Raw genomic sequence first — 72,089 nt, 5'->3', positions numbered from 1 at the left:
TTTTGTGTATACAGATACTTCAAACTCTTGTGATCTGTATAGAATTTACACTGCACTCCATACAAGTAATGTCTCCAAATTTTCAGTGCAAACACGATTGCTCCTAACTCCAAGTCATGAGTAGGGTGATTTTGCTCATGCGGTTTGAGTTGTCTCGACGCATAGGCCACTACTTTACCATATTGCATTAAAACACACCCAAAACCTTTCTTCGAGGCATCACTATAAACTTCAAATCCTTCTACTCCATAGGGTAATGTCAATATCGGGCCTGTTGTATGTCTTTTCTTCAACTCTTGAAATGCTTCCTCACACTTATCATCCCAATGAAATTTTGTTGTTTTCTTCATCAGGTTGGTGAGAGGTTGGGCCGTTCTCGAAAAATCTTTCACGAATCTTCAGTAATATCCAGGTAAACCCAAGAAACTCCTTACGCCGGTGACGTTCTTAGGTTGAGGCCAATCGGTCACTGCTTGAATCTTCGATGGATCTATGGAAACACCTTCTTTTGATATCACATGACCCAAAAATGATACTTTTTCCAACCAAAATTCACACTTTGAGAACTTGGCATACAATTGCTTTTCTCGAAGAATCTCCAATACTTTCCTCAACTGATCCTCATGATCTTCTTTATCGTTCGAGTACACCAATATATTGTCGATGAATACTATCACGAACTTATCCAAGTATGGCTGGAAAGTTCTCTTCATGAGGTCCATGAAAGCTTATGGCACATTAGTGAGTCCAAAAGGCATAACTGTGAACTCATAATAGCTATATCTCGTACGAAAGGCTGTTTTCGGAATGTCCTCTTCAGCAATTATTCGCAATTGGTGATAACTCGATCTCAAATCGATCTTGGAAAAAACTGTTGCACCTTGAAGTTGATTGAACAAATCCTCGATTCACGGGAGCGGGTATTTATTCTTCACCGTGGCATTATTAAACTTCCTATAATTGATACACAGCCTCAAAGATCCGTCTTTCTTTCGAACAAACAATATTGGGGATCCCCAAGGCGAAACACTAGGTCGAATGTACCCTTTTTCATACAATTCCTCCAACTGCACCTTCAAATCTTGCATTTCGGCAGGTGCGATTTGATACGGAGCCTTAGATATAGGTCCTGTTCCCGGAGCTAAATCGATCTTGAAGTTCACTTCTCTGACTGGTGGCATTCCAGGTAACTCTTCGGGAAATACATACGGAAATTCCTTTACTACCGGAATTTCTGTCAACTCCTCATTTTCCACACTTACATCCCTTACTTGGCATAGGTATACTGGGTAGGTTTGAAGGTTCAGGGCAGAGATTATTTTGACGTCATGCTGGAAGATTATTCCTTTATAAGATATCCTATTTCTCTTTGGTCCTCTAAAAGATATTTTCTGGTTATGACACTCGATTTTGGCTTTATACTTAGCTAACCAATCCATTGTCAAGATAACATTAAAGTCTTTTCGGTCAAAAAGGATAAGATCGGGCCGGTAATTCGATACCAGCTATGACTACAAGGATACTTTGGAAAAGAGATTTACAAGAAACAGTTTCACCTGTGGGCATGGCTATATTGGCTCGACACGACTGGGTAGACTCGAGGGGATACTTATTAACAAAAGTGCTCGAAATAAAAGAATGAGACGCTCCTGAATCAAAGAGTACATAAGCAGGATTTGAGTTAACGAGAAAAGTACCAGTCACAACGTTAGTATTAGTGTAAGCTTCCATTCGGCTCATGACATTGATTCTTCCATTGGTGTAGCCTCCATTGCCATTCTTTCCATAGTTTCCATTTCCACCTTCAAATGAGCGGTTGTTCTGGTTTCCGTTCTGTGAAGCATTTCCTTCACTGGGACGGTTGTTATTGAAGTTTTAAATTCTGTTTCCACCTCCATTGTTGCTATTGTTACCATTGTTCGCATTCGGTCCATTTTGAGCTTGCTTCTTGGGACAATTGAACGATATGTGACCTACTTCTCCACATTCGGAACACTTGATTCTTTCACCCTAACAAGTCAATCTTGTATGACTCTTGGCACACTTCTTGCGAACAAAGTTCCTTTGTATCCTATTTCCTTGTTGGGCCTGTTGTCTATAATTTTGATTGTTTTGGTTGTTGTAGCGTCCACTATTGTTGTTGTTCTTTCCGCCATTGTTGTTGTTGGGCCTTTTATCGTACCCTTGATTGTTGATGTTGCTAGCAGGTGCCTTTCTTTTATGTCTACTTAGCACTTCTTTCTCATGTTGCAGAATTCTCTCTAAGTTTGAGGCCTTAGCATACGCCTCCGCGAAAGTAGTTGAGGTACTACCTCCCATTCGAGTCTGAAGATCAAACTTAAGTCCGTCTTCAAACTTTTGAGCCTTAGTTCCCTCATCTGGAACTACAGTTGGGCAGAACCGAGCATACTCATTAAATTTCTGAGCATACTCTTGCACACTCATGTTATAGCTCTGTTGAACCTACTAAATCATTGTTTTTTGCCTACGAATGTGCTAGGGGAAGAATTGAGCCTTAATTGCTATCTTAAACGCTTCCCAGTTAAAGTTCTCTTTAGCTTTAACAATTGGTCCTACACTTTCCCACCAGGGATCAGCGTCCTCATTCAAGTAAAAGGTCGCTTGGTCTACTTTCTAAGCCTCAAGCGTACCCGTGGCCGTGAAAATCTTTTCGAAGTCTCTTATCCAATTTTCGAGAAGTAATGGGTCTTCTCTACCAATAAAGGTTGGTGGTTTAAAGCGGAAATATTTTTCGCCATTACAGCTTGCGGATCATCTCCATGGTGGTTGTTGTTGAGCTGGTTTTGAAGAACTAAGCCAAAGCTTTGAGCTAGTTGCTCGAGAGTCCTAAGTCGTGCGGCAACTTGTTCAGGAGTTTCGGCCATTTGGTTTTCTTGTCGCCTTACTCTAGATCGTGTATAAACGTATTGCATAAGCTACCTGCATTATTCACATTGGTGTTCCCACCATTCACATTGATCCTCGAATAAGGGGTAATTCACATAAATACATAATCAAAGCTCATTCACTTTTCCACACGGCATATTCAGGTCATATACCAAAATTTCGTCATTTCATTACTCATGCACATTTCATCCTATAAGAGTTATCTTAGTTTTCATAACTAAGAAATACTAGCATCACAAATCAAATAAGCTAACACTAACGTTAATAAATCTACTACGAGTTCAGATTCCGAGTGGTTAAGGCCAGCTAGGGTCTTCTTCCTCATCTTCGTTTTCAATTTTACCAGGGTTTTCAACTGGTGGGGTAGGACTTCTTTCTATTTCTTCATTGTCACTTTAGTCAGGTTCATCATCATCGGAGGTTGCGTAGTCATTAAGCCACTTGGCTATGGCATCGAGCATTCTTTTCTCCAGGTAACTCAACGTGAGATACCACTTCCCTTTCCATGTGTATCGCTCATAGTTTGGCCTTCCATTTTTCAGAATATTCGAGTATTCATCCTTGAGTCTGGCATAAGGGCCATCTTGGGAAGAGTGTGAATTAAAACATCGGCTTGTTTAGGTGGCGTGAGGTAATCCGAATACCCGTGACCTTCATTAAGGTGGTAACACTTCATGGTTAATCATAACCTATAGATGTAAGCTGAAATAGACTCTCCTACCCTCATCCATAGAAGGTAATAAGGTCTTTGACGTGGGGTTCTGGTGCATTTTCTGGTAGTCATACGTGTCCTGGCCATCTAATAAAATATAAGCAATTAATAAGTACCTTTAACGAGTACTTTCACACATGCACACATAACCCATTCGTACCCATACTACATCCTTAAATCATATTTTAACCCTATTTTATTTCTCCTAAATATTTTATTAACTTGACTTCCTAAACAAATTTTAAGTTTAACCTTATTTGATTCACTTTTCTTAATTACTATATTTTAACAATTTTAATCTTTCCCTAGTTAGTCTAACTCCGCTCTGATACCATTATGTAACACCCCCGCCGACCCGAACCCTTCTTTATTCGATAAAACTCGGGTTTTGAGGGAAAATAAATCCACAAGGGTCCGACTCGGCGGGTGGCACTACCGCCGCACTTATCTCCTTGGAAATAAATGCAAGGCTAAATTAAAAACAAACTAAACACAAATTCATTAATCCTTACAACCAAGTGAATCGTTCATTAAACATTACTAGTACTTAAGAGTTTTAGAGTTCCAACGGAAACTAATCATATGCTAGGTGGATGAAAACTCTAAATGATCTCCCTTTTGTTCCCCCAATCGATCACCCACCATCACAAATACATTGAAAAGAGAAAAGAGAGACAAGCTCCCAAAAATCAGAAAAATTGAGCAATTCCAACCCCATCATGTAAAATACTTAAATTGGAGATACTTTGTAAAATGGTAGATTAATAGTTTTGATAGTCATAGCACATATATATACACTTAATAATCATATCATTAATTCAATTAATCCAGTTATTCAAGGAGAGGAAAGAGAACGCCAGTAAGTCGGGGTCAATCCCCTGTAACCACTTACTTCAACATTGTAGCTGTAACCACATACTTGTAGGCCGGGGTCAATCCCCTGTAACCACCTACGGATAATCATAATGGCCATAATAACAGAGTCCCTAGTGTGCACACCTCATCTACTTGGATCACAACAAGATAGAAGAAAGAAAGTAACTGAATAATCAGCATAGTAACCAGAGAACCTGTAGGGGCCGCTGAACCACTCATGCAGGGCAACCTGTTCATCATTTACCTCCGATATTTCACTATACGTGATTAATATCTTTTAATTCACGTAGCAATCCATCACATAAATCAAGTACACATTTACGTCATCTTGTTCAATCCAACGTGAACATATTCATCATAATCTCATTCCATTCATAGCGATTTCAATAAATCATTTCATATTCACAATCATCACTTGAGTTCATTTATCACTTCAGATTCATAATCATTTCACTATTACACGTTCTTACCGATTTCATGAAATCTCAATATTAATAACAATAATAATATTCATGAATAATAATGATATATAATAACAATAATAATCATAATAATAATTATAATCATAATAATAATCATAATAATATACTTATAATAATCATAACATTATTAAATAACATTAACCGATTTTAATAACGTTATAATAAACATCTTTATCATACCGTACATCGTCTATGGTCATGATCCATAATCAAAATCCATAGTCGATATCCATTTTGTCATTCGTATTCATAATCCGCATTAAGTCGATACTTCATAATTATAGTCCGTACTTATAAATTTTATAAGCACATAATAATCACGTAATCAATTTATTTTACGCTAACGGTATCTATGTTTAGATGGACATCAAAGATTACCTCGTGAGCGTGCCCAAAGTTAAGCTCATGAACGTATTAGCACTCTTGATATTCCTCGTCTACGAAATCGGAGTCTACAATAGATGTTAACGAAATCTAAGTTAGTTCCTAAATAACCCCGTTTTTATGTATAAAACAATTTAAATAATTCAAACAACTTAAAGAAATTATTAATTAATTTAAGGGAGTTTATAAATCAAAGTTTATAGTTTTGAAATCATTTATGAAATTATTTTAAATAATCAACGATTACTTCAACTTCATTTTTATTAACTTAGGGCTTTTCTCTTCGACATAAAGTAGCTGAATTGAACTGCACTGAATTGAATTGAATTGAACTGAACTAAATTGAACTGAACTGAACTGAACTGAATTGAACTGAACTGAAATGAAATGAATAGTGATATGTGAGAGTACATGTATTGTCCAGAGCTGAACTGAACTGAAGTGAACTGAATTGAACTGAACTGAATTGGACTGAACTGAATTGAACAGAACTTAACTGAACTGAATTAAACTGAATTGAGCTGAACTGAACTGAAAATAAGCTAGGGAGAACAGGCCCTTAGACAATCATTTTAAACATGGAAAACTAACTTTATTATACTTTTATTTTAGAAAATTAAGAATCATTATCAAGTTATAAAAGATTAACTTAAATTAAAACATAATAACTTCACTAAAGTAAGTAATTTAGAAAAGGTGAGTTTTGGTTTAAAAATAAATAAAGGTAAACTAACAAAGCCAACTAAAACTCAATTAAACTAGAAAGAGAAAAGGGAAAGGAGATTTTTAAAAATCTCAGTTTCTCAAACTGAGAAACAAAGCAGAGAGGGACGAAAGAAGGAAGAACAGGGGAGAGGTGGTGCTGGTGTTTCGGTGGCTCGGTGCGCGGCGGACCAAGCGCCGCGAAAGAGGGAGGTTGGGTTTTTGCGTGGTGGCTGGGCGCGCTGCAGGGGACGCAGCAGAGGCATCGTGAAGGGGGAGAGTGGTGGCGATTGCAGGGCTGCGAATTAGTGGTTTGATTATTGCCAATAGTGGGGTGGTTTGAAGGTGGGTTGGAGGTCAGGTGGTGTGCGGTGGTTTCTGGTGGAGAAAAGAAACAGAGGAGTTGTGTTTGGTTTGGATTTCATTTTAAAATTGTCAAAATCAAAAATCAGAATTTAAGGAAGGAGATAAAGGATTGAAGCAAACCTTTTTGAATTATTTTCTTGAGTAATTTGATGAGAGTTAATCAGTATTTATAGAAGAGGTTGGTCAGAAAATGTAATGGTGGTTGTGAGAGTTTAGCTTTTGAAAAAATTTGCCCCTAATTCAATTATTTGCTGACAAAGTTGAAATTTTGGTGTTGACATTCTTCGTTTGTGTGTGTTTTGAATCAGACGAAGAAGAAGGGAGGAGAGGGAGGTGTTGAGTTTTCTTGGTTTATGAGCTGTGAACCAGACGAAGGAGAAGGAGGGAGATGATGAAGATCGGTTTTCATCTTTTTTGTTCTTTTGTGTTTTTAATTTAATTTTTTTTTTTTGGCTAAGAGACATATGGGTTTGGAATTGGTATTTGGGATTTGAATTGCTAAAAATGGATGGACAATTAGTATAAGGATACCCATAACACATGTAAAATTAGGCCTGAGTTGAGCAAAGGATTCGAAACAAAGGATGCCTATACGATCATGCAAGAGCTGGGGGCAATGTTTGAAAATTAGGCCTGAGTTGAGCGGTATGAGACTAACAGGGAGATACTTGAATGTCACATGAAGCCGGGTCAAGTTGTTGGCCCCCATGTTTCCGCAATGATGGGTCTTTTCGAAAACACGGAATGACTTGGATTCCCTTATAGGGTTGAGTTGGCTACTGACATCATTCTCCACTCATTGCCTGGCGGTTTCAATCACTTCATTATGACCTACAATATGAATGAGTCTGAAAAGACTTTGCAAGAGCTGCATGGATTGTTGGTCAATGCTGAAAGGAACATCCGTAAGATTGAACCAAAGAAAGAGGTTTTCATGGTTCAAAAGGGTAATGGTTCCAATAATAAATGGGCAGGAAAGAAGGACAAAGGCAAGCAAGTTGCCATTGTTGCTGAAAAACCTAAACCAACCACCAAGCCAAAGGTTGCTGCGGAAAGCAAGTGCTTCCTGTCACAAGATAGGACACTGGAAGAGGAACTGCCCGGTATACTTGGAGGAAAAGAAGTCTGGGGCTTCCACTTCAGGTATATATGTTATAGAAATCAATTTGACTTTACTTCTTTATGGGTATTTGATACTGGTTGTGGTTCTCACATAGTTAATGATGTGCATGGACTAAAAAGAAGTAGGAAGCTGGCAAAAGGCGAGGTAGAGCTGCGCGTTGGAAATGGAGCACGAGTTGATTTGAGTAGATATGGATATGTCTATTCAATGAAACATAAGTCGGAATCTTTTGATAGATTCAAAGAGTTCCAAAGTGAAGTACATAATCAACTTGGTAAGACAATAAAATCACTGCGATCCGATCGTGGTGGTGAATATTTGAACCAAGAGTTTGATGATCATCTAAAGGGTTGTGGAGTTCTTTCACAATTAAATCCACCACGAACACCACAACTGAATGGTGTATCTGAAAGGAGGAATCGAACCTTGCTAGATATGGTTCGATCAATGATGAGTCTTGCTGATCTACCGGTTTCTCTTTGGAGATATGCTCTCGAAACTACTGCACACATACTAAATAGGAGCCCGTCAAAGGCGGTAGAAAAGACTCCATATGAGTTATGGAATGGAAAAGCTCTAAACTTGTCTTTTCTAAAAATCTGGGGATGTGAGGACTATGTAAAGCGGTTACTATCAGACAAACTTGCATCCAAGACAGATAAATGTCTCTTTGTGGGATACCCAAAAGAGACAAGGGGTTATTACTTCTATAACCGTCAAGAGAAAAAAGTGATTGTTGCTCGTGATGGTGTCTTTATTGTAAAGGAATTTGTTTCTAGAAAGATAAGTGGGAGTAAAACAACACTCAAAGAAATTCGAGATGAGAAACAACTGGACTTGGCTCACACCATGTCAGAGACGGCCCAACAAGACGAAAGTCATGTTCAGGAGATGACGTATTCAACGCGTGAACCTCCTACCGTCCCACTTGAATTTGATTTAAGCAAAAATTTTCAGAACGTTGAAGAAAACATTTCTCTTGATGCTCAGGACCTGCCTAGGTCTAGTAGACCAAGGATTCCAAACAAGAAGTTGGTTGATTTTCTATTAACTGAAAATTCTAATTATGATTTTGGAAAATCAGAACCTACTACCAACAAACAAGCTTTGACGAGCCCATAGTACTCTAAGAAATGGCTTGAGGCCATGAAATCCGAGGTAGACTCTATGTTTGAGAATAAAGTTTGGACCTTGATTGACTTGCCTGATGGGGTTAGCCTTATTGGATGCAAGTGGGTGTTCAAATTGAAAACATACAAAGATGGAAATGTTTATGTCTACAAAGCAAGAGTGGTTGAAAAAGGATTCAGGCAAATTCATGGTATAGACTATGATGAAACCTTTTCTCCAGTAGCAATGGTTAAATCAATTCAGATACTTTTAGCGGTTGTTGCATTTTACGGTTATGAAATTTGGCAGATCGATGTCAAAACCGCATTCTTGAATGGGTTCTTGAATGAGGATGTGTACATGACATAACCTGAAGGTTTTAAGGATCTTGAAAATCTTAAAAGGATTGAAGCAGGCATCTCGCAGCAGAAATCTTCAGTTTGGTGAGGCAATGAAACAATTTGGTTTCATCAAAAGCGAAGAAGAATCTTGTGTTTACAAGAGGTTTAGTGCGAGCAGCTTAGTCTTATTGGTTCTGTATGTAGATGACATACTACTCATGGGAAATGACATACCAATGCTTGAGTCAATCAAGGAATGGTTGAAAAGTTATTTCTCCATGAAGGACCTTGGAGAAGCTGAGTACTTACTGGGAATTAAAATCCATAGAGTTAGGTCTTGAAGCATGATTGGGCTAAGTCAAAAAACTTATATTGATAAGGTTCTTGCAATGTTCAACATGGAAAACTCGAAGAGAGGTTTCGTTCCCATGTCACATGGCATATCGCTTAGCAAGAGTCAGTGTCGACTGAGTCTGATGAGTTAAAGCGAATGAGTAGCATTCCTTCTGCTTCGGCTATAGGATTTATCATGTATGCCATGATAAGTACTCGACCAGATGTTGCATATGCCTTGAACATGTGTAGCAGATTCCAAGCAAATCCAGGAGAAGCACACTAGACTGCAGCTAAGAGCATCCTTAAGTACTTAAGGAGGACTAAAGGCATGTTCTTAGTCTATGGGGGACAAACTGAGTTGGTTGTTTAAGGTTACACGGATGCAAGCTTCCAATCTGACAGAGATGATTACCGCTCTCAGTCAGGGTATGTCTTTTGTCTAAATGGAGGAGCAGTGAGCTGAAGAGCTCAAAGCAAAGCACCGTAGCAGACTCTACGACATTATCATAATATTTAGCAGCAGTTGAAGCAGCTAAGGAAGCAATTTGGATAAAGAAGTTCTTGATAGATCAGGATATTGTACCTAGTGCTCTGGAAGGAATTGAGTTATTCTGTGACAATAATGGTACTATTGCACAGGCAAAAGAACCAATATCACATAACAAGTACAAACATGTGATGAGGAAATTTCACCTCATTCGAGAGATAGTTGACAGGAAGGATGTTCGAATCTGCAAAGTTCACACGGATGAGAACGTGGCTAATCCGCTAACTAAACCACTACCTCAACCCAAGCATGAGTGTCACGCTAGGGATATAGGCTTGAAGCAAATGTTAGAGTGGCTTTAGATTGTACTAGGTTTAGAGAAACTTGTTACAATGTAAAGACATGATTTTGCTATTTATGTTTATGAGAATAAATTTTATCTTATTTAATTATTGGTTTGGTATTAAATAAAATGTCCAAAATATATCGTGAATTCTATGATTTTGTCAAATATGTGATTTGATGAATGAAACACCATAAGTGAACATAATTCATAGAATATTAAAGTTCCTAATCTAAGTCATTAAACTGGACATAAATGACTTGTTAAAAGGATTAGCATATAGGATTGATTGATAGCGCTATTTCATGGGCTATGGGAACATGGAGATGTTTAATCAATCATATGGATATGTATAGTTGATACATAATTGAACTAGACCTAATTAGAAGTTTTATAACTTCGAAATTATATTAGTAGATTCCTAAGACATGAGTGGGACACTACTTAACCCAATGATTGGTATAACTTTGATACAGTCAAACATCATGCTATGAAAGGGGACTATAAAGGTAGCATTCGGATTGTGCTAAAAGTTGAGTGGGGGTATTGGTTGCCACAAGATTGAAAAGGTCCCCGTATAAAAGATAGGATAGGTGTCTTGGCCCCCTAGCAGAGCGAAAATTGAAAAATGCATGGCCATGCTCAAATGGATCATTTGATGATTATTTGTTTGTCAATTCGAACTCGAATTTCAGGGATTAATTTGAAAACTAGTATGGATGATATGAAAATATGATCATACTATCGAATTAAGACGCTAAGATACTTAAGGAATTAAAACATTGCACACTCGTCTCGAACAAGTGGGAGATTGAAGGATTTATGTCCTCGACTTATATGCAATTACTAATTATATTATGGATCGTATTATGGAGATAATAAATTCGTTCTATTAGATCGTCTATACGTCTTGCTAGAGAATGCTATAGAACTTCGGGTTAGAAAAATTATAAACTCGAAGCCCAATATAATGGATCCTATTAGGTCACATAAAACCTTGGATCAACAAAAGAAACCTAGAGCCCATAAGGGGCCCTAGGGTGGCCGGCCAAGAGGTGGGGAGAGGGGAAGTAATTCTAACCTAAAAATATTTATATATTTAGTTAGGCAATCAAAAGTATATACAAGATATCTCTTATTATTCTTCTCTCTCATATTCTTTCCTTAAGTCACAAAAACTCCATTAAAGTAGAAGAATAATTTCTTCCTTCCAACTAGCATTGATGGAGTGATTGATCTGGGTTGGTGGACCAAGTAGAGGAATCATAGTTGCGGTTCTTTCTCCAGATTATAACAAGCTTTGTGGAATTCATGCTACAAAGGTTAATTCTAAACTTTTATGTGATCCTTGATTGTATATGCATGTGATCCTGTTTTATGTGCTTATGAATTAGATTCATGAAATTCCGTTTATAGTACTTAGAATCCTACAGTTAATTTATGTTGTAGTTTGATCTTTAATTAAATTGCAACAGAGTACGTTAGCAAATTTACCTAATTAAAACCGTTAACCTCTAGGAACTAAGTCTCTCAAGGCATTCAATATCCAACTATTGGGTGTCCAGTGATTTGTTTGCAAGGTCAACGAACTGATTTTGCACCAACAAGAACAACCTAAATAAACAATAAGTTCTTGTTCTCCTCCCGTCATCTTCTTCCTTTCCTCGCTTCCAATAACTATTACCTATTGTATTTTTTGAAAGACTGTAAATGTTTCATATGAATCGCGTGAATATACGGCTACTATATAAAGAAAACCGAACCTACTTTTTCTTTGTGAAGACTCAAGAATGTTGTTATACATACTACTCCCTTTGTCCCAAAATATAGTTCCCATTTCTATTCCGGGCGTCCCAAAATATAGTTCCCATTTCCATTCCGGGTGTCCCAAAATATAGTTCCCATTTCTATATTTAGTTCCACAGTTTTCCATAATTTGTCTAGAAAAACCGTGTCCAATTATTTATTTGCTTCTTGAATTTTGTTTTTTCCTTTTTTTATTCAACCAAAATGTTACAATTAATGCTCTTTCACCAATTATTCTCCATTCTTTCTCCTAAATTCATCTTTTCCTATACAATATTTATTTAAATAAATAAATAATATTTACTATTCTCTTAGATTCTACTTGCATAAATTACCGTGAAAAAAGGAAAATGAAAACTATATTTTAGGACGGAGGGAGTATTATGGAATAACCCTTCTCTCTTAATTAATTTTTTGGCCCAACTACACGAGATGTATAGTCATTTAAAATTTTAAGGAATGCATCTTAGGTTGAACATAATTGCCCATGCATACAATACTGTTATAGCCTTGTAGGTGGTTGGCTACTTGACCATGTGAAATGTGCAACGCCCACAAACACTTGGCACCCGCCCACCGCAACAACTTTTTCTAATTCAAAAGTCAAATGACTTACTTTTCAGTTCTGTTAGCCCATTCATTCATTGCATAAGGTAGATGCTACTCCTATTCGTTCTTCCTTCCGGATACACGCTTTTAATCATGTTCATCTAGATGATGAACATTTAATGTGGCAGAAACGGGAAAGATGAAATGTCTACACTTGTTGGATGGCTGAGTTGGTGCATCAAGTCAAAGGGGGCCTGAATTAAATTTGGAGGTACGGGCGAGAGCATGACGGGAGAGAAACATTTTCATCTTATTATGAGAGGTCAAAATTACCTCTCATACAAAAAAATAAAATAAAACATATACTGAATTTTAATATCAACTTATATCAAAATTCAGTAAAATTGATACTAATTATATAGATATTGAAATTTAAAATTGATACTAAATTAACAACATAGATACCAAACTGCCTCCTCTCTCCTTTTTCTCTCTTCTCTCTCCTCTCTCTCAAAACCCTAATTTTCAACCTACGGGCTACCACCATCCTTTTAGGCGGTGGTAAGCCCCTTTTCTAATTTTTTGTTATGTCTACCCAGGTTTTATCTCTCTCCATGTGAGAGTTGAGAGAATTTATTTTTGGGTTTTTGTGTATTTCAAGATGTTGATTTGTTGATCGAAATTTGTGCGGAGTTGCAACAGATGTCAAGACTTTGTTTACAATCACTTGAATTGAATCTGGTTCTACTTCAAAACTATAAAAGATTGACAAACCCCCTTGCAGAAGGCTGCATCAGACAGCGATGTGAAATACAAGGGTTTTCAGAAGTGTTAGATCTACTCAATGATCGTGGTTTTATCACATTAGAATTGTATTTATTTCATTTGATATGTATTTGTTTAGTTTTGACGTTTATTGTAGATGTCGTATGATTTTGAATCAATGAATTAATGTTAATTTCAAAAAAAAAAAAACATAGATACCAAAATTCAAAGTTGATACCAAGTTACTGTACCAAAGGAGGTATTAGTGATATATCAAAGTTCAAAGTTGATACCAAAGTAAGTATAATTGGTACCAAAACTCAAAGTTGATACCAAAGTTCACTATACTAGGTATCAAAATAAGAGTTATTTTGGTATTGTGTGTACCAATTTTACTGAACTTTGGTACCAATGTTCAACGTCTGTTTTTTGTCTTTTTTACGCGAAATTTCAAGCGCGCCATTATGATTTATGAAGACCGCTTTAACCTTTCACGATGAGTGGTCTAAACAAGCTCATGACAGGATGCTCGTCTGAGTTTTTCGGAATACAAACTGGGACCAAAAACTGAATTATACTCTTCATTATTTAATTTCATTATTCTACTATAACTTTTGTGAACCTGTATGAGTTATTAGTATATGAGTCATTAGCACACGATGGCTTTACAGAATTAATAAAGGTCAAGTTTTAAGATTTATCATTTATGGTGAAATTATACATTAGCCACCATAACCATTATATCTGCCCTTCGTGTCCAAAAAGTTTATGGAAGACTTGCTCAATTCAAGAAGCTTTTTTTTTATTAATGAACTGTCTAGTGTTCTTAATGTATAACTAGCTTTCCGTCAACCTTCAAGCTTTATGTTCTATTGTAAGGCAAACTCTGATGTTTCCTCTTTTACATCATGGCCCCGTGTAATAACATGGCATGTGCTTCTACACTGTTTTAATGGTAATACTAGTTTTTAGGTTTGGGTTTGGTTTTTCGGTCCATTCTAATTCTAATCCTTTTTCCTGTAATCGATATTGGATCCTTTACAAACCTCATATCGTACTGATTGTAGTTCTGCAAGAGTGAGAACTTGAACAATATTAGTAATTTATAAGAGGTTCCCAAATTTGGTGCCCAATATTAAGGGTATTTATGGGTGGTTAACCGTCCCGAAATAACATTTCGGTTCAGTAACCAGAAGTTCCGGTTCGCTCTTTTTGCAAACCGTGACCATAACTGTTCAGACCGGTTACCGCCCAAGCGGTTAACTGTTTTTTCGGTACGGTTTTTCAGTTAACCATTAACCGTTATTCAAGTTATACTATAATGTTTTACTTCATGTACATATATATTTTCATTTTTTGTGCATATATTTTCAATATTAGATATACTCTAATATAAAACCTATTATAAAGTGGATAATAAATTCATTGCAAAAATAACTAAAAATAAGAATTTACTCCATTTCCTAATTATAGTGTATGTTTTTTTTTTTTTACGGGAAAAACAGATTTTATTAACTAAGCATAAACTGCAAATCATCAAGAACAGCCCTCCTTACGTCCGGAGGATAATCCTCCAACCATACTAGCTCTTCTACTACATTCTCACTTCCCTTGGCTAGAATGTGGGCTACCCTATTGCCTTCTACTAATTATAGTGTATGTATTAGTACTAGAGTTTCTAAATAATTAAATATTTCGTCTAATTGCTGTAACTTACAACAAATATTAGAATTAATGTAATTGTTTGAAAATGTTTTACAACAATTAAATAGGAAAAAAAATATTTCGGCATTTCTATAAATCGTTCACTCAAAAATCATAATTGTAACCATGCCTTTTAACCGTTAATTTTATCGGTTTACTAACCGGACCGTTAAAACTTTTTTTTGTCGGTACGGTAACCACCCATTTAAACCGATTTTTCGATATTTCGGTACGATTTTTCGGTTTCGATTTTTATGAACACCCCTGCCCAATATAGTTCCATCTATGGGTAAGAGACGACAACCGATAGATCAGCTGTTTTAGGTACCCATAGTTTTTGCTAACCCCTGTTTCGAGGATATCCACGAAAACAATATCCAATCGAACCTTGCATCGATTAATCCGATCTAGTTTAGTATGCAAAGACCTATGTGGGAGTGAGTCAGAAAAGGTAGGAGAATCTCAATCCCCCAAAACGCTCTTAATGTTGTATTTGATGTGAGATATAAACCTTATTACGAGACCAAGTTTTGTATGCGAATAGTATTTTCCTCTCAATTTACATATACTCCTTCATTTTCATTTTATAAAGCATACACAATAATATTGCAGGTCAAACTTTGACCATTAGTTAGTCTTAATACGTACTATTAAAAATGATATTATGAAATACTTTCCCTGTTTTTTTCAATGCAAATTGGTAAGAGTGGTGAAAAAAATAATCAATTGTTACATCTAAAAAAGCGGAGGTAATAAGTTTAAAGCAAGTTCTAATGATGGCATAATTTCATTTGCCATATCATTGAGATTTTCGTGGCTAGACATACTTTTAAAAATGGTGCATACCTTACGTTTTGGAAAAGAGTAATTAACAAAGCTACTTAATAGTACGTGTTCTCCAAAAGGCCAAAACGTAATAGTACGTGCATCCCTTTTAAATTATATTATCCTCTTTTTTCTTTTTCTTTTTATTCAGAGATGCATTCCTTCCTTTTTCGAGTCACTTGATATTTCAACTAGGATTATTGATCATATAATAAAGTTTAGCCGAGTTTGCATAGGTCAAATTGGATTTTATGTATGCTTGGGTCGAGTCAAGTTCGCTTTGTTTGAATCGATTATATCCTTGGTTCGGTCATTACGAAGCATCGAGTTTATTACTACTGATTGTCAATTCGATTTCAATTAAAGTTCAGATTGGTTATCTTATTATATTATGCAAATATCTTCTTTATCCACTATTTATCTCTTATCAAATAGTTTGAAGATCGAGGTACTATAGAGGTAGGATTGAATGCTTTTTTTATTTTGTAAGAATTTTATTAATGAATCATATTATTAAAAGTATTAAGATTGACATTTTATTTTTAGTTTCGATTAAGCTAATTTATGTTTCAGTTTATTTTCGGAGATACCTGATGAATTAATCGTTACATCCATAGCTGTTAAGCACACATATTGACAATTATTTTCAATTTCGATTCATTTATTTTTAGTACTTGACACAAACTCAACTTAGTTCTGCCCGGTTATTTCAACACTTCAAAATCCTACCCGTGCGGTTACTTTGAGTTCTCTTAAAAAATGTACCAATAATACTTTCTAAATTACGTGTTTGAAAGCCACATCGGTAAATGTATACCTCTATTGATATTGCACTTGAATATTTACTCCAAAAAAGTTTAAGATAATGTTTAGTTCTAAATCCTAATTACCAACTATATTTTCTAAACTAAAAACATCAAATTGAACTGAAACAAGTTGTTATTATTAAATATGATCAATGAATGTATAAATGCAAGTCCATTTCAGTACTCCATTTCAGTTCATCATCTTTATGATCACAATATAAAAATAAGTAGTATTTATCAACTCAATGAAGTTCATATAAGTTATATCGTTACACTATAAGTTCACTTAAATAGATATAATCAGCAAACTATTACATAATCGAGTGATAGTTGTATATGTAACATTATAAGAAGTTTGGATTAAGAATAACCATAGGACTATAGAGTTATTCACTAAACATGAGACACCCAACTAATTATTTTAATAACATAATTTGTTATAACGTGTAGGAACGTTTTTATTAAATTACTATATCTTTTTACACATAAACAAGATCTTAATCGACTAAATTTCATTGCTTATTAGTAAGATCTTAAATGAAGCAAAATATCATATACCATAAGGTTTTGTTATCACTTATATAGGCTCCCTAATTAAGCAAAAATTTGAATATACTTTTAAGAATATTCTAAACAACAAAAATAATAGTAAATGTAAAATGTATAATTCATATATTAAAGTGTAACATCTTTATTTATTCGTTGATTATACATTGATAAAAATGTAAAACCGAACAAATAAAAGATCATTTCACCCACAACTATCGATCAAAACAAACCTATGACTTAAAACTCATCGATACAAGTATCAATATAAGTATATTGTTACGATATAGTTCACATAAATGTCTATAATCAAAACATTAATTAAGCAAGTAAGAGTTGTATAAGTAATATTTCAAGAAGTATAGTATCATAATTAATGACCTTATAGCAATATAACTAGTATAACTATTTACCGATTAGCAATATGCTTATTACGAATAAATATTGATTAGATAAATAATATAAATTTTATAATTTCTAATTACTACTATAAATAACTAATTATTATTTGAAATGGGGTTATAAGGTATGGGATTTGGTGTTTAGGGATTTGGAGCATGAGGTTCACTTATTTTGAATAATAATTTGGTAGGATAATTTGTTTTCTTAGGTAAAATCCAAAATCATCTAATGGGAAAATTATAAATCGTTAGATCATCAGAATCAAGGGCACACAAAAAAATACACAAAGCACACAAATCATAAATATTAACTGTTGGATACAACCATTAAAGAAAGTAAATTGTTACATCATCTCTGAAGCTATCACCTTCTCCCTCATCTCTCTCCTCCAAACAATATTTCCCACCCAAAAGACCTAATGCTACACTCTCGTAGTTCCCTCCCTTTTTCTTGATATTCCCTCCTTGCCAGTTGCCTCTACCAGATTTCAACCACCACCATGCAGGCAGTGGCGGATCCAGGAATTGGGCCACGTGGGTTCGGAATAATTTTAATATAATTTTCAAAGGAAAAATTGCCGGGAATAATCCCAACTTTGCCTCATTCTCCCAAAATCATTCCAACTTTCAATTATTTTTTAATAATCCGAACTTTATATTCCCTTCACCCAAAATGGTCCCAACAGGTAAACCAACCTGTTATTATAGGTTACCAAGATACGTGTCAGTCTATAATTGGTTAAAAAAAAAATCAGAAAAAAAAATCTGAAGAATAAAAAAAATCAGAAAAAATATAAAAAATCTGAAAATATAAAAAAAACAGAAAAAATAAAAAAATAAAATCTGAAAAAATAATAAATAAAATCTGAAAAAATTTAAAAAAATCAGAAAAATAATAAAAAATAAAAAAATCAGAAAAAATAAAATAAAAAAATTAGAAAAAATAAAAAAACACAGAAAAAATTAAATAAAAATTAGATTATTAAAAAAAATTTAAAAAAATACCACAAAAATATAAAAAAATCAGATTTTTTTTCTTAAAAAAAACTAGAAAAATTATAAAAATACCAAAAAATTAAAAAAAACCAGAAAAAAATAATAATATAAAAATTAGAATTTTAAAAAATAAATCAGAAAATGTAAAAAAAAAAGCAGAAAAAAAAAGAAAAAAAGAATTAAAACCCCCAAACCACCAGCCCCCCACCCCGCCATAATCCCCTCTCCCGCACCCCAGACCCCCCTTCCCAGATTCGCCCGCAGCCGGAGAACGAAGATCCGGCCGCCCCCACCCTCGATACCATCCCACCTCCCCTCAGTGGCGGAGCCAGGATTTTCAATCAGGGGTAGCATAAATTGTTAACCAAATGACGGTTCGTAATACTAGAACATAAGTCACGTTAAACTACACTTATAACCCTTTTAAAAACACGACACTATATTATTATATGATTTAGAATACTATATTCTTTAACTTACATTATGAGAGAGTTCTTCCAATAAAACTCTATGTACCCTACTACTCTATGTCTATATCGTAAGCAACCCTTTTATAGCCGAAGAATTTTCTTTCCCATATGATATAAGTCTGAAGAACAAAAAAATAAGAAACTGATAAAAAAACTTAAAGTTGATTCAACAAAGGGGTACATTACATAATAAAAAAATCAAAGTTACAATTTCAAAAGATAAATATATTCAAAATGTAGCGTAGAAAATGAAAAAAAAAAATTAATGGATACTATATTTAAAAAATCCAAGAAGATTCTCTTTATAATATATGTGATTTATAAAAAGTTGAACCTTTTTATTCGGAATTAGAGGAGTGCGATGTATATTTCGTATAATGAAAAGCAACTATAATTAAAATAAAGTTTGTTATAATATGAAGTATTACATTGTTTAAATTTACAAGTGTAATTACAAAAAATGGAAAAAATTGGAGCACATGGAAAATTAAAGAAAAAGAAGAAGGACAAAGAGATTGAACAAAAGTAGATTAATAAAAACAATGAAATGTTACAGAATGAACAAGTAGATTAATAAAAACAACGAAATGGTATACTCGAACCTGAGACCTCTGCGTCATCAGTAAAGTATACCTACCACTGCAGCAAGCGGCTTTCATCAGTTATACAGTGCTGGATTTCATATATAACCCAATTTATTATTTTTTTTCTCCCAGCGAAATTATATTTAATTTTTATTAGGGGTAGCATATGCTACCCCTTGTTACTTAGTAGATCCTCCCCTGCCTCCCCTCTAATGCACCTCGAAATCCGGCGGCCTAGGGTTTTTCGAGGATCATTGGAGGGGTAGGGGAGGGTTTCGAGGGTGGGGGCCGCCGGATCTCCGGCGGCGGGCGAATCCGGGAAGGGAGTCTGGGGTGGGGGCTGGTGGTTTGGGGGTTTTAATTTTTTTTTATTTTTCTGCTTTTTTTTTTTTTACATTTTCTGATTTTATTTTTAAAAAATTCTGATTTTTATATTATTATTCTTTTCTGGTTTTTAAATTTTTTTTTGGTATTTTTATTATTTTTTTATTTTTCTAGTTTTTTAAAAAAAATTGATTTTTTATATTTTTATGGTATTTTTAAATTTTTTTATATTTTATTAATTTTATGATTTTTTTAAATTTTATGATTTTTCAGATTTTTTTTATTTTTTGATTTTTTTTTTTATATATATTTTTAAAATTTATTAAACTTTTTTTGACCAACCACGTGGTGACACGTGTCCAAATAATCCTAAATCGCAAGTGGTGACCTCCATAACCGGTTTCAAGTCACCTGGGACCATTTTGGGTGAAGGGAGTATAAAGTTCGGATTATTTAAAAATAATCCAAAGTTGGGATTATTTTGAGTGAATGCGGCAAAGTTGGGATTATTCCCGGCAATTTTTCCATTTTCAAATTGAATTTTTCTATTTGGAGTTACAATTTTTTAAAGAAAAGGAAAAAAAAATAAACTATCAACATTTGTACTTAGTGAGCCTTTCATTCTTGATTAAACTATTAAGACTTTTATCATTGAATTAAGTTATCAAGAAGTGTTATATATATATATAGCTAGTACAAACATGATGTGGACAAGAAGATAATGGAAGTTAACCAAATTTATTACTTTTTACTATATTTGTACTCGGTGGAAAGGAGAGATTTATAGATTAAAAAAAAAAGAGCTAAAAAACAAAGAAGTAAAAAAAAAGGAAAAAAAATAACCAATGATATTACATAATCATAAAGGAAGGACAAAAGAAATAAAGAAGACAAAACAGTGAAACACATTAAACATATTCGAACATGCGACCCTTGATCATATGAACAAGAAATAATATACATGCTTTACCGCTAAGCTACAACGCCTTTAAGTAAAATATAATGCGCTGTATTTTATATAATCATCTTTTCCTTTGCCCAGTTTTTCTGTTTTTACCTCGGATCCACGTGGGTTCAGTTGAACCCACTGAACCCATGCTGGATCCGCCACTGCATGCAGGTCCGCTGCTGGCACACCTCTCCACTTCCCTTCCTTCTGTTATCGCTGCTCTCTCTCACCCCGCTCCTCTGCATCGCACCACCATCACTCATCATAACCATTGAAAGCATGCACACTCCCTGATAAGCAATTCATAACCCTGGTCATTTTCTTTCTTTGCTAGATCTAGGGCCCATTTCATATTCCCTCTCTCACCTACTCAGGTGCTCATTTCACTCCTCATCTTTTGCCTCTCTCTTCCTGCCAGCCTAGCCATCCGCCATTGCAGCTTGCGCCGCCCAGCCTCCCTTTCTACTTCTCCCTCTCACCTTGTTCCTGTTGTTGTTAGAGGCGTGGTTCATGGCAGTTTACCTGTATTAGAGTTTGTGTTTTCCAATAACATGTCGTTTTCCTTTATTAGCGATCGATGATTTGCTGACGAGGTGTTGTTGTTGTTGTTGTTGGTGGTGGTGGTGGTAGTGGTGTTGAAGTTGTAGTATTAATATTTCATGTGGATTTTTTGTTATTTCATTGTTATTTTCTTTGTTATTTTCTTTGTTTTTTTCTGTTTATTTTTTTGTTGTAATTTCGTTGTTAATTCCTATATTCATATTCAAATTTTCTTTGTATTTGGTTGTTAATTTCTTTGTATTTTTTGATGTTATTTTCGTTGGTTTTTTTTAAGCTATCATCTATAATTTTGATGTTGATTTGTTATTTAGTTAGTTAATTCAAGTAGCATTTGCTGGTTACTTTAATTAAGGTTTTTGGTTAATTAAAGTAATTATTTTGGTTAGATTTTATAGTGAAAAATCTAATAGATTTATGTCGCTGGTTAATATAAGAGTGAAAGAAACTCGCTCACTTGCCTCGCTTTCATAATATATTAATTATTACTTAGATTTTTAAAAATGTTTCAATTGTAACATTTTCAAATATAATGTTGTAAAAAAGTACACTTCTGATATAAATAGTTGTAGAGGAATAAGATATTATATATTTAGTAAATGTTAAAATTAATATATTTGAACGATTGTTTCGATATAGAATAATAATTGAATTTTAGTAATTTTGTTGATTTAGTCATCGAAATAGGTTTGTTGAAAATTTAGATCGAATCCGTCATATCTTATTTTATCTGGTTGAAATGAATTATAGTTAAATTCGGGTCGGTCATAAACAAATCGAACTGAATCGGGTATGTACTAGTTTTAATCTAGTTCTGAGATGGGTTACGATTAGGTTCGGTTCTTGGATTACCATATTCAATCAATAACGGGTTTGAATACAGGTCGGTGTGGTCGGGTTAGAATATGATCATATTGGGTGCCGCACATGTCTGGCTCATCATGTTAGATTTTGATCAAGTCTGCGGACTGATCCTCTCAGGTTAAACCAAGTTCTAGTCGAGTCGGCATTTTATTGACCCGTGGATCGAATCTGGATTCACACCTCTACTCGCACCTTTCCTCCTCTTCTATGCTAGTCCAAATTTCGAGTAAAGTTGAAGCTCATTAGTCTTCAAGACTACATGATTTCTTACTATCATAGCATGCACATTGCTACAAATCTCTAACAATTATCTCTTCCAGGAAATATTACTCTTTAATAAATTTCTTAGTTGATTGAAAGACAAGAAAATTCGATCATGTTAAAGCTATGGTCTATATCGCATAAATATATGTGAGTGTCCCACATTGATAAAACAAGAGAAATGTGTTCACTTTATAATACAAATGGGCTACTCTCCTTATTACATTATGATTTTAAGAAGGCACCTCATTTGTCTTATGGAGTGGACTCTCTCTCCTTGTGATCGATGCGGCCCACGCCCATATTTAAAATGCTATTAGAGTCAAACCCACAGTTGGGACCATTAATTTACTTTAGGCCAACTGAAAAAGGGACCTCACATGTGAGGTGGAATGTTAAAGCTTTGATGTAAAGCGCACAACACATGTAATTGTCCCACATTAATAAAAGAAGAGAGATGGGTTTAATTTATAACGCAACGCAAAGTGGCTACTCCCCTTATTGTCATATGGTTTTTAAGGTGGAATTGAAATATTTGCACTACAAAAATCCGTGATTTTAACTACCGCACAAGATAGTCGGTAAAGAATGAAAAACGGTCGGTAAATAAATTACCGACCGCTACGCAGTCGGCAAGATTTAGTCGGTATATCAGTGGTCGGTAATTCGAGATCACCGACTGTCTAGCAGTCGGTAAAATTACCTACCATCTAACAGTAGGTAATATTGAATTTACCTACCGCTAGGCAGTCGGTAAAGTTCAAGAAAAAAATACAAAAAACTAACCGGTAAATGGAATTACGAACAACTTATTTCAAAATTCAAAATTTTTGATGTTTTGAATCACAAATCTGAAACAAAATACGAATAATTTTAGCAGTTTATTTCAAGTCTCTAACTTTCACAATAACAAGATTTACAATTATTCATAACTTACCCCCCTCAAAAAAAAAAATTATTCATAACTTATCACGAGCAGTTACACCAACGAAGTAAAAAAAAATCAAGATGAATATTGATACAATTGTTAAATGTAAAGTTTCTGTAAAAAAGAGGTAAAAAAATCTTTAATCCAACAACAAAGAGTATAGATTTGTAGTTATAATATCTATAGATTTGTAGTTATAATATGTAGAAAACCTATTACAAATGATGTTATGAACAATAAAAATAAATTAAAGCAAAAGAATACAACAATTTACAAATTTCAATATCACCTAAATCTGAAAAAGAAAATCAGACTATTCTTAAAATCTAGATCTAAACCTATCATAAAACAACATATGAAAACCTTGTATACAACATTTTTCGGCAACAAAACAATTATCCTCCGGCTTGGATGTATTGTTCGAATTCTGCTGTCTTATGGGTTTATGAGGGAAATTGATGAAGTAATTTTCTCAAAGAACATAAAAAAAAATAAAGCAAGTGATGAAGTGATTGAGAGTAAGAAACAGGATGTTTGGAAAGGAAAGCAGAGCAGGAAGTAGAGTGAGAAAATAGATGGGATCATAATAAGGGAGGCGGAGGAGTTTATTAAATTTAGGGTTATTAGTTTTTAGTGGGCCGGTTTAGAATTGGTGGTCGTCTGTTCAGAAAAATTACCTACCGATAAACGGTCGGTAATCATTTTAGGCGGTAGGTAAATACCAACTGCAGTGTAAGCAGTCGGTATGTTTTATATTACCTACTGATCTTAGAGCGGTCGGTAAAATTCAGTCGTTAAAAATGCGGATTCTAGTAGTGTTGGTTTATTTGGTTTTATTTTATTCATATATTTAAAATAGTGAATTTATATTACATAGTTTTTTTTTTATTGATATTAACATATCATAATATAACTAATATATGAAGCAGTTTACAAAAGCAGCTCACGAGGTCACGACATTTGAGGTCCTCATTGGACATCATTTCCCGCGCTCATTAAGTGCCAAGTTATATGTTTTTGAATATAAATAGTGTTCTAAATTGATAAAAATAAAAATATAGAGTTGGATTCACAATGAAAAACCTAAATATAGTAAATTGATTATGAGTTTTAATATATAGTTCGTAAAATTATAATTTTTGTACCACTGGGGAGTGTTTAAAAAGTACTTTAAAATAAGATCCATTTAAACTTTATATAAAATTTTGAATTAAAGTTACATATAAAAGAAAACATTGACTATACTAACATATTAAAGTGACCTACTGTAATTGAAATTAACGATTCAATTAGAATTAGGGTTAAAGTATTAACGTAACCTACTACAATTGAATTAGGAAGTCAATTAGAATTCAGGTTGTTCTACAAAACCTATTCATGTTAGAATTAAAATATTCAAAATTGTATATACTAGATTGTCAGCGATCAATTTTGCACGTTGAGTTTTCTTCCCTATTTTTTTATTTCCACTTAAGCGAATTACGTGAACTACATATTATAAATTTTTAGCGATCAGCTTTGCACATTGAGTTCTTCCCGAGATACGGTTTCTAATAAATATACTCCTCATATTTTCTTTTCCTTTAATAAGAAACAAATGTTGCATCATTCGTATCCTCCAAACATGAATGTTGGATAAGATAATGAGACATGGTCAACATATAGTGAAATAATGTGCAATATAGTGGAGGTTTTATTGTTAATGCTTTAACATGTATGAAGATGTAGGGTGCGCAATATATCGTTACATGTGCTTTAACATTTAAAAATATGTAGTTTCTGCATGATAGAGCGAATGTCTGAATCATATAGTGAGTTTCTGCATGATATAGCGACTGTTTAAATGATGTAGTGGATTGTTTAGAAATAATGTAGTTTCTGCATGATATAGTGTGTTTTTAAATGATATATTAGGTTTATTCATGACATGAAAATTAGAAACCAAAGTCCAAGATAACGACAAAATCATATTACGACTTTTAGTTGTTCTATTTCTGACAAAAATAACGGCCAAAGATAGGGGTTTATATATTTAAAAATTTCTACCCCGTCTTCACGAAAAAGCTCGGGCATTTGACCGGGTCCCAATACTAGTATTTAAAGATGTGAAAGTTTGACTCTATTTATACTAATATATTAAATGGCGTTGTTAAACAAGGAACGGTGCCACATGTCGCTCTCTCTAAGGGTAAATTACTTCATGTAATCCACATATCATAAAAAAGAAAATTAAAAATTACATATTATAAGCAGGGACGGATCTATTAAGGGTCCTAGGTGGCACAGGCCCTACAAAAAAAAATCAATTATATGTTTTTATTAATGTCATCCAGATTTTATAATAGAATAAATGCAATCGCTAGAATTCATACAATCCAACTTGCCCCAGTGGTGAAAGCTCTACCACCTTACGGAATGCAGTTATTTTATATCTCGTGCTCGACTCTCCTCTCTGCCAATTTTAACTTTTCTCTTTCTTTTTACTTTTTTTCTTCCTCTTTTACCAATTTTTCTTTTCTCCTTTGTATCTTGTTAGCTCTAACTTAAGCTAAATTTTTTTTTTTTTCACTTTTTACCTATTGTCATATTAAGTATGAACAAAAATTTTTTAAACAAATACTTAAAAATAATTTAAGCATGTAAAATCTTATATTGTGATTATTTGTCTATTTGTTTGATTTACTTAGACCCCCAAATTCAAAATTCTAATTCCACTACTGATTATATGGTTTCATCATGTGACATCAAGGTTAGATACAAACATCTTAACCATTGAACCAATTAATATTTAGTGTTATCATTTTAATGTATAATATTAATAAATGAAAAGTTTCCACACATGAAACTCACTCATGCCTGATAGCCAAGTTTTCTGTTAAAAGTCGTGAAGAAAATACGAGTCTATCAATTGATAGGGGAGTATTCTATAACAAAACCCTCGTATTTGGAAAGACATACTAAAACAGGGAATTGAGAAGAAAATTGTTAAAGTACATAGCTCACAAGGGCCTTTCGATCTAGTTCACAAAGGAAACTCAACCAATATAATCTTTTCTCCGCTTATCTTGCATAGTGAAATAAATGAGAGAAAATGCAATCAGGATGAATGTATATATCATATATAACCAAACTCTTGTTGGAAAAGGGACATCAAATTAATGTAATAAAAGTAAATTTTAATGATAAGATCTAAGAATTGAGCCACAAAATGTACATATAATGGCTCTCCAAGACTTCCAGTAGAAGGGTACATGGCAGAACCTAGTGGCTGTCTTCATGTCTGCAACACTAGCACCGCCGCCACACCGCGTGCACGTCCCTGCTGCTGGTTTGCTCCGCCTTACTTGTCGTTGTTGATCCACTAGGAAGCAAAAACACACCATTTTTGTTTGAATATTTATTTATTAGCTTGCAAGTATCTTCTTGTTTTTAAGCACTACCCCAAAGTTGAATGAAGTGGTGTTTGTTGCCTTCCAACTGATCTTAATGTTTTTGTTATTTTCGTGATTGGTGCGTTGAGTGATGTAAAGAAACAGGGGAGAGTTTGTTGGATATAATATTAATTGGGTTGCAAGAGGCTGTTGTATGACAGAGAAGTTGGAGCACGGTATTTATAGAAAGAGGCAAGAGTTTCGTTGCAGCAATAAAGACAGTTGTTATATTGCATTTGGCAACTGGGTATGGAGTGTGCAACTGTTAGGTTGATGGAAGTCAGTTGATGTATAATTAATGTTGCTCTTCAGCGTGAGCTCGTTGAAATTTTTATTTTACGTCATCAATGAAGAGATTGATACATTTACTTACTAGATTGGCTATTTAGGATTTTTTAACTATAATAATACAAACTTTTGTCCGTTTTCTCGCAATAATACAAACTTTTGATTATTTTTTAATAATACAAATTTTACATCAAAATTCCTCCAGTCAGTCAAGTTGACTTGTAACCTGTAAAATAGGTCAAAAAAAATTACAAAATGATCTTCTTTCTCCCTCCTCCCCTAACCCCCTAGGCCCCTACCCACCTGAAACACCTCAGCTTGTTACCTCCTACAACAAGTTAACAACCGATATTCTCCTACTGGAGGAATTTTGATCAAAAGTTTGTATTATTAAAAAATAATCAAAAGTTTCTATTATTGCAAGAGAACAGACAAAAGTTTGTATTATTCTTGTTAAAAAATTCATTCATTTATATATATAGACAATCCATTTTACAAGATTAAGCAGGTTCCACATCAAAGTCAAAACCATATGGCAATGAGGGAGAATTCCTTTTGCCTTACAAAATGAAGGTATTTTATCAATGTGGTACACCCACATGTGTTGTGCGCATACATCATAGCTTCAACACTCCTCATCACATGTGAGGTCCCTTTTTTCAATTGGCCTAGAGTAAATTGATTGTCCCAACTATGGGCCCGACTTTGATACTATGTTCGGAATATAATTTTCTTAGTTGTATACTGTATTGCCAAAAATACGTAGAGATAAGTATGCAATGAATTACGATATGGACAAACCCAAAACATGGGCCTAACAGTAGAATACCCACTAAATAGACAAAGTTTTTTCCAATGAATGGTATATAATTGTTAATTGTACACCAAATTCGAGGAACTAACCTGAGACGAGCATGACCCGATCTGATTTAATTTTTAAATTAATTATTCAAAAAAAGACTTGATCCGTGCCCACTTGAAGTCAACATGACACTCGAATTCAAAAAAGTAACTTCAAATATAAACCTAAACCACATCAACCCGACCCAAGAACGATCAAACAATCAGTGTGACTATATGAGTGAAGACTTGCAAAACAAACCCTTTACCACTTGCATCTATTCCAACTTGGCATGTTTTGAACCAACAACTTACTAGACAATAACCCAACTCGATTTCTAATAGCCTGCATTTGATTCGACTCAATTTCTGCACGACCAATATAAACTTGATTCATTATTGATACGATCCAAAAGCCACTCAAATACGTTTGGATCACAGTAGCAAACAATAAAATGACTCTAGTTCGAATTAATTGCATTTAAGCTAATGCAATTTCAACATACTACTACAACCACAACCATTATTGTTATTTGTTATTGTCAGTGTTACTATTACCGATACTGTCGTTGTCGTCATCATCATCATCATACAAGTAACCACCACAACTACCACCACCACCACCACCACCACGACCACGACGACTACCATTATCACCACCACCACCACCACGATGACTACCACTACCACCACCACCACCACCACCACCACCACAACTACCACTACCACCACTAACACTACCACTACTACCACCACTACCTTCACCACCACCACCACTACCACTACCACCACCACTACTACCACCACTACTACTACTACCACATAATGTTTTAAGCACCCTAAAAATAATTAGTCTAGATTGATTCAAGAAACACATAAAAAGACTAGTTTTATAGTGATAAGTTATTATGCAAGCAATATTACAGGGAACCTAGCAGGATGTCCATATTAATCTGACTAATATTAAAATAGATCTTTAGGTCTTTGATTAACAAAATAACATGTGGGTGATAAAAACAATAAATTAGGACAATCATATAATATGCGTATAATAATCAGGCAAACATATAATAACATTAAAAAATAAATAAAAAGAAGGAAGGGTTAGAATATACAGTAGGACGGTATATCAAAGATCTACATCATGAAATAAATGGTTAGTAACTTTAATATTAAAATATAGAATTTATTTAAGGACCCTCATGATGATACCATGGCTAGGGTCTACGAGATTGACAACATTCGGGATGAGCAATTATGAAGCCTAAAAATTTGAATGTCTATATGTATGTAGATTTGAATATGTTTGTGTTTGAAAGTATGAGTTTTTTAGGGAAGTTTTGTAATTCGTAGAGAGGTTCGTAATATATTCGTCGAGTGTCATGTACTCACGCGCTAGCTGCGCCAGGCGCAGGCTGACGTGTCACGCGCATGACGCGACATGCCAAGTAAAAAGCGTACACGTGGTATGCGTTTGAAAAAGATAAGAAAGAAAACTATACTTCGTGCAGAGAGGTTCGTTTCACTCAGGACTCTGTGTGAATCAGAAATTCACGTGTCAGGGGCAGATTAGTGCACCTGGCACAGGTGCACAAAGCTGCGCCAGACGCACATACGTGCGCTAGGCGCAAGGCTGTACTCGAGGTGCAAGCTAGCGCACTAGGCGCACCAGCCTGGCTTCTGATCGACGTGTCTTTTCTAGCTTGTTTAGAACGTGTTTTAAAATATTTTCTTTTATCTTTTAATTTCGAAAATCTGATTTTACTAGATAAAATATGATTTTAAATATAAAAAATATCTTTTGAAAATATTTATATATTATGTATAAATAAAATAATTAATTATTATTAAATAATTAATTGGGCTTTTCAAAAAATTGGGCTCAAAATTTAATTAATTATCGTGAATAATTAATTGGGCTTTTCAGACTGCTATACCTTGGGTCGGATTATTTAAGACCACGGTATGTTTCATCATCGGATTCTTATATGGGGAGACACGATTATCTCTCTACAAACACTTTGACCAAGGTTCAGGGAACCGAAAGTCAAAGTCTACAGTGTTCGGATGGAGAACAATTCAAAATGCTCTGTAATCTAGAACTGATCTATATACGGCGGTCTCTGCAAAACAAATTTAGTATGCAGGACAATACCTACTAGCAACCTGATTACCTGCAAAAGAAGATGTTAGCAGATAGGTGTAAACAAATTAGATAAGCACAAAATGATGCAAAGATGTAAACTTAGACTCTATAAGGATGCATGAGATGCTATGAAAGGATTAAGGTTATGTAAAGCTAAGGGATGACACGTCATGCAAGGTCGGGGTTATCCAAGGCTAGAATGTATGCAATGCAAGGTCAGGGTTTTGCAAGGCTGCAATGTGAGGTCAGGGTTTTGCAAGGCCACAATGCAAGGTCAGGATTTTACAAGACTAGAAGATGTGTAGAATGATAGAATAATAAGAAATAGATATAATGATTTTCGAAAATCGTTTTTAGTAAGTAATCGGGAGTCCGAGGAGTTCGAGAGTTTGATTTAGAGGTACCACCACATAAGGAAGCCCCCACATTCGGTGAGCTTGCCTTGAATTTGGCATGTACTTGATCTGATATTGTAATGAAGTTGATCTGTCTTGGACGTTGAAAGTAGTCTTTGGGGATTCTTCTTTGGGAAGTGATCAAATTTCGCCAGAGACCATGGAATTGTCACAAAGTCCTTCAAGGGAAAAGGAGTGTTTGAATTGAAAAATAAAAAGTTTTAAATTTGTTTCTTGACGGCCAATTACCTAATTGGATTTGCCGTCATGAGAAACAAAAACAATGAATGACTATTGCTTCTATCGGTTAATGACCACTTTGGATCTGTCGACAGAAGAGAAGCATGATCAATACATACAGTAACCCTTGTCGGTCAATGACCTCTTTGGATCTACCGACAAGAGGGGAACAAGTCTATAACTCCCTTACTGGTCCATGACCAATGTGGATCTTCCGGTAAGAGAGATAATTACATTAGCAAAAAGCTAACATTTGTCGGTCCACGACCTAAGAAGATCTACCGGTGCAAGAGTGTTAAAGCATAATCTAAGACTTATGTCAATCTGCCGTTATAAGAGTTACTACTTATTTCTTTTTATTTTTCATAGAAAGATACTAGCAAGTTAATAAGGAGAAAGGAAAGTAGTAAAGGTAAGGAGCCGATATTATAATTGGATAAAAACATTCATAAAAGTAATGATCGTTACTACAACATCCACGAAGGGCAAGAGTACAAAATACAAAGTCAAAACAGGTATAAAAGCAAAAGAGAAACAACTACAGGTGACATCAAACCGCAACATCATCATCCTTAAGCCCCGACAACTCAACCCGAGTATCAGCGTTCGCAATGTCGGCCTCAGTAACCCCGTCATCCAGAACCTCACCCTCCATAAGGGTCTCAAAGGCTCGGTCCTCATGAGCCTTCTCCACGTCTTGTCTGCAGATGCCGACAATAGTATGCCTGAAACATCACATATCGGCAGACCACCTAGTATTCATACACCCCTGCCTTCGTCAACTGAGTTTGTTTCTCGCTCAGCTCCTAGTGCTCCTTCTGAGCTGTCATCTTCAGCCCTTTCTCCAGCTTAAGCTCCTACTCTTAAGTTTCTTGGGCTTGGAGTTTCTCAGTAAGCTCCGTCACGTTTGAGGCGAGTTCCTTGTATTTATCGGCTTTCTGTTAGAACTGCTTGTTCTGCTCCTCGAGGGCACCGCCTCTATAAGCTTGAGACTGATACTCTCATGTTCCTCCTTCAACTTAATGATCAGGAATGTGTTGACCATCTTGTCTTCAAGGCCGGTAAAATACCCAGCCTTGGTAAAACCAGTAGATGTCCAACAACTATTTACTGGCATGTCGAATTTGTTAGGCAGATTGTAATTACAAACAATGAAAATTTGTTAGTATAAAGATGAAACAAGGTAAGGGATAAAAATGCTAAGATTCAGAACTTACTAAAGCAAGATGATTCGCAAGGATAGTAGCCACCGCATGAATATCGAGCTCTAGAATGTCGAATTTCACTAGCTTCCAAGGGACGGTGCAACAGTAGGGACTCGTCATCACAAACATCCAAGGACAGACTAAATTTGCCTCCGGGCCTAATCGGTGAGCGATCCCATATTTTATTTACCGATTCCAGAACCGACACTAACATCCTCTCGAGGGTGCCTGGTTGCTTGCGCCTCTTAACGACAACAAATTCTAGTACCAGATCTTGTGGCAGAGGCTGCTTGTATATATTCGGTCTAGAGAAGCCAAGGGAGCTGCCAGTGGAGGAGGAGGAGTGTTATCGTCCACAAAAAGAACGTTTAGAGAAGACGGGGTCAACTTGCCCTCGTCGGCCTGGGTCTCCACCGCAGAGTGTGGCATCTTCTTCTACCGTTTGGTCATATCCTTCTCAAAATCCTCTCGTTTCTATTTCACTACTGTGCCGGAGGATTTGGATTTTCCTCGGCCTTACTCCCTTCACCTCAGCCAACGCTGGTAGTATTCCCTCCTCGACCACCAGTTGAGGAAGGGATGGAAGTAAACCTTCTTGTGTGCTTGGGCAACATATTGGATATAGGTTTCCAGTTATGGTTCAGATGCAGCGCCCTACAAAGAATAAGATGCTTCCTGTATGCAAAAAACAAGATATTGGCAGAGTTATAAATGTTATAAAATACAAGAAATAATATGGAAGGAAAAGACGATAACAGACTGCCACAACAACTCTGGAACCTTACCGTGAGGGTCCCCCTCACAAAATCCCAAAGCTAACGAGGATAGATTGGTAAGGATGTAGGATGCATGAAGTAACCACATCTTCGGTACCAGCTTCGATTTCAGCCCTTTAGGCACCGGCATGGTTTGACTATCAAAATAGTTGAAGGCTACAAGTTCACTGGGTGTCAAGCCCCGATCTGGGATGCGCTCCATCTTCGTTCGCGGCCTATTAAAATATTGGTAGAGAGGAAAGTCATCTGGAACATGCAGCCAGAAAAACCATATTGCCACTCCTTTAAGGAAGTTAGCTTGGGTACACCATCAACTTGTGGTGACCGGTATACAAGTATAGCCAACCTCCACCCATACTATCTTCTTTATCGGCCTTGGAACGCTTCTTCTTACCTTTACCCTTGACAGAACCATCTCCTTCAACCAGTGTAGCTTGCAGAAGAGATTCAAAATTTCCATAAACCTCTTAAATTGCACTGCCTAGACATAAGCAATCAGGTTGTGCCATGATAGCGGTGTTAATTGGGCCAAACATATGTTGAAGGCGTTCAAAGTTTTGACAATGAAAGGGTCGATGGGAAACCTAAGCCCGAAATCGAGCGGGTGAGCATAGACGATAACACGATCGGTAAGACAGTCTGTTACCATACTTCTTTCATCGGGCAACACCAGTGTGTAGTTGTCAGGGAAGCAAAGGCCACTACCGCTTTGCGGCAAAAAAGTCATGGGACATGCAAGTCTCTCTCCACTTATTGTCAATTTCTTTAAAGGAAAGACTACTTTTCTCAATTACCGACATGACGGGACGGTGAAGGTCATCATCGTCATCATCATACTCTGGTATAATTTACGGTGGATCCTCAGCGTCATCCTTGACGTCCACGTCGATGGACTCATCACATTCCATCATTACGCGTTCAACGCTACGGACATCGTCCTCGTTGATGTCGTCCTCTTCAAGGCTACCATCCACCTCCACCTCTTCATCCTCCCTCATCAAAGACTCCATCACTTGATGAGTCTTCTTCATCTATGACTATTACCGGCCTCGAAGATGAAGCCTCGCAGGGGGCTTGTCAAGGGAGTACTACAGATAAGAGGGGGGAAAAGCCAAGGAGATTTCTCTGCTAAACCTATCATACTACCATATCGGCCATGTGGGATAATGAGTATGTCGTCCCTACAAAATTTAACAACGTTCAAAGGAGATATGTTCGAGGCATGGGATTTAGTAGAAGACAATACCGGTGATGAAATGGTTGGCTCAACCCTGCCTGAAGTACTACAGTCCCTACTAGATTTGGACCTATGTTCCTTAGCAGTACCTACAGTCGGCGGATTCTGAGACCCTAAGGAAGATCTAGTGCTAGTAGTAGAAGACCTACCAGAGCTAAAGACGTTATCAGTCATAAATGGGGGACTCTCAGAGTTTTTTTGGGAGTCCGAAGTAGAAGACATGCTTGTAAACAAATCTGAAAAAAAGATATTAAGTGTTTATGGGAAAATATTTACTTAGAAAGATAATCAGGCAAAGTGTACGAACCACTCTAGAGATGCTCATAGCACAAACGCATAGCAAAACCGACAAGAAACCTTGTGAAAATGATCACTTATGAAGGGAAATGGGTCGATCAGAAATATGTGCTTGTTGTTGATGAATTTGAGCAGAAATTGAGAGAATTGTGAGCAAGAGAAGAATATGGAGTTTGAGAGAAAATTTCTGTGAGTGAAAGTTCGAGTTTTAGTAATGTCGGAAATGGGGGTAAAAATTCCTTTATGCTAGAGGATGAATGATTGTGATTAAAGCACCCTCTCAATTGCCTTGACCAGATGATGTAATGTGCTTCCCCTCGAATCCCCATCAATCAAACGGTTACTTGGGGGCTATCAACACGTGATACAAAGATCAAGGCGTTGTTTCATCTCATGCATGGTTACGACGTGTTTTATCGGTATAAGCAAGATACCGATTTATGAGGATTAAACGAGATACGCCTGAATGAGTCATAACTGGCTTGGGGGCCTAGTTGTATGGTGGCTATCAAGTTCCCAAACGGCCCATCTCGGCCGCCATTAATTGACATGATCAAACCATCTTGGAGTTCCCTAAGGATTAGGGTCAAGATATACGTGATACCGGTATTCCTATTATACCGGCACTCAGCAAGAACCTTATTACCAGTGTCAATCACTTGGGCCATCATTAAACGAGCCTTATCCTGATCCAGTTTTTGCTCAAAGAGGCCTAGTGGCCTAAAGATAAGTATCGAGAAAGGATAGAATGAATTGTATTCAATCAATATGAGTAGTGTCCACCTAGTTTGGGACAATGTCGTCTCCAATAAATACACCATGATCTGAGTCATATATTAGGTTCACAAACACTAATACACTCTACTTGAGATAAACTGGTTTTTATCTTTATTGACTTAAGTATCAGAGGCGAGTTCCTTGGATCAATCCTCGATATTAGTTTACGTGTTCAGTCTTGCAAGACTTTAAACCAGCATACGTGTATTAGTGTATTATTATTATTATTATTATTATTATTATTATTATTATTATTATTATCATCATCATTGTCATTATCATTATTATTAACATCATCATCATCATCATCATCATCATCATCATCATCATCATTATTATTATTATGGTTATTATTATTATTATTATCATCATTATTATCATTGTCATTATTATTATTATTATTATTATTATTATTATTATTATTATTATTATTATTATTATTATTATTATTATTATTATTATTATTATTATTATTAGTATTGTCATTATCATTATCATTATTATCATTATCATTATTATCATAATCATTATTATTATTATTATCATTATCATTATCATTATTCTTATTGTCATTATTATTATCATCATTATTATTATCATTTTTATTATTATTATTAATATTATCATTATCATTATTATTATTATTCTCATTATTATTATTTTTATAATTATTATTACTATCGTTATTATTTTTATTGTTATTATCATTATTATTATTATTATTACTATTATTATAACTATTATCATTATTCATTATTATTATTTCTATTATAATTATTATTATGATTAATATTATTTTTATTATCATTATCAATATCGTTATCTTTATCATTATCATTATTATCATCATCATTATCATTATATTATTATTGTTATTATTTATTATTATAATCATTACTATTATTATATTATTATTTATTATTTTAATTATTACTATTATTATATTATTATTGTAATTATTATATTATTATCATATGTATGATTATTATTGTTGTTGTTGTTGTAACAATAATAGTAATAATTATTGTTATTAGTATTATATTACATGCATTTCATTAAGTTTTACCCATTTACTATAGTTCCAAAAACTAAAACAAAAAGAGAGGAGGAAAGTGTGCAAGTGGGTCATTCATGATTTGGTAAGTAGGAGATAAAATATGCATGTGGGTAATTTATTGTTTTTAATAGAAGAGAGAATGTAAAACAATGGGTTCATATGGTAACATAAGTAGGTAGTAAATGAATATATTTATTTGCCTAAAATTGAATAAAGTAGAAATGTGATTAACTTATGAAACACCCTTAAATGAAAAAGTGAAAATTAACACCTTTATGGATTAGAGGGTGTATCACATAACCAACTATATCATAATGTTCATATATTCAGATTGCTATATTTTTATACCTATGGTTCGCTCCATTCAACTTGTATTGACTTATCTTATCTTATTTGAACTGATCCGAGTTGATTTAAACTTATTTGAACTTCCTCGACCTTATTGCTACTTATTGATGTTAAATTTATAAGGTTTTAAATTTATTGCAACTTATTTGAACTTATTGGATGGTGTTACACATTTGTTTTAAATAAGTTGAATGAAGTAAAGACTTTTTGTAACCATGAATATATTTAAAGTAGTTAGAAACATTTTCAAATGTGATATAAAATATGCAAGTGGGTCATTCATTATTTAGTAATTGGGAAATAAAATATGTATGTGGTATTTTATTGTTTTTAATAGAAGAGAGAATGTGATTGTGAGATATTGTAAAAATAATGGGTCCATATGGTAGCATAAGTAGGTAGTAGACGAATATATTTATTTGCCTAAAATTGAATAAAGTAGAAATGTGATTAACTTATGAAACACCCTTAAATGAAAAGGTGAGAATTAACACCTTTATGTATTAGAAGGTGTATCACATAACCAACTAAATCATAATGTTCATAAATTCAGATTACTACTATTTTATACTTATGGTTCGTTCCATTCAACTGCATTGACTTATCTTATCTTATTTGAACTGATCCGAGTACACTGCTCTGAAAAACGTACTTTTTCATTGATTTCAAGGACTTTTATATTGTCTAAAAAGATTGTTGTACCTTGATGTCACCCTAATTTGAAAGCATCTGATTGGCTAAGCAGTAATATTATGACAAGTGGCGATCATTCATTGGAGGGCAGATATCATCCATTCTATAAAGATGTCCTTTGCTTTTAATGGGCCTAAGTACAGGTTGGGCCAGAAGAGGGCTAGTACAACCTTCTTTATCTAGAAAAGTGTACTTTAGGCCATGCACCTTTCTGGGCTATGTACTTTACTACAACAGCACGGTGCCACATGTAGGGTGGCGATGGAGCCACGTGTCTCATTTATAGTCGTTGATATAGGCTACAACATTTGCCCCTTAAAAGAGGATTTTTACCACTTAGGCCCCCAGACGGTTGAATTCTCTTTTAACTGGCGAAAACTGCTCTATCTTTTTCAAGATAAAAATGGCCCCATTTTGCCGGTCTCAAAAGGTCAACCCTCAAGGGTTTTTGGGGATACAACGGTTACTTTACCGGAGGGGGATGTCATTTTTACCTCCCTATAAATATGACCCCTTGTCCTTTCTAAAATCACTTTCACATCTTTGAGAGAATTTTTTAGACATAGAGACTCTGCTCAAATTTTCACTGAACTTTAGAGAGACAAAGAGCCTTCATCCAAGATCTCGTTCAGTTCTCTCAATCCGTCCAAGGTATCCCTCTCTTCTGTTATTTCTTATTTTGTGCTTTTTCTTTCTCATTCTTTTTAAGAAAAAATAGATTCGTTCTCTCCATCGAATTCATTCCCGGCAGCTTAAGGGTTAGTCTTAACTCTAGACCAGAGAGCCTTTCTCCTTCAGCATATTCTAGAGTTGGCCCATTCTGGCCGGTCATGCATTTTATTTTTATGGACATGGACGGCAAAGTCAGACGACCCAGTCTTTACCTATGCAGGGTAATCTAACGCGAGTCAAGCAAACATCTCGTATTATACAAGGGGTGAATCTCCCGGCCTCCAGCTCAGAAATGGAGGCATCAACAGGTCGAATCCCTGCTGACGGGGAGCGCGAAGTTCCAAGCCCGGCCAGCGAACAGAACCTCTTCTCCTGAAAACGTCCAGGAGGAGAGAATCAACGAGAGACATTCAGAAGCCAGCCCGTCCGAACAAGGTATGACGATGGACGGGGCCAACGAAGTGGAGGTTTCCTCCAACCCATCCTACGACTCGGAGGAGTCGTCCACTACATCTTCCGAAATCAGACGCCGCCTAGGCCCTCTGTCTGACCCTAGTTTCATGTTGTTTGACTCTTCGGGATGTTGTTTATGTACCAGAAGTTAGAAAGAATTTTGTGTCGGGAGGTCTTTTGAATAAATTTGGTTTTAAGGTTGTATTTGAATCGGATAAGTTTATTATTTTCAAGGGTGGAATTTATGTAGGACAAAGATTTTATTGTAATGGGATGTTTAAATTTTGTATTAATAATGCAATTGATACTAGTTCTATTTACATGCTTAATGTCTCTTCTCTGTGGCATAATCGATTGTGTCATGTGAACTATCGTAAATTATATGACATGTCTAAGGTTGGTTTAATACCTCCTTTTGATTTAAGGTTAGAGAAGTGTAACACATGCATGCTAAATAAGATTATAAATCCTTACCTAGTGTGACTAGACAAACGGTATTGCAGAATGGGTGCATAGTGATTGTGTGACTTTCATAGTTCACCTTCTTTGGGAAATAAAAAATATATTGTAACTTTTATTGATGATTTTTCAAGGTTTTGTTACATATATTTATTATTTACTAAAGATGAAGCACTAGAAAAGTTTAAGACCTTTAAAATCGAAGTGGAACTCCAACTTAATAAAAGATTAAAAGACTTCGAACGGATAGGGGTGGTGAATATTATAATCCAAGTTATTTTAGTTCCATTGGTGTAATTCATGAAACAACCGCCCCATACTCACCTCAAAGTAATGGTATAGCGGAAAGGAAAAATAGGGTCCTAAAAGAAATGGTTAAACCATGCTTTCTAATTCGGGTCTTAATGACGGTTTTTGGGGTGATGCAATTTTAACTGCATGTTATATTTAAATCGAGTTCCTAATAAAAGGAATAAGACTACCCCTTATGAACTTTGGTGTAAAAAGCCTAATCTCAATTACCTTAAGGTATGGGGTTGTAGGGCAATTGTCAAATTGACGGAACCTAAAAGGAAAACTTTAGGTGAAAAAGGAATTGATTGCATTTTTATAGGCTATGCGGTACATAGCAAAGCCTATAGGTTTTATGTCATTGAGCCCAATGACTTTGTCTCTATTCATCCGTGATAGAGTCAAGGGATGCAATATTTGATGAGACTAGATTCTCATCGATTCCAAGACCAAAGGACATGATACCTAGTACTAGTTCCAATGTTATGATGACATTCAATGATCATGATACTACAACACCGGAAATTAGGAAAAGTAAAAGAATTAGAAAAGAGAAATCTTTTGGACCGGATTTTCAACTATATTTAGTTGAAGGGTCAAGGGAGTCAATTTCGACTCAAATTTCATATTGTTACAATATGGAGGAGGATCCTAGGACCTTTGATGAGGCTATGAAGTCTCATGATTCTGCTTTCTGGAAAGAGGCAGTGAATGATGAAATGGATTCAATAATGGGTAATCAACTTGGATTTTAGCTAATTTACCTCCCGGTTGCAAACCATTAGGTTGTAAATGGATTTTTGTAAGGAAAAAGAAAATCGATGGAACCATACTAAAACATAAGGCCCGGTTAGTGGTCCAAGGTTTTAGGCAAAGATATGGTATCGATTATTTGATACTTATGCTCCGTAGCTAGAATAGCTACTATTAGACTTTGATAGCATTAGCTGCGATTCATGGTCTAGTAATTCACCAAATGGATGTAAAAACTGTTTTCTTAATGGTGAATTGGAGGAGGAAGTGTACATGAATCAACCTGAAGGGTTTGTGGTCAAAGGTCAAGAAACTAAAGTTTGAAATGACTTAGATCTTTGTATGGTCTTAAACAAGCACCTAAGCAATGGCATCAAAAATTTGATGAGTTGTGTTGTCTAGTGGGTTCAAAATAAATCAGCCGATAAGTGTGTATATAGCAAATTTGATAATAACGGTAAAGGAGTTATAATTTGCTTATATGTTTGATGATATGCTTATTTTTGGGACTGATTTGGAACAAGTGGAAAAGACCAAAGTCTTCTCTCTCTAGCTTCTCCATGAAAGATTTGGGTGAAGCGGATGTTATTCTAGGTATTAGAATAAAATGAGAGAAAGGGTCTTTCTTTATCACAATCTCATTATATTGAGAAAGTGGTCAAGAGGTATAATGAGTCAAATTCGACTCATTTTGCTACTCCTATGGATCCTAGTATTCACTTGGTTCCGAGTAGTGGTACTCCAATTTCACAATTGGAGTATGCAAGCTTAATTGGAAGCTTGATGTATGCTATGACTAGCACTCAACCGGATATAGCTTTTGCTATTGGCAAGCTCAGTAGGTATACTAGTAATCCTAGTATGTTGCATTGGCAAGCATTGAGAAGAGTGTTAAGGTACTTGAATAAAGACCTTGGATTATGTCATAACTCAAACAAGAGAACCTTCTATCTTAGAAGGTTACTCGGATGCTAGTTGGATTTCGAATAAGGAAGATTATTCATCCACTAGTGGTTGGGTGTTTCTTCTTGGAGGAGGTTCCATTTCATGGGCATCCAAGAAGCAAACATGTATAACGGATTCCACTATGGCATCGGAATTCATTGCTTTGGCTTCTTGTTGCCAAGAAGCGGAATGGCTAAGGAACGTGTTGAGTGAGGTGGACTTATGGGTCAAACCTATGTCACCTCTTGCTTCCATTGTGATAGTGCATCAACCATAGCTAAAGCTATAGTGAAGTCTACAATGGCAAGTCAAGGCACATTGGAGTTAGACATAGCTATGTGCGAAATGATAAGGAATAGTTGTATAACTATTAATTTTGTTCGGTCTAGTTTGAACTTGGCGGATACGTTTACAAACCGTTGTCAAGGGAACTAGTGAACAAAATGAACAAAGGGATGGGTCTTAAGCCTATTGATCAACCTATGGTGAAGGAAAACTCTATTTGATGTCTAATACAACGTTAGATCTCAAATTCAAGAGGATAGTACTTCTCTAGAAGGTTGGGAGCACTTGTTTAATACATCCCAAGGTTAGTGCTTGTTGCTACAATGTTAAAGAGGTTGAATTTATTCTTAATAAATCTTTGATAAAGTGCTCAATTGTAGGAGCATGTTCGTAAGATTTACCTATATAAGCTAGAGTTTGGCCGCTTCACAAGTCTAAGGCTTGACTTGGAACGCTTATGAATGGATATGGACACCAAGGCTTCATAGGTGTCGGAGGTTAAGAACTAGTTTATGTTATGTGTATTAGTATCTTCAATAATTTGTGTGTTATATGATTCAAAGCTTTGTCTATCATTATGATGAAATTATTGTAAAGTTACTCTTACTAAGTTGAGATTCAATCGTAAGATATTTTCATGATGCATGAGCATGTCTTGTTTGTGATTTATAACAAGTTGAAAAACTTTTCAGCATTACCCTGTAAATGGGAGGAGGATTGTCGGAACATTTATAGTGTGATGGGTTTACAAGCTCATATGATTCCTATACTAAAAAAGGAAGAGGTCTAGTATGTTAAGATTAGAGTACGCAAAATCACGTGGAAAATCAAGCAAAACAGAAGGTCAGCCGCGCCGCGGGTCGCGACCTGGGGGTCGTCGCAGGTCGCTACCTGGGGGCCGTCGTGTGTCACGACCAGTGCATTGTCGCGACTCGCGATCTGTGTCGCAACTCGCAACGACGGTTCTGTTTTGGACGTGAAAAGGTGCGTGAACGGTTTATAATCGTTGTATTGTGTACGTTATCCTTTTAATAACTATTGGAAATTTTAATCTGAGGATTAAAGGTTCTTAATTAGTGGATTAAAGAGGTGTTATGGAAATAACAACTCTAATCTATGAAGGTGATATTTATATACGACCTTTGTGATTCTTATGAGGGTGGAAAAAGAAAATCAGTTTTTCATATTCTAGATAGACTTGCTTTGCTTGAGAGAAACCTTGCTAATTTCTCTCTAGTGTTCTTCACAAACTCTCAACACAAAATTCTTGTTGTTTCACATAGAAGATCATCTTGTGAATTGTCTTCTCCATTGTATCTCATTAGTTATTTCGTGCTAACCCGGTGATCCTAGAGGGGCGAAATTAAACTAATAGGAAAGCGTAATTTTCGTGCCTTGGAGTGGTATATCTGGTTCCTTTGTTGATCATGTCTCATATATATATATATATATATATATATATATATATATATATATATATATATATATATATATATATATATATATGAAGTTCATTCCTTACCCTAGAAAGCCAGTCTTCTTCGAAACCCGCCAATCCATCTTTAAGCGAGAATCGGAAGATCTAGTCCTGGTAGGTTTCAATACGCGGGCGAATAGCGGGATCGCCCCTGGAACATATATGATACTTTGTTGCTTAAGATGTCAAAACTTCTATTTCAACTCACTAGTCCCTATTCAAATCCTTCTATTTGAAAGATAAGGAAAAAAAAATTAGGAGACCCTCTACTTGAAGGGAACACTTAATACGTTGGCTACAAGAATTCTAGAAAGAGCTAGAGCATTACAAAGATCAATAGAAAAAGAGGAATCTACAAGATGCCCCACATGGAAATTCAATAGGCTGTTGTGTTTGCTTTATGGAAAATCTGCCAAGAGTTGAATTTACGAAGGAGTTGTATGTCTCGGATAAGAACTTGAATCTGCCATGGTGCATTCCCGATACCTTTGATTGCGTTAATGACTAGGACGTTGTCACCTTATCTGAGTAGATAGGTCACATCGAGTTGTGATGCGAATACGATGTCTTTATGAAGTGCTAGGCTTCATCGACGAAAATAAGAGCTGAACCAAGGTTGTAAGCTTTGGTGTGAAGGGCATTACCCATTTCGTTTCTGATGATAAAACCAGCAGCTTTGGAGACGTTTTTGATAGAGCCATCAAAATTGAGCTTGTCACAGTTGGTAGGTGGCGGAAGTTATGAAACTGAGGATGGATGTAGAATGGGGAAAGTCCCTACTTAAATCTTAATATACAAAATTTTATAGCACATATTCTTCTGTGTTCTTTAGGTCTATCACAAGTAGAGAGACGATGTCGAAAGGGCGTGAGAGTGGCATGATTATGACGGATACTGCCCGCAATTAAGGTGGAGCGGCACATGGATGATACCCACATGTACTTGGACAACTTCCGTCTCAGGAATGGATTTTATTTTCTTTTTTGGGGCCGTGTTAGGAATGGATTGTGGGTTGTATATTTTGAAATTCCGTGGTCTTCTTTTGGGCAAGTTACTACTGGTGTCGCTAATCACATCATCGTTCTTGGGGCCCTTGGTTTAAGGAAATTACGTCCATTGCATCATTGCATGACAATAATGTGACATCAATACTTACACACTAAGAAATTGATCATGAAAATCATATTTAAGGAGATAATAAAGACAAATTTTGGAGTGTGAAGAGGACGTCGTAGACGGCTTGAGCCTAGATGGGACCAAATTAATACATCATAATTATTATATCGTTTTTAGGAAAGATATTTACTTTCTCTGTAATAAAAAAAAATGCAACCTTTGGATGTAACACAAAATAAGCAACAATTTAAAACTTACTTAATTAAGTAATAAAATTTCAACATATTTACAACAATGACATTATTAAAAAACCCAAAATTATCATTATCACTACCTAACCGGATATGGACAACAAATCCAATGATCCCCCCCCCCCTTTTCTCTCTCCTCATTTTTCACTGATTCATCCCTCTAACTACAATTGCCAAATTTTGACTAGAAGTCCATGTCAAGCCAAATTGTTGCAATAATTTTGTTACGGAGGAAGTACATATATCTAAAATCTAAAGCAAAATTATTACATGCTGCCACATGTACCCCCCCCCCCTCCCTTATACAATTAAATGATATATTAAACAATAAAAATGTATGTTATATGCCTCGAATCCGTAACCTCTTATTTGAGATGTAAGTGCACTAACCAACTACTCTACAATTCATGTTAGTCTTTATGAGGTAAAATATATTTAAAGACAATATATTTTCTATTTTTAAGACAATTAAATACAAATGTATATGTTTATACTCATTAAGTTAATGTTAATAATAGCATGTCCTACTCTTAACACTACTACACCATTTCATTGCATCAGTTGTATTCTTACACATCAACCAACGTTAAAAAAAAGATTGTATTATATTTTTATATTTAATTATATATTTGTGTGCGTGTGTGTTCTCTTCAAGCCGAGGTCATATTGATGGATAATTCATATTATAATTTACTATGCAAAAAATTTTAAAAAAACTCGAAGATCATTTAATTTCCTAAGCATAATACAATGCGTATAACTCATTTTTTCACTTTTCTCAAGTGTTTGATTTAGCAATTCAAATTCACATTAATAAATGGTTAGGGGCATTGCCCGAGCCAACAAGTCATTCATCAATTAACATATCCTTGACAAGATTAAGTAGGAGCTTAAATGTTAGAGTTTTCACCTTTCAATCTCACGGCTAGAATTAGATCGTTCTGCCCCCTCAACTTCAATTCCATACCTGTTCCAGTTTTCACTTCTAACTAAAGTTCTCATTTCTTTTTTTTTTTATAGGAAAGTTCTCATTTTTTATTAATCACAAAATTTTCTTTAAGTTGAAATCCCTTGTATTCCCTCACCTTACCAGAGTCGTGCCTACCCTGCCTGGACATGGTCGGACCGGGCTTGTTCACAGGCTCGGTTTAGGGGCTTGGGCATACAACCAATTAGACAAACCATTAGACAAGAAAGATTCATCAAGATGGATTTCCACGCAGACATTGGGCATACAACCGATGAATGTATTGCATTAAGATGAGAAGTTGCTCATTTTCTAAGGAAAGATTCTTATAGGACCTCGTGACTGACAAGGCAAAAGCAACTATTCAGCGCGAAGTGACAACATCAGAGAGGCCGTTAGCTCCACCACAACCAACTAGAATTATCAATCTTATATCCGGAGGATTAGATGTCTGTGGCTTAACATACTCAGCTGCAAAACACCATGCAAAAGAAAGCGACATGGAGGAACCAATTGCCATGAATAGAAAAGCAAAATCAGATTGCACGCCTATCTCTTTTGATGAAGAAGATATCGCCGATTTAGCAGACATGCACCATGATGGACTAGTGATCTCATAATTGGATATCGCCTCCTGAGAAGAGTGCTCATCAACAATAGCAACTCAGTTAAAATATCTTTGTTTTGGACGCTCTCACAGACATGGGAATAAGTGAAGGGGACATCACCAAAAAGTCCACAGTTCTCGTGGGATTCAGTGGCAAAGCAAAAAATACACTTGGTGAAATCACCTTGCCAACATATGCGCAAGGCATCAACATCCAAGTAAAATTCTTAGTCATTGATAGTTTATCCTCTTACAATGTTACTATTGGCAGGCCTTGGATACATGACATGAAGGCAGTGACATCTACCTAGCATGACACCATCAAGTTCCCTACCAAGTGGGGAGTGCAAGAGATAAAATGAGATCAAATTAGCAAAGGAATGTTATAAACTAGCCTTGAAGCCTTCTGCAACAAACAAGATACCAGCATAGCAACTACAACAGAGGCGAACCGTCGAGGAATATGTAGAACCCGAAGCAGAGTCAATTGGTGAAATCATCATCGACCTGTCGAAGCCTAGCAAATTGTTGGGATTGGAGAAAATCTCCAAGGAGTGTTGCAAAAGCACCTAATTGATTTCCTAAAGAAAAATGCAGATTGCTTTGCCAATCACATGAAGACATGGTTGGCATTGACCCTGGGGTAATAACTCACAAACTTAACGTCAATCCTAACCATATCTTAGTTAAGCAAAACAAAGGAAGCTCACTTGAGCGCAACCAAGTAATTAATGAGGAAGTGTAAAACCTCCTGGAAACTGGCAAGAGTAGACAAAAAAATATCCAAATTGGCCTGCAAATGTGGTGGTGGTGCCAAAGAAGAACAGAAAATGGCAAGTTTGCATAGACTTCACATATCTTAACAAAGTTTGTCCTAAATACCCATTTCCAGTTCCTCACATTGACGCTATGGTATATGTCACAGCAAGCCACGAGTTGCTGACATTCATGGACGCCTTTACTAGATACAACCAGATCCTCATGCATCCTGCATATTACGAAATAATAGCATTCATTATAGATTGAGGAATTTATTGATACAAGGTGATGCCTTTTGGCTCGAAGAACACACATGCAACTTACCAAAAGTTAGTACAAAATGTTCGGAAAACATATTGGGGACACCATGGTGTTGGAGAAGCATTCGAAATCCTCAGGCGCTACCAAATTGGTAGAGATGGGGGCTTCGGAGGTGTTGGGGAAGGAGGCTATTGGGGTGGTGGGGCAGTGGGGGGAAGGAGTAAAGGGTGGGGAGGGGTGATTAGGGTTAGGGTCTTATATTAGGGGTTAGATTTTAGGATTTGACTTAGACTTAGGTGAGTTAATTAGGGTTAAAGGGGATTAGAGATTAGTGACTAACGATGTTAGCCTTCCATTAGTCACAAGGATAAGTGGCGGGGCCGTTTTAAACATTTAAGAGGCCCTATTCTAGTTTTAGAATTGGACCCCTAATATAAATTTTTTTTTTACAGTTTAGATGATACAAAAAAACTTTTATAATATTACAATTATATATCTATATTCTTCCAAATCAAAAGACGAAAATCTCAAACTAATTTGGATTATATATAACAACTCAAAACAAAACAAACTTTTCTTGATCTTTTAATAAAAGATAACTTTAAAAATTTTAATATCTCCACCTAAAAAGGTACAATAGAAAAGAGAATTATATAATGAAGTAGCTGAACCTATGAACTAGTAAACTTGTGGTCTCAAATTCTTTGGTTCTTTTCAGGAAAATATCGAATTCCATAGATAATCCTTTTCCAAATACTGCCAAATTCCCAACAAGGGCAGCAATCTTGAAAACCCAAAATTCTTTCCAAAATGAATCCGATTTTTCCCGTCTAAATTCAATATAAAAATTGAAATCTTTGATTTTTCATAAATAGGTTGAAATTGGGTAGAATGTATAATTGAGATAAAATTTTAGGCATTAATAGATGATTTATTGAGGACAAAATTTAATTCTGCCAATGATTCTTTGACAGTATCTTAATTTGAGAAATTTTATAACTACAATTGTCAATGGACAAAGGAAGAGGAAGATGAGAGTGTTAAATGAAACCTTTGGTAAAGAAGGAAAATAAAGGAAAAATTAGAGAATTAAGAATAAACTTGAAAAGTTTCCATTTTGTTTTTTGGGATTGTAAAATGCCAAGAGTTATTAATGGAATACGGAAGAGAAGATCAAAAGAATAAAAAATGAATACTAATGGGTTAGAGAGAAAGAGAAAGAGAAAGATAAATGAACCATTAGTAAAAATTAGATAAACTAGAAAATGGATCACAGAAAACGGGGGCCTTGCGAGCACGAGGCCTATGCTATGGGTCTGTTTGCACAGGCTCATAGCTGGATGAATGGATGTACTTTTTAAAAGATCGCAGGTATATGGTGAATTTGAAAACTTGCGAGAATATATGGCGTAAAAAGATTGTTATATGGTGAAAAACTGATAAAATTAACATCAACATAGAAGAACATAAGAACCCATCAAATCTTTTCAAGACATCCCCCAACCTTCTATGTCCCTGGTAATGGTTCCATGAAATTGTTCATCAAACGTAATTTCACCTCTCTCATCCCTTTCTCTCCAGGACCCCAACATAAACCTCAATCCTCCCATATAACTAAATTCCTCGCCTTATGCAAATCAGGCTCATATTTCGAAGCTCTTAAACTCCTAAAAACTAGTATTAACTCAACTGCAATCAGCTCAGATGTAAAACCTTTAGTTTATGCATCTCTCCTACAAACAGCTACAAAAGTTCAGTGCTTTGACAATGGCTTACAACTTCATTCTTACATCATAAAATCTGGTCTTATTGCAAATAGTCTTGTTGGTAATAGCTTATTATCTTTGTATTTCAAGTTGGGCGGAAAATTAATCAATTCAACAAAATTATTCAATGAATTGTGTATGAAAGATGTGATTTCTTGGACTTCAATGATTTCAGGGTATGTAAAAGTGAAACCTGAAAAATCGTTGGATTATTTTTGGGCTATGTTGGATGCTGGTATTGAGGCTAATGCTTTTACTCTATCTGCTGGAGTTAAGGCTTGTTCTGAAATTGGGGATGTGAAACTTGGTAAATGCTTTCATGGGGTTGTTTTGAGAGGTGGGTTTGAGTTGAATCATGTGATTGCGAGCGCGTTGATGGATATGTATGGGAAGAACGGCTGGTTGAAATTTGCTTGCAATGTGTTTGATGGATTGCCTGTACCAGATTCTATTTGCTGGTCTTCGATCATATCAGTTTTGACAAAGAATGATTTTTATGAGGAAGCGTTGGCGTACTTCTATGTTATGCAAAGGGAATGTAGGCTCGTGCCTGATGAATTTACGTATGGGACAGTTTTGACAGCTTGTGGGAATTTGGAGAGATTGAAGCAAGGGAGAGAAGTACATGCCAGAGTCATCGTAGCAGGGCTCTGTGGAAATGTGGTGGCAGAGAGTAGCTTGGTTGACATGTATGGAAAGTGTGGGCAAATTGGGGACTCTCGACGCGTTTTCAATAGAATGAGAAAAAGGAATGCAGTGTCGTGGTGTGCATTGTTAAATGGCTACTGTCAAAATGGGTTCTTTGAGTCTGTTGTTGAGCTTTTCAGGATGATGGAGAGTCCTGATCTTTACAGTTTTGGAACCATTATTCGGGCTTGTGCAGGTTTGGCTGCCGTAAGACAGGGGAAAGAGGTTCATTGTCAGTATATGAGAAAGGGTGGGAGGGGACATGTAATTGTTGAATCTGCTTTAGTTGATCTCTATGCAAAATGTGGATGCATTGCTTATGCACATAGATTGTTTATGCAGATGCCTAAAAGAAATTTGATATCTTGGAATTCAATGATATGTGGATTTGCTCAGAATGGTAGAGGTCTTGAAGCAATCGAATTGTTTAATACGATGGTTAAAGAGGGTGTTCAACCTGATTACATTAGCTTTCTTGGTGTCATTTTTGCTTGTAGTCATGCTGGCTTGGTTGATCAAGGACGAGAAAATTTTATCTCTATGACTAAAGAATATGGAATCAAACCCGGAACTGAGCATTATAATTGCTTGGTGGATCTTTTAGGCCGAGCTGGGTTGATAGACGAAGCTGAAAAGTTGATAGAGAGAGCTGAGTGCAAAGACACTCTTGCACTATGGCTTACCCTTCTTGGTGCTTGTGCTACAAGCAGAAATTCTGCTGCTGTGGAGCACATTGCACTGAAAATGATGGAATTGGAACCTAAAAACCATCTAAGTTATGTGCACCTTATCAATGTTTACAAATGTGACGGTCGTTGGAACGATGTAATGAAGATAAGGAAATTAATGAAAGAAAGAGGAGCACAAAAGTTATTGCCCGGCAAGAGTTGGGTTGAAAATGCATTTGGGTTAGTTCAGATGGATGATAGTAATATGGTTTGTCACAAAAATTTACAATCTGTAAAAGATTGACCGTGGAAATGTCGAAATGATGTTTTGATTTGTCCCATTGACGAAAACAAAATTGCCCTGACTTAATTGTGTACCATAATTTGACATATTTGTGAAAGATCGTTCATAAATTTGATCAATAAAATAAGTGCGATTCAATTATTTGTTGAAGTATTCTTCTTGCCAGATAACACAAACATGTCGTTGGATCTCGACCTTTCTGGCAGAACTGTTACATAAATCCGCATTAGATTGATGTAACGACGTCCCTCTGCATAGGATTTATGACTTGTAATATACTTTGTTGTTTTAGGAAAAATTGTGTACCATCTATGCGATGCTCGCTCAGTAACACAAGTAGTTAACTTTCTAAAAATACTGTGGTCCATGGTAATTCTTCCGAAATGGAAAATGCTCTTGTGGAAACTTCTCCGTGTCTAATTAGCAACAAAGCTTAACTTGCACAAACGAGGCATGCAAATTTTTGTATGTTGTGATTATTGTTTGGCTACAGAGGATGCTGCTGCTCATGTGTTCAGGTTTTGCGACCGAGCAAACCAAACTTCGAGGATGGAACTCTGGATCACTCACAAACAAATGGGCATACTCCACTTGTGGAGTGGGTCCTGCCATAGCCTATTCCAAATCAAGGATGGACGAAGTAGTGCCCAGTGGGTTTATTTCATTAGAATGTTTGGAGTTTTATATGAAAAACCAGGAACCAGGCCTCCGTTAGAGGTCTCATTGATCTAAGTCTCCAACATGTTATCCTAGATAACCCGGCTTTAGTTCCAGGTAAAACTGCACCATTAGCAAACCCCGATTAGCACATACCTTGTGGTTCTTGATCTTGATGACAGGGAAAATGTCGAATTGGGCAACATAGCTCAGAAAATCTGAAGCAGGAAACCTTTCGAAAAGGAGCATTAAAACCAGAGATATAATTTCCAAGCAATATCTCAATATTACACAAACAGGTATAAGAGAAGAAAAGTAACAAACATCCGATTCCCAAAATCATATTCGAAAGATACGGAAATCCAAGCAGTCAATCTGAGTCAATCTTGTTTCCCTCTAGTGTACCAATCAGCACATCATATTAATCAAAGTGATGAACGTTTCGTTCACAAACAAACTCAGATTCTCCATGAAAGCCATGATTACTACGCTATAACAACACTACGACTACCAAGAAGAAATGGTTACATAACACAACTAATAAACATTTACTTAGAAGTGATATACACAATTTTCAGAAAGTTGAGGGGAAAAAGAGGGGGAGGAGGGGACGGGGCCATATTTGTGATGCACATGTTTCGCAAAATCTAAAAGATAATGCTCCGAAATACATCCACAGACTATATGCGTATGAAATACAAGGGAAGCAATGACCTCATACAATGTTCCAAGTAATAAAGACTTCAGATTTCATCCCCAAAATCCAGTTCGACTTCAGAATCAGAATATTGATTCATGTCAAAACCAAATTTTATCTCTTGACTTACCAGTTCGGCAAGATCAGGCCTGTTGGCATTTTTATAAGCACTTACAATGGCATTGACTAGGGATTCATTGCTCTCAATCTCTCTATATTTAAGTTGACCATAAATCCGTTTGACACCTTCAACCATATTAGATTTTCCATAACAGTTCACGAGATAAATATAAGTAACGGTGTCAGGTTGAAACCCCTCATCTTGCATCTTCATAAAAAGATTCAAAGCCTTGTCAGTATGCCCACATGCTGTATACGTATATATTGCTGCATTATAGGCAAAAGGACCAAGGTATTCGGCTCCTATGAAAGCTTCACATGATTCAATTGCCAAATTGTGCAACCCCAAGACTGTGAAAACAGATGCTATGACAGCTTGCCTAGCATACAGTTTTCCTTCTCGGTAAGATGCTTCTAGCTGCTGAGTTGCTTCACTTGGTATCCCACCCTTCTTCAGCACTGTAAATAATACCTTAAAGGTACTAGCATCAGGCAAGATTTTTCGAGTTATCATCTCGTACAGCAATTCGCCGCAGTTAGCTAGCTGGCCATTTGTTGCATAGCATGTCATTACTTTAGTAAATGACGCACAATCTGTGAGTAAACCAGCCTGTTTCATTTCTTCGGCCACTTCAGCAGCTTCATCAAGCATCCCCATGTTCTTGTACAGGTTCATCATAGAAGCAAATGTGATACCATCTGCCTGCCCTTTTTGCCGCAAATTATCAAATATTACTTTCGCCTCAGAAACTATTCCAAGATCAGCATATAGGCTGATCATACTATTCGAAGCAACTACATCAGGACCACCCTCGAATTGATTTAATGACTCGTACATCTCTTTAGCCTCCTTTAAGTTGCCTCCTTTGCTATATGCCTTGATAAGGGAAGTCAAGACTATCTGGTTTACATTAATCCGTTCATCTACCATCATGCCGTAGTAGTATAAAGCTTCTTCAGTTCTACCAGCTTCAGCAAAGCCATTAATCAGAGCCCCGTAAACAACTTCATTCGGTTTTAACCCATCCTTCACCATTTCTTGGAATGCAATAATTGCATCAGATAACAGGCCTAGACGCACATAGCTAGCAATCACAGAAGAAAAAGTTTGCATGTGGGGTTTCAATCCAGCTTCCTGCATTTGGATTAAAGCTTCCTTTGCTTGGTCCAAGAAATCACCTCCTGCAAACATTTGAATAAGAGAATTATAGGTGCACTCATCTGGCCAAGTTCCAAAATTCCTCATGCCTTTGAAGACTGAAAAGGCCTTCTCATAAAGCTTTGCCTTGCCAAATGCTTTGATCAGCACATTGTATTCCAAAACATCCTTCTTCGCCCCTTTTAAGTCCCTTCTTGCATTAAAGATGTCCTCAGCTTCAGCCCACAATCCCTTCTCAGCATAGACATCCATAATTGCTGCATATGTCTTAGATGACAATCCTCCATCCACTTGACACTTCTCAAATAAGCTTCTTGCTTGCTTAAGCAGTCCCTTATTCACATACATCTTTACAATACCTGGTACAGAATGCTCATCAATATGTTTATTACATTTCGCTGTGTCTCTAATCACAGCTTCAGCTTCATTAACCATCTGCCTCTCGCACAATATATGGAGCACAGCTCTCTGTGTTACCACATCTGGGAAAAGATTAACCTTTCTAATCTTCTGGTACCATTGCAGGGCAGCATCAATATTCCCAGCTTTAGCATAAAGAGAAAGAAAAGTATTATAAGTTCTAGTATCTGGTGATATTCCCCTTTCTTCCATCTTGTCAAACAACGCTTCAGCCTCTGACAAATGCCCATGACTTCCACAAATGTGAATCAGAGATGAATGAATTATCAGGTGCCACCCCTGATCTCAACATGTCAGAGAACACATCAGCTGCATCACGCAGACGACCACCCTTGCCATACAAATCGATCAAAGTGTTGTAGGTAGCTGTAAGTTGAGGCTTTCTAACAGTTTTATCTGTTTCTATAACTTCCATCTTTGAAGGCAAATTTCTTCCTCCTATCTTAAACAATTCCGTTGACAAAAAGTGCTTCAAACTCGAAGATTTCAACTTGGATTGCGACTGAATATCATTCATATCATCCAAATCAAAACCCTGGAATTCAATCTTTCCACCACACCAGTCCTTATAAAACCTGTCAGCCCTATTAAATTCTCCAGCATCTTTCAACACCTTGACAATCGTACTCATTGTCACCTCATCCGGGAATATACCTCGTACCCTCATATGCTTAATCCACAATAGCGATTCTTCCACAAGTCCTGCTTTCCCATACACATCAACAAGCATACTATAAGTATTATTACTAGGCAAGACGCCGTCTCTTGCCATTTCAATCCAACACAACCTCAATTCATCCCACCTCTGTGCTCGACCCAGCGTTCTTAAAACCACATTATAATGAATAATATTAGGCACATAATCCTTTTGTGACTTCATCCAATCAAAAACCATCACTACTCTCTCCCAACTTCTCTGCTCTTTCAAAATCACAGTCTGCTCTTTAGGATTCAATTTACCCACATAAAGATTAAGGGCTTTCTCAACATTTTCTTCAGCATCTAAGTACCTTAAAACTGAAGGTAAGATGCCCCCGTATTTCTTCTTCCTACCATTAATAATTTTTGAGGTTTTTGAGGGTAAAACCAATGTATTTGAAGCACATTTAAGCTTAAACCCTAAACTATACCAACAATTTGTTGAGCTCTGCCTCGAATTCTTAATAAAAGAGTAAGAATTGTCTATGAAGCTTAATGTTTTTGGTGAAAAATGAGAGTGGAACCCATTAAATCCTGAAGAAATCCAGGTAACTTTAAAATAAGGTTGAAGGGCAGGCCCGTCCCTAAGCCAGGACAGGAGGGGCGGCCGCCCTGGGCCCGAGGATGACAGGTCATTCATTCCTGATTTCCAGCCACAACACTTGAAAAATTGATCTGATGAAATTAAACAAGAACAAGTGAACACAAATATGTGCATCTACAAATTGTAACATAAATTTTCTTATCCTTTAGTTCCATGAAACAAACAAACATGAATTAAGAAGTTAATACCAGAAATTCATTGGAATCATAAGTTTATAACAAGTAAATTATCCATCCCTAAAAACATGAAATAACATATATGAGATAAAGAAAAAATAAGTTGAATTCATAAAACAAACAATAACAACCGCATAAAACCAATCGCATGAATAATTACATGAAGTAGACTTTAAAAATCGCAACTCCACACCAAAATCCGCAACAAAACAAGTAGATTCATCTAAGGAACAAAACAAGAACCTGGAACGAGCTTCTGCAATTCGAGCTTTGGAATTAGCGTGTGAGTGACGAATTTGAGTACGACTTATGAGAGGTTCTAGTGGTTCTAAAGGAATTGAACTTGCGTATGAGTTGGGCACCGGTACCGGCACTGTCACCGTAAGCGACTTTTGGAGTGTTACTCGCCTATAGGATATACCATATACCTATGTAGTTTAAGATTTTTCGTATGCAGAACACCCGGAAATGTAACATGAATTCACGGGTTTATAATAGCTTATTATACATTGAGGATTTGTTAGGATTCTAAATATTATTATTTTTCTCTCTATTTTATATTTAATTTAGTTACAATCAGTTGGATTCATGCTTTATTTGGTAGGGTATAAAATATTTTTCATAAAAATTAGTTTTCCTTTCCCTCTCATTTTTCATTCTTTAGTATGTTAATGGGTGTAAAACAAGTTTTCTATTAAGGTAGTTATAGATGTAAATTATTTTTTTACAAAAAAAAAGGGAAATCACATTTTTCTCCCTTCTCCTTAGCAACCTTTTACTCTCCTTTTATCCATCCTCTTCTTTCCCCTTCTATTTTTCTCATTTCCATAACTTTTTTTAGATTGAACCAAACAAAAGAAAATTAGCTTCACAATTGGATGTTCCATGTAAAATATTCTGAATTGAACATGTTTAACATCCAACCAAACGGAGCCTCGGTTCCAATTAGTTTTGTTCAATTCCTAATTTATATCTCTGATAATAAAATAATAATAATATAATAATAATTATTATTACAATTACGATTATTTTATCATTATTATTATCATTATTATTATTATTACTATTACTATTACTATTACTATTACTATTACTATTACTATTACTATTACCATTACCATTACCATTACTAATATTAATATTACAATTACTATTATTATTATTATTATTATTATTATTATTATTATTATTATATCATCATTATTATTATTATTATGATTATGCTTATATATCCACTACCATCTACTAGAAGTTGGTGTGCTCTAAGCATATTAGCAAGACTTACAAATATTTCTCTACTTAGCCGAAGTTGTTCTTTACACAAGTTACGATGGTTTGTCAACAATCAAGATCCTATGTACGAAATGATGCCACGATTCTCCCCCAGAATGCAAAGGCATCTGTTCAACTTGGGTTGTCAATCTCCTAAACTCATGCAATGTTATACGCGTCAAACTTTGTTGCACCAAATCTTCATCCATTCTACATAGGCACATATTAATTTAATGCAATTTGATTTAAACAAACATATAAAATACGATAATAACTAAAAGTTCCACAATAAGTTCCACATGTAAAATACGACAGTAACTAAAAGTTCCACAATAAGTTCCACATATAAAATCGTCATAAACATAAAATAACTAAAAGTTCAAACTTTAAAAGCAATCCACCATAAAGTCACACAATTTTAACTAAATTATCCTTCGCAACCATCCCAATCATAAAACGTACGGTTTTTTCACCAAATGCCCCCGAGTTTTCACGAAATTCACGGGGTACCCTCGCACTTTTGAAAATACACGGGTACCCCTCAGATCAGTTACTGTTTATTAGCATCAAATACCCTTACAGATAACAAACGTTAGTGTTCTGTTAGTGCTTATTTACAAGAATGCCATTATTTTGTAGCGCCATAATGATACCCCTGTCAGACATCTTCAACTCGGTTCGAAAAAACTTTGCCCCATCAACTTCATTCCTCTGTTCTGGGTCATCCATGGAACCCTAAAACTCGAGCCTTTGAAGAAAATTCTTGATTCAGTTGTTGCGCATTTGCGAGTTTTTTTGGTGCGATTGTTTTGGAGTGCAAAAATTTAAAGAAAAGAGTGAAGAAAAAGCAAGAGTTCCAGAATTGCGAAGAGCTGAAAAAATTTAAAGAGATGGTTCAAATTCTTCAAAAAGTAAAATTTTACTTCCTTTTCTTCATTCTAAAGTGTTTTGAAACTTAGTTAACATATGATTGTTGCATGTCTGATGTTTTGTGTTATTGTGTGATGTTAGGGTTAGATTGTTGTTGTAACTGTATTTTTTTTCAAGATTTTTAAAATTTTAGTTTACTTTGTATTTGATGAGTATATCTTGTTATTAGGATGGATGTTGTGTGGTTATTGGTACATTACAGTACCCATGATTTTAATGTTAGGGTGGAGGATACTGATTTATGTCATTTAATGGGTTTATTTAAGGATTTTCTTGAGGAATAAGTGAAGCAAAATGTGTATTTGCCTAAATTATTTAGGTTGTTAATTGAAAACCCTAGGACTAAGAAGAAAATAGAGTTGAGGACTGATTCTAATTTGATGAAAGTTTGAGTGTGGGGCTTAGACAAGGATACCATTGGGGTATGGGTAGAGGAGACTATAGACCCTTACCAAGTTTTTCGGTCTGTTCTTGCAAAGAAGGATCAGGAAGAGAGGGAAAAGCTTGAGAATATTAGGAGAGTGCAGGAGATTTTACAAAGGCAGAGGGAAGAGGAGATTAGGAGACAAGAAGAAGAGGAGGAGCAGAGGAGATTGGAGGAAGAGAGGTTGTATGCTAAGGGGTTTTGTGTTGTTGTGGAGGTTCCTGTATTGTCAATAGATAACGATGAGCTAGGTTGAGTACATGAGGATGTACTCAACCCAAGAAGCTGATGAAATCTTCCCTGGTACTTCTCAACCAGAACCTGAGCCTCAAACACAAGATCAGCCCACCACAGAACAACAACCCACCCATGAACAAACACAACCCACCCAAGAAAAAGAGACCCCAAAAAGAATAACACATAGGAAGAAGACCACTACAACTAAGCAACATAATCCTAAGAAGAAAAAACTCACACCAAGGCCCAAGAAGAAGAATGCCCCTAAACAACAAGCCACCCCCTCACAGCCCACATCCTCACTGCCCACCCAAGAAGAGCCCACCCCCTCAGAACCCACTCCCTCATAGCCCATCCCCTCACAGCCCACTCCATCACAACCCAATCCATCACAGCCCACCCCATCATAGCCCACTCCCTCACAGCCCACTCCCTCTGAGCCATCTTCACCTCCACTTTCCCAGCCTATATCACCACCACCATTAGTGCAAGGGAAGGGTAAAAGGATTAGGCCCTCTTGTTATAAAGTCCCTAAAATCACAGCTAAAAAGCAGGGCACCTATGTTCCAAAACCTCAGGGGACATGGAGGAAGGATAGTGGAAGAAGAGCAAGACTACCTGGACTAGAATTTAGTGATGATATTGGAGATGCTGAGAGCGGTGATGATGATGATTTTGTTGCTAGGGAGGATGAAGAATCATTTGAGGATGATGATGTGCTAGGTGATTTTGTGGTATAAGCAGGGGATGACCTCCTAGATGATGATGTTTCTGAGTTTGGTTTTGAGGACTACCTATATGCAAGCTCAACCATGGACAAGGTGTACAATAATGGGAAAATATGGACTGAGCAGCCATATCGTAGTATAGTATTAGAGCCTTGGTTGATCTTTCCAACTCGGGAGGTCTTTCTAGAAGTTTTGAGAAACTTTTGCATTCAAGAGGGGTTTGGCCTTTGTGTTATGAAGGCTGACAACAAGAGGTTTACTGCTGCTTATATCATGGAAGCATGTGAATGGAAGATACATGCTTCCAGGTTAACTGACAAGATAAGTTGGGCCATAAAGACTATCGAGGGGGAACACACAACCTGTGGAAGGTTGGAGGAGAACCCCATGATATCTTCAAAAATAAAAAAAACATTAGTGGCCTCTTTCCTAGGAGGTTAATGGTTGGTCTTGGAAGCTTATACAAGTCAGACTTTAACATTTTAAGCAACATAACTTAGCTAAGAAAAGCACATAAAATTTTAGAGAAAATTTACTCTTTATGTAAGTTTCACAATGTTTGAAGTTTCTTATTTTTTCTATATTCTAGATTTATGTAATTGGGTTGTGATACTTTGGGATTTGTGGTAGAACTCGAGCGAGTTCTTTGTGTAAGTGTGAGAGAATTTGAGTGAAACCAATGGTTAATATAGATTTCGAGTGAGGACAATGAGCTATAACAATCAAAGGTAAAAAAGGCTGCTTTAATTTGTCCTAATTCTATGATAGGTTAAAAAACCCTAGTCTCTCTCTAAGAAAAAACCTCTCTCGAGAGAATTCACCTCACTCTATGAGAAACCCAACCCTACATCCTTTCACAGCCGATAAGCTTTGCAAGAGCGCCGTTTTCTACATGCAAACCCTGATCATTCCTTTTGTTGCGATATGTGTAATTTATGCACTTCGTTTCTCCCATGATTCACTACATCAAATCTCTATAAAAAAAATTCTTCACCGCTAAAAATTCCTTACAAAATCTTTTACCAGGTTCAAGCATTCCACCAAAAAGCAAATCTACCTTTCTTCATCTGCATTTACTCCCTAGTTTTACTACAATGAATACCAACCCCTTTAAAAATCCACCTCGCAAGCGCAATAACTTCACCCAAAGGATGGGAATCCTCATCCACCCCCTCCTACCAATTACAATCTCCCATATATTAATTGGTCGCATTCTGTTGTGGGGATGTTCGTCGACCACGCACCTCCCAATACTAGTTTTGTGTTTAATATTGTTAACAACTATTGGGAAGTGCGTGAACCAATTCACATTCATCATAGGGGTCCGTATTTTGTTTTCGAATGCTGAAACTTGCTTGAAAGGGGCACACTTCTTACCCTCAATATACTACCTTTATTGATGGGAAGATCATTACGCTTCGGCCAAGCTTGGACCAACAAATTCATCGAGCGTCAATTTCAATATGTCTTGAATCTGGGTTCGCATTAAAGATCTTCCCTAGAGGTATCTCAATACGGATTGGACGTTGAGGATACTTAGCCACGTTGGTATGGTTGAAGGTATCAATAACGACGAACCCGGCCTCCCATATCAACCCCATCTACGTGCAAGGTTAGTCCAATTGATGAACATCATGTTTCTTGGATTTATTATCATTATGAGGGAATTTTAAAGTTTAGTAAGGAATGCGGATGTGTGGGGCATAATACTAGACGTTGTCCATTATCTGCCTATGAGGCTCAATGCATGATTCAAAGCCATGTGTGAGTTTGAGGAGAATGGGATGACAATGCTTCAAACCTAGGAAGGGATTCCACTTTATACCAATATGATTAGAGGATTAGTTAACTAGTTCATTAATAAAAACCCTCGTATAAATCTCCTCCATATTCGGCCTCATACGTCCCTCAAGCCAAGACCCCTATCTATATCCTCATCTCCACGTCCATGACCAAGTAGAATCAGAGACATCGTAACATGAGTTTTATAATACTTCCCCAGAATTTCATCCACAAAATTATGGCCATAACTACCAATATTACTCGGATGAGACTCCCAAAATCATACCAACCTCCCACCCAATGTAATATCCCGAATTTTCAGAAGTTATTTTATTATTTATTAAGGTTTAATATTATTTTCACTTTAAAAGAATTTTATGATAATGCGATTTTATTTGATAACTATCATTATTAAAATAATGATTTCATTTAGTTTTGATTTATTTAACAAGTTTAAAATAAATCATTTACTTGTTTTATTATTCATCTCATTATTTTTAATTAATGGGAAATTTTGGAACCCTTTATTTGGATGTGGGTATCTTTATATATGTTGTCCATCCAATTTTAGCAATCCAAAGCCCAAATGCCAAGTCCATGATCCATATGCTTTTTAGCCAAAAAGAAAAAGGAAAATAAAAACAAAAGACAAAAAAAAAAAGGAAGATGAAAACTGATACTCTCCATCTTCCTCCCTCTTCTTCGTCTGAATTGCAGCAGCTCACAAGAGCCAAATTTTCAACCCAAGATTCAGTCTTTGTCAGTAAAGAATTGAATTTCAGTCCACATTTCAGATATTAGCCCTCACCTCCACCATTAATGGAGCTTGACCAAAGCTTCAAATTTCTGACCAAATCCTCCTATAGATACTGATTTACTCTCACCCAATTTGCTCAAGCAAACAATTCAAAAAGGTTTTCTTCAATCCTTTCTGTTCTTCCTATTTTCTGATTTTTGATTTTGAAAAGTTAAAAATGAAATTCAAACCACCATTAACAACCCCCTCTGGTCTTCTTCACCACCGCACCACCTTTGACCCACCACACCACCGGAAACCACATAACCACCTGAACCACCAAATTCGACCACCGCAAAAAACGCCAACCGCCAGCCCTTCCTTTCCTTCGCGCAGCCCTGCTGCGGTCCCCTGCAGCCCGCGCCAGCCACCATCGTAAAACCCGACCTCCCTCTCTCGCGCCACTGTTCGACCACCGTTCTCCCACCATCGGAATTCGCCCAAAACTGCCCCCACAAAACTCCTCCATCTCCAGTTCTTCGCTCCTCTATCGCCTCCCCTGTTTCTCCCTTCCTTCTTTCGTTTGTCCATTGAATCGTTTCTCAGTTTGAGAAACTAAGTTGTTTTATTTTAAAACTCTTTTTTCTTTTCTTTTTGTTTATATTGAGTTTTTGTTTGTTTTATTTTGTTCACTTTTATTTTTAAAACTAAAACTCATAATTTCCTAAACTAGCCTACTTAATTAAGTTAGTATTTTTAGTTAACTTAGTCTTTGATAAACTTGATAAATGTTTCTTCATTTTCTAAAATGAAACAAGGAGTATAATAGAGTTAGTTTTTCAGGTTTCAATAATTGTTCAAGTTAATAAAAATGAAGTTGAAGTAATTTTGTGAGTATTTAAAATGATTTCATAACTGATTTACTTTGATTTATAAACTCTCTTAAAATCATTAAAGAACTCTTTAAGTTACTTGAATTATTTAAATTATTTTATATATATAAAAAGGGGTTATTTAGAAACTAACTTAGATCCCATTAATACCTATTATAGACTCCAATTTCGTAGACGAGGAATATCAAGAGTGCTAATATGTTCGGGAACTTTACTTTTGGGCATGCGTCACGAGGTAATCTCCGATATCCATCTAAACATAGATCTCGTTAGTATAAAACTAATTGATTGTGTGATTATTATGTGCTTATAAAATTTATAAGTATGGACTATAATTATGGATTATCGACCTAATGCGAATTATGAATACGAATGACAAAATGGACAACGATTATGGATTTCGATTATGAATCATGACTATGGATGATGTACGATATGACAAAGGTGTTTATTATACCATTGTTAAAAATCGGTTAATGTCAGTTAATAATATTATGATTATTATTATTAAATTATTATGATTATTATTATTATTATTATTGTTATTGTTGTTATTATTATCACTATATATCACTATGATTATCATGAATATTATTATTGTTATTAATATTGAGACTTTATGAAAGTTGGAATTGGTAATAACTTGTGATAATGAAATGATTATGAATCTGAAGTGATAAATGAACTCAAGTGACGATTGTGTTTATGAAATGAGTTATTGAAACAGCTATGAATGGATTGAGATTACGATGGATTGAATATGTTCACACTGGATTAAACAAGATGATGTAAATATGTACGTGATTTATGTGATGACTTGATTAAAAGATGTTAATCACATAAAGTGAAATATCAAAGGGAAATGATGAACAGGTTGCCCTGTATGAGAGGTTCAACTCCCCCTACAGGTTCTCTGATTACTATGCTGATTATTCTGTTACCGTCTTCCTTCTATCTTGTGTGATCCAAGTAGAAGGGGTGTGCACACTAGGGATTCTGTTATTATGGCCATTATGATATCCGTAGGTGGTTACATGAGCTCGCCCCGGCCTACAAGTAGGTGATTACAGGGGTTCGCCCCGGCCTACAATGTTGAAGTAAGTGGTTATAGGGGATTGACCCCGGCTTACTGGCGTTCTCTTTCCTCTCCTTGAATAACTGGATTAATTGAATTAATGATGTGATTATTCAATGTATATATATATATATATGTGCATATGTGCTATGACTTCCAAAACTATTAATGTACTATTTTACAAAGTATTTTCAACTTAAGAATTTTACGGGATGGAGTTGGAATTACTCAGTTTTTCTGATTTTTGGGAGCTTGTCTCTCTTGTCTCTTTTCAATGTATTTGTGCAATCGATCGAGGGAACAAAAGGGAGATCATTTCGAGTTGTCATCCACTTAGCATATGATTAGCTTCCGTTGGAACTCTGAAACTCTTAAGTAATTAGTATTGTTTAATGAACGATTTACTTGGTTGTAAGGATTAATGAATTAGAGTTTTGTTAGTTTTTAATTTAGCCTTGTATTTATTTCCAAGGAGATAAGTGTGGCTGTAGCACCACCCGTCGAGTAGAAACCTCGTGGATTTATTTCCCCCCAAATCTCGAGTTTTACTACATGAAGAAGGGTTCGGGTCGGCGGGGGTGTTACACCTAACTTATCCAATTCATTAATGCATCACCAAACACCACTGAGACTTTGTGCACGCCTTAACCTTAGCCCATCTCCTGGAAGGAGGTTTGGTATTTTAGTTGACCCTAGAGCATCACTCCCTTCATACCATGTTACAACCCTGAGCCCAATACACAGCTAGACCTAAACCTACACCCTCGTCCCACAAGCCCAAATACTCAACTAACACAAGAACCTGCACTAAATAATAATGGCCCTACTCACATATCTATCCTACATAAGTTGGGCCTTTCCTCCTGGGTCCAGCGATCTTATCGCATAGTAAACAACTACTGCATCTCGACTAGACATATTCCATCCCCAAGCCCAAACCACTCTCCAACTCATTCACCTCATACTGCCTCGGTGCCCAATGTTGATTCAAGTAAATTTGGAGGGTTTAATTGCACAAGGTTGCGCTGTGCAACCCTCGGGCATAGAGGAGGCATGCCCTAGTAATTGGGTGGAACGTGGTACACATGTTTTACAACAGGTTGGGCTTGCTGCACCCTACAATTTACAACCAAGATCTGTCAGTGAAGGCTCTCCAGAATCAGAACCAATGGAACTATGCAACATCTCGAACCTTATCAATCACAGGTTTTGTATTTTTCCACCTATTATTACAGATGATTTTAACCCTATTTTGCAGGAACATAATGTCACGAGCAATGAATGAGAGTAAAATTAATTTGAGGATATGTATTCTACGACCTCTCCACTACAGTTACAGGACATTAATTCCGATTATGATACTGATCAAGAGATGATTGTTACTAATGATCCTAATCAACACCAAATTATCCTTGGACTACAGTGTAATTCAGCCATGTTTAGTGGCAAAAAGAGACGTGAAGCCCCTCTTGTTCGTAGTCAATCCATGGGAAGTTATTTCCTTTTTACAAGTGATGAAGAGCAAGTTCGAGTTGAAAGAAGGAAAAAACGCTATGAAGAGCGGGATTCTAAAGGCGGCTTTAATATTTGGCTTATGTTTAGCACATTCTCATTTTCAAGCCAAAGCATTAATAGATGTGTCAATGGCTTGGGCTATAGGTGTGAAACCGGGTTTTTCGGCTTCATCAAAGGAGATTAAAAAAGGACAAGCGCATGCATCACCTGTAGATTCTAAGGGTGACTGAACACTCGAGCGAAGCAAAATTATGAGTCCTAATATAACAACTGAAACTCAAGCACAAGAAGACAAGGTACGAGAGGCAACTGATGCTGATACGAATATGTAATTGCATTTTACCGTGGTTGTGTCAATCGAGGATGAACATCAAGCAAGGGATGTGGTTGACCCTACTCAACCACCACATCCCCAATGAACATTCTCTCATGGAATTGTCGAGGACTAACTGCCAGAGATAGTCCGACAATTCTATACCTTTTTTAGCTTGTATCGCTGTTTAAACCATCTTTTTTGTTCTTACAAGAAACGAAGTCGAATGTAGATGATGTAAATAGGTTGTTAAGATCAACTAGTACAACTTTTTGTAGTGGTGTGGATACTGAAGAAACACAGGGGGGGGGTTAGTTATTTTTTGTTGGGGGACTATGCCATGGTTGTTGTAGCAAGGTCCATGAATTACTTGTTTTATAAAATCTCAACAATAAATGGTAAAGCATAACACTGCTTATTTTTGTATGGAGAATCTGAACAAAAATACCGACCATTGCTTTGGAAAATGCTACAACAAATACTTCTACCTTATACTAGCTACCTAATCATAAGTGGCATCAACCAGGTGGATCAATATTCTGATAAATTAAGAGGTAGTGCTTTACTTCGTGGTTGGGAAGAAACTGTTACATGGAAACATAATCTCAATCTTTTGGATATTTTGTTTACCGGGCCGCGGTTTACATGGTCTAACAATAGGGAAGATGATCACTTAATCATGGAACTTTTGGATCGGGCATATGCTTCGGTGGATTGGATGCAAGAATTTCCGCAAATGCACCTTCGTAATTTCCCAATAATACACTCGGACCATGCTCTTATTTTGTTGAAGACTTCTAATGACATCCGTTCTATGCGCAGACCATACCAAATTGAGAACTGGAGCCATCATTATAAAGAAGTCCAAGAAATGCTTCGAGAAATATGGGGACTGTGCATCATTGGATCGCCTTTATACACTCTTTCCCGTCGTCTGGAGCTCCTTCGAACCAAGTTAAAATCTTAGTGTCTCGATAAAAAACTCTTTTGGGGCGTCAACTGGAAATGCATCTTCGAACAACTCTAATTATATGGTTCTCAAGTTGCCTCACATACTCAAGGTACATCTTACATATGTCATCGCATTTCTCTTACTAATGAGGCTTCGCTTGCCTATTCTTATTGGCATCAGCGAATAAAAAATCAACATTATCTTCAAGTTGGAGATCTTCCGTCTAAATCGCTCTAGTAGTCTTTGACAAAAACAATAACACAATTATATTTATATGTTGTGTAATGCCACGGGAGAATGGGTTGATGAGCAGCAAGAGTTAGAACACATGTTGACCCAAATGCAACCTCTAGTCACGCACATACTGTCGAATAACATGGAGAGGCTATCGATCTTGTTCTTAGGGAGCTCCATTTACCAACAACTAAGGAAGATGAACGCCTCTCTTTGCTTGCCCCTTTTACCGAAGCAGAAATCAAGGAAGGAATGTTCTCAATAGATAATGATAAATCACCGGGGCTCGATGGTTATACCTCTGAATTTTTTAAGATTTATTGGAATTCAGTTGGTTACTGCATCATTAGAGCAGTGGATCACTTCTTTTATACTGGCCACCTATTGAAAGAATGGAATCGTACGCTATTTGTTCTCATTCCTAAAGTTGATCTCTCGAAAGAGGTAAATCAACTCAGGCCAATTAGTGTATGCAATGTATTGCCAAATGTATGGTGAACAGGATGAAACATCTTCTCCCGAATCTAATTGGTGATTATCAAAATGCGTTTGTGCCGGGAAGACATATGGAAGATAATATCCTTATTTCTCATGAGATCATGCATATCATCAATAAACAACTTCCGGGACTACAAAATTTAGCGGCACTAATACTTGATATGAATAAAGCCTATGTCAGGGTTAGCTAGCTTTTCCTATTAAAATTTCTTCATGCTTATGGTTTTCCACCTCAATGGATCCAACTGGTTCATCAGTGTATATCAACAATGTCCTACAAAATTCTAAGCTGCAATGACTACTTTTATTCCTACTTGCAATCTCCATTAGGGGGATCCTCTATCTCCATATTTATTCTTGTTTTGCATGGATATTTTATCACGTATGACTACACTAGCTACAGACATTCGCCAATTCCAAGGCATCGGAACAAGAAAGCAGGGTACAACAAATTCTCATCTTTTCTTTGCCGACGATGCTATGTTCTTCTTCAATGCCTGTTTGGATTTGTGCCTAGCTGTGTCAAATGTACCCACTCGATTCTGTCAAATTTTGGGACAAGTTCTCAATCTTCAGAAATCCTTCGTCAAATTTAGTTTAAACATTCCAGATCCCATTCAACAAGAATATAAAACACTCATGCGAATGTCTTCTCATACTACACTTGGTATGTATCTCGGAGTCCCAATTGACATTCAATCGAACATCATGTCAAAATGGAAGCTTTTCTTTAGTAGCTTTGGCACAATGGTTTAGCAATGAAACATAATTTATATAGGCGGAATATAAGTTCTTGCAGTGAGTGTCCAATTTGTTTGCACGACACAGAGGATTGTCAACACTTATTCTGTCATTGTCCAGTGGCCACTGAGGCCTGGGAATAAAGCAACATTGGTATAAGTTCTACTCTTGGTTCCCAGGATAATTTTACCCAATGGATCACCAACTAGATCCTACAATTCCATCACCAAGATGGACATCATGGGCATCGTTTCCCTATTTTTGTGGGCACGCTCTGGTCAATTTGGAAAACTCGCAACAACCAAGTCTTTTGTCATATTCGTGCAACACCCAACTTGATCAAGCTCCATATATTGGAAAGTGCACACCAGCACTCCATCTTCATCCAACAACCACCATTTTGTAATCATCGATGTTTAGAGACCCCTACTCCCCCTGGATTTCATGTGGCAGATATAGGGAAACAAAATCAGGGTGGTTCGCTTATTACTATCCAACTAGATTACTCTTGGGTCAAGGTCACGCATATGGGTGGAGCAGCTTGTCATGCTTCACTGCCTCCACCACACCACTTTGCCAACAAGGCTACTTTATGTATGCTACTTCAGTGTTGCTCATTGAAGTTATGGCCTCCTTGCTCGCACTTCGTTGGGATAGCAATACGGGACACTATAATCTTCTACTCCTTACTGACTTGATGGTGTTAGTGCAATTTTTGAACGCGGACAAAGCTCGGGACATTGCAGTTCGGTGGACAATCTCCTACATACGTACCCTGGCTAAAAGGTTTGATACTTGTCGAGTCATGAAGGTAGATAGGAATCAGCTGAAGTTTTAGTGCAATTTTTGAACGCGGACAAAGCTCGGGACATTGCAGTTTAGTGGACAATCTCCTACCCACGTACCCTGGCTAAAAGGTTTGATACTTGTCGAGTCATGAAGGTAGATAGGAATCAGCTGAAGTTTTAGTGCAATTTTTGAACGCGGACAAAGCTCGGGACATTGCAGTTTAGTGGACAATCTCCTACCCACATACCCTGGCTAAAAGGTTTGATACTTGTCGAGTCATGAAGGTAGATAGGAATCAGCTGAAGTTAGCCCATAATCTAGTTCAAAGGTGCAGAGTAAGTTGGACGTATTTGTATTAATTTTATTCTTAGTTTGCTTGTGTGTTTTTCCGACGTCAAAAAAAAAAAAACAATCAAAGGTAATTTTTAGTTGAGGCTCGATTTAGTAATAGGTTGTATTTAGTTATTGTCCTAACAAAGTGGAAGAGTTTTAGTCACAATTTCCTGTTGTTAAGGATTTTCTTTCTATTGGCCACAAAAAGATTTCTTCATCTGTTGTAATAGATCCATTTACTACTATTAGTTCTACTCCCATCAACTTCCACATTTATATGTTCCATTGACTATCAACTTGGATGTTGGATTAGTGGATTACTAGAATATGTGAGCAAAATGAACCTTAGACAATAAAATTACACTATGATGATCAGTAAGCAAACCACGTCTACGTAGCACATAAAGTCACTCACATTGCATAGTGTTTTCTATGTGGTTGCGCGCACATTAGCTCCGTCAACTCATTTTCAAAAGGTCATATTGCACTTCTTTTCATTAGAATTGAGCTTTTAACCATGCATTGGAAAATTATTGAGTCAATTTTTGTAATCTCCCATAATTTTACGGATTTTATAAATATATTTTAGTATTTATATATTTATATGTAAACAAAGTTTAGTTTTAAATGATTTAATTATTTAAAGAAGGTTGACTATTTTAAAAGTCAAAAGGAAATAATTTTAAGGATTTAAGGATGTTAAAAACATTTTATTTAGGCGTGCTTTGATAAATGTTTGAAATACCAATTTGATTTGGAAAAGAAGCCTAAATGGGTTTGAGGAACCCAAAATTCTTAGTAGATTAGGAAAATGAGTTATATTGATGTTAGGAGTTCTAATTCATTTATCCTATTCATCATTAAACTTTATTCGAGTCCAATCTCCTTTTCCTAAGCCCACAATGAAAGCCTCTTTATAAATACCTTAATACCCAATTAATTTACCACACAAGATTTATTTTCTCCCTCCTCACATTCAAAGTTTTCAGCCATCTCTCTCTCTCCTCACCGTTTTTCTTTCTCTCTCTCTCTCTCTCAAGTTCTTTCTTCTTCTTCAAGTAACTTTTCTTCATCAACAAGAAACGTCACCACACCTTCAAAATCTCCAATTTTGGTGCGCCATTGCTGCTGTGTGCTTCCCTGATTTTGGCGCCTCATTCTTCTTCTTGGATTCTTTGAATTGTTTGTTAATTTCTTTTCTTCTCTCTCAAGTTTTCATTAAAGACTATGTTTTTATGCTTTATTTTAATATTAATCATGATTATTGACTTTAATTTACTATTTTAATAAATAATCTTGATTCATGTATATGATATATTAATAGAATAAAATTTTAGATTTGTTTATTATTTTTAGATTGAAGTTTTAATCATCAAAGCATGAATTTTTAGGGTGTTAATTATTAGAAAATCATAGTATTATGTTACAAACTATGAGATTGTTTTAAATCATGAATTTAAGCATGTTTACATATGTTTAAAGAGGATTTTATGATTTTATAAGTTGCTGAAATTTTAGAAAAGACTTTAATAATGGAGATTTAAGGATTTTAATTACTAGTATGGTTGTACTATGCTAGAAATTAAAAGTAACTGATGATTTGATAGTAAAAACAACTTTCGAATATGTTTAAAGGGGATTTTAAATATTTTAAAGTTGCTGTATTTTATTTAGAGTATTGATTTTAGTTTATATTGATTATTTTAGGCAGAGAATACTCAGTAAGTGACTTTTAAGGAATTAAAGGTGGCCTATCAACTAGTTTACACAAGATACATACATAGCTATGTGCTTTGTGATATAGTATCATGATTTAAGAAGGAAAAGTTGTACTATCATGTATAGGAACTTTATAAGTTCATATGTGATTTAATTGGATTTTACATATTTTATGCCTGTGTGCAAGCATATTTATTATGAGATATATTATGAGTTAAAGATTGTCATGTTTGTATGGAATTATTGATGCAAGCATGTGGATGGGAACTTTATTTATTAATTCACATGGGAGAATTAATATATTATTGAGATTGAATCATGTTTATTCATGTGTTTTCTTATATTATTATTTTTCACTACTTTATGAGGACTGTGGGCCTTATTTGGTAAGTTGATAAGTTATGCTTTTGAAAGGTAAGATTAATTGTTGGCTAGGTTCAACAAAATAAGAAAGATTGAGATTAAATAAAGTAATCTTGGATTGTAAGCTGTGTGATCACTTATTAAATCCTAAGATAAAAGAGAAGTTCAGTTGTGAATGTTTGATGGATATTTTGTGTTACTTGTGTGTGTGTGTGTGTGTCATAACAAGCAATAAAAAATGCAAATCACGTAAAGTGTAACGAGGATAGTCATAGACTTTAGACTGGTGCACGTCTAGAGTTGGATATTAGGAGTTGGAGTATACGGTGGTAGCCCATGGCTTTTCCTGGGAGATGGATTAATCAACATCCCTATTATTTTTCAAAGGTTTCTCGATATCGCAGGTCATTCTGGAATACGGAGTCGCGCCCGTATGTCGTCTTCCTAGGTGAAGGCAAGTTAGATAAGACAACTCAAGTCCAATAACTATTCCATTAAAGTAATTAAAAGATGTTTAAAGTTTAGTTCAATAGCAATCGTCTGCAGAGTGTTATATTGTTATATTATTATTTATCCCTGCATGTTATTTATTAGTATCATGTTAGGAATGTTTATGTAATACTATGTAGTACTCAGCTTTGCTGATTACGTGCTTTGTTTGTGATTGTTGATCATTGCTTTGCCTTATTGATCCTGTGATGACCCATTTTGGTAAACAGATTCTTTAGAGCGTTGACATTTACAGGTTCCCATACGTTGCATCATTAGGAATCTGGGAATGGAGAGTTGTGTAATCTAGTATATCATATTTTCTGCATTAGTAGGAACGTATTATAATAAGTTTGTTTTGAGTAGATAGATATAGAGTGTCTGATTTTTAAAGTAATTATTTATTTATTTATGGTAAAGTATGAAGTTTAATTAGATGTTTTCCGCTGCAAAATTTTGAATAGTTGATACGTTATCACACGGGCGATAATACTTGGGTAATTCTCTAAGTTTTATTTTAAAAAGGTATTTCTGAAAAGAAAGAATTATCGGGGTGTTACAATTTTCATCTCCAACTTGAATATTCCCTAGATATTAATTGTGCTTTGAGAAATGTCCATTTAAAGTTGGCTCTTGTGCACGAAGCCTTCCCTTGTGCCCTGGTGAACTCTTTTATGCTCGGTGTATAAAATGATAACCTTGTAAGCAACACATGGGTGCATTACTTAATTCAAAAAAGATAGGTGAAATACTAATGATTAAAAGGGTTACTCTTATGAACGAATGAAGTTACTCGCATGAATAAATGTGATTACTCTAATGAAGGAGGTGGTTACTCATAACAACAAAAAGGCATTACTCTTATAAACAAGTGGGGTACCTTTATAACTAAAAGGGGATATTGATCAGTTTACTTTTATGAATGAATGGTCGAGGTTAATTGTACGTATACATGAGGTTAATTTCGTGAACTATTAGGGTTACTAGTATGATTAAGTGGGTCATCGTGTAATTAAATGAGTTATTTGTATGATTTTCTTATGGGATAAAGTTATTATTACCGATAAAATAGTTTACTCTTATAAACAAATGGGGTTACTTTTATAACAAGAGAAAATCCTAATAAGGTTAATCTTAAGAACGAGTGTATTACTATTATGAATAAACGTGGTTATACTTGTAAGTATTTGGGGTTACTCGTATGATTAATTGAGATTATTGGCATGACTAAATGAATTTTCTTTTATGATTAAATAGGGCTAGTCATAAGATTAGATGAGCTTACAATATGATTTAACGAGGTTATTCGTATGATTAAATAAGGTCACTCTAAAAATGAATGAGGTTACTCATATAATATTTCTAATGTTACGCATAACAATAGAAGGTACTTGCTTTTATAAATAAACGGGGTTCACTTTGATAACAGAATGGGGATATTGATGAGCTTATTCTTATGAACGAATAAAATTGCTTTGATGATTTAGTGTGGTTACCTAATGAAGTTACTCTTAACAATAAAAAAGGTTACACTTATAAACAAATGACATTACTTTATCAAAAAAAAAAAAAAATCAA

General features: G+C 35.8%; 3 protein-coding genes across 3 annotated transcripts; 1 reads left to right on the top strand and 2 right to left on the bottom strand.

Annotated features, from left to right (window-relative positions):
- Window positions 1-26,602: 26,602 nt before the first annotated feature.
- Window positions 26,603-27,131, bottom strand: LOC104903371 (hypothetical protein). The gene has a single exon (XM_010691396.4). The coding sequence runs from the start codon at window positions 26,886-26,888 to the stop codon at window positions 26,682-26,684; it is 207 nt and encodes a 68-aa protein (XP_010689698.1). The 5' UTR covers window positions 26,889-27,131; the 3' UTR covers window positions 26,603-26,681.
- A 20,451-nt stretch (window positions 27,132-47,582) lies between these two features.
- Window positions 47,583-50,259, top strand: LOC104903372 (pentatricopeptide repeat-containing protein At1g03540). Its single transcript, XM_010691397.4, has one exon. It carries the CDS (start codon window positions 48,061-48,063, stop codon window positions 49,954-49,956), a length of 1,896 nt encoding a protein of 631 aa, XP_010689699.2. The 5' UTR covers window positions 47,583-48,060; the 3' UTR covers window positions 49,957-50,259.
- A 754-nt stretch (window positions 50,260-51,013) lies between these two features.
- LOC104903373 (pentatricopeptide repeat-containing protein At1g73710) lies at window positions 51,014-54,992 on the bottom strand. Its single transcript, XM_019251798.3, is given in 3 exon segments — window positions 51,014-53,271; window positions 53,273-54,383; window positions 54,501-54,992. Coding segments are annotated over 2 exon segments (2,991 nt in total). The 5' UTR covers window positions 54,349-54,383; window positions 54,501-54,992; the 3' UTR covers window positions 51,014-51,356.
- Between the last annotated feature and the right edge of the window lie 17,097 nt (window positions 54,993-72,089).

This window comes from Beta vulgaris, chromosome 9 (assembly GCF_026745355.1).
Source record: "Beta vulgaris subsp. vulgaris cultivar EL10 chromosome 9, EL10.2, whole genome shotgun sequence".
NCBI classification, from domain to species: Eukaryota; Viridiplantae; Streptophyta; class Magnoliopsida; order Caryophyllales; family Amaranthaceae; genus Beta; species Beta vulgaris.
This window is presented reverse-complemented; position numbering and strand designations above follow the sequence as displayed.

Excerpts from the sequence above, each read along its gene's own strand:
- LOC104903371 (XM_010691396.4), bottom strand. The coding sequence starts at position 26,888 with ATGGTGTGTTTTTGCTTCCTAGTGGATCAACAACGACAAGTAAGGCGG.
- LOC104903372 (XM_010691397.4), top strand. The coding sequence starts at position 48,061 with ATGAAATTGTTCATCAAACGTAATTTCACCTCTCTCATCCCTTTCTCT.